Source organism: Herpailurus yagouaroundi, unplaced genomic scaffold (assembly GCF_014898765.1).
Source record: "Herpailurus yagouaroundi ecotype Mexico unplaced genomic scaffold, PumYag 190, whole genome shotgun sequence".
In the NCBI taxonomy this organism is placed as follows: Eukaryota; Metazoa; Chordata; class Mammalia; order Carnivora; family Felidae; genus Herpailurus; species Herpailurus yagouaroundi.
In genome coordinates, this window is record NW_024412421.1 from 18,311,773 (window position 1) to 18,383,128 (window position 71,356).

Sequence of the window (71,356 nt, forward strand, 5' to 3'; positions counted from 1 at the left end):
AGAGGCTCTAAATTCAGCTAAAAGTAATGAATGGGAGTTAGAAGGGGAAGTGGAAAACAGGGACTTTAAATTTCGGCTCCCCCTCCTTCTGCATGGCTATATAACCTTGGACATGTCCTTTATCCTCCCAGAGCTTCTGCACCTATAAAATGGAGTTGTGGGGGCACCTACTCCTAAGGAAGTGATTAATGCCCCTTTAGGTGCATCTTAGGACCTTCTGGGGAACTTATAAAAACTGTGAAGTCCAGCCTCTACCAAGTCCATTTAAATCAGAATCTCTAGGTGTGCCTCTCCCCGCCATGTGGTACTTAGAAAAACAAACAAACAAGAAAAGCCTCCCCAGACAAATGCAGTGAGGGCCTTTAGGGCAGTAGTTCTCTAAGCTTGAGCACATCAAAATCACTTGAAACTCTTAAATAACACAGACTGCTGGCCCCACCCAAGTTTCTGATGTAGCAGGAGTAGGGTAGGGCCCAAGAACTGGCCGATGCTGCTGGTCAGGGCCACCCTTTGAGAACCACGGCCACGGAGGGAGAAAGTGAGATAATGCATATACAGCACTGAGCCCTGCACCTGGCACAAAGCAAGTCCTCCACGAATGTCGGTTTACTCTTTTCCTTAACCCACTGCTGGGGTTCCAATGGTGTGTGTGGGTCACCTTGGCACCCACCTAAGCCCAGCTTGACACTAGACACTCTGCCATATACTAGCTATATGCCTCAATTTCACATCTGTAAAATGGGAGTGAAAACTATCTTGTCAGGATGTGATGTGAGGAAATAATATATGTAAAGTACCTGACACAGGATAGGTCTCAAGAAGTGATAGCTAATCTTCATGACCATGGATTAGGGAATAGTTTCTTCAGTTTGATACCACAGGTACAAAAGACAAAAGAAAAAAACATATATAAACTGGACTTCACTAAAATAAAAAGCTTTTGTGTTTCAAAGCACACAATCAAGAAAGTAACGACAACTCAAAGAATAGGAGGAAACATTTGCAAGCCACATATTTGCTAAGGGACTTATTTCTTGACATGGAAAAAAACTTCCAATACAACAACAAAAAAAGACAACCCAATTAAAAATGGGCAAGTGACTTGAACAGACATTCTTCAAGAACAAAAGATACACAAACAGCAATAAGTATGAAAAGATGCTTAACGGCATTAGTCATTTGGGAAATGTGAATTAAAACCGTGTTGAGATAGCACTTCATACCCACCGGGACAGATATTAACAAATGTTGGTGAGGGTGTGGAGAAACTGGAGACCCTATATATTTCTGGTGCAAGTATAAAGCAGAAAATACCTCGACGACTAAATTTAGAGGTTACCATATGACCGAGCAATCCCACTCCTAAATATATGCTCCAAGAGAATTAAAAAAACATCCTCATGCAAAAACCTGTACACAAGTGTTCATAGCAGTCTTATTCATAACAACCAAAAAGGGGCAGCATCCCAGAGGTCCACCAAGTGATGAAAGAATACACAGACATGGTCTATCCACACATGAGAATATGATTCAGCCGTGAAAAGAAATGGCAGTTCTGATACATGTTAAGTGAAAGAAGCCAGTCACAAAAGGTCACATGTTATATGATTCCATCTGTATGAAATGTCCAGAATAGGCAAATCCACAGAGACAGAAAAGTAGATTAGTGGTGGCCAGAGGCTGTGGGGAAGAGGAATGGGGAGACACGGCTAATGGGTACTGGGTTTCTTCTGGGGTGATGCAAATGTTCTAGAATTAGATGATAGTGACTGATGTACAACTCTGTGAATATACAAAAAAGACCAAAAAAAAACATTGAACTGTTTACAGTTCAATTTACAAGATGAACTTTATGATCTATTAATTGTATCTCAATAAAGCTCTTATTTTTTTTATTATTTTAAATGTTTTTATTATTTGAGAGAGAGACAGAGAGCAAGCAGGAGAGGGGCAGAGAGAGGGGGAGACACAGAATCAGAAGCAGGCTCCAGGCTCTAAGCTGCCAGCACAGAGCCCGACACAGGGCTCGAACCCACAGACCACAAGATCATGACCTGAGCTGAAGTCGGTTGCCCAACCGACTGAGCCACCTAGGGGCCCCTAAACCTCTTATTTTTAAAAGGGAAGTATCTATGGGTACCTGGGTGCTAAGTTCATTGAGCATCCTACTCTTGATTTCAGCTCAGGTCACGATCCCAGAGTTGTGAGATCAAGCTCCACACTGAGCTCTGAACTGACCATGGAGCCTGCTTAAGATCCTCTCTCTCTCTCCCACTGTCCCTTTCCCCCACTCGTGCACTCACACACTCTCTCTCTCTAAAATAATAAATAAATAAATAAATAAATAAATAAATAAATAAATAAAATGGGAAGTATCTATATTCTTTATTGGTATTGTTTGTCATGGAGAGAATGACATTTGGATTGAATTTCAGGGAGTTGGGAGGGCCTGGAGGTTCTTGGGGAGATGGAATCCAGGCAGTGGAGATGTCATGTGCAAAGGTCCTGTGGCCCAACAGAGCACTGTGCTTGTAGAGAACTCAATCCTCCAGCATGGTTGGAGCTGAGAAGTAGGGAGTGGGGCTACACGGACATCAGGGTACTGAATGCCAGGCCCAGAAGCTTGGACTTTGTCCCAGGGAGTAAAAGATGGTGGCTGTCATGCAGAAACTGGCACCAAACAGCAGACCAATGGGAATAGAGGGGGAATGGGTTAGAGGGATAAGGTGAGGGACAGTAGGGGTCCCAGATATGAAGGCATTTCAGGGCTGGTCTTTGGGGCAGAAGTGGAGACAAACCATCCCCCATCAAGCCTTCCTAGTCCCCAGGAGTCTAGACGCTGCCCCCCCAACCCACTGCCCTGGCCCCAGCCTCCCTCACCCAGGCTAAGGACCACCATGTTTCCCCACAAGTGCCCCCAGCCAGGACTCAGAACTGGAAAGAAACTTTCCCAGAATCACAAACAGTCCGGAGGGAGCTGTTCTCAGGATGATCCCTCAGCCCGAGGCAGAGGCAGAGGAACCCCTAACGGCAACCAGATTCTCAGACACAAGGAGGTGCAAAAACAGCCAAAGGTTTTGAAGAGCTGTCCACATAGACAAAAGACCCCCAGGTTCCTCATCTCCATAGGTTTGGCTGCCCCCGCCCCCCAGAGAGGCCCAGTTTGAGTGCCACAGCCCCATCCTGTCCCTTCCATGCCACCAGGCTTGTGAAAACAGTACATAAACACAGAGGCCATAGGTCAGAGACACCCTGTGAGTATGAGCTTCAGTGCAGGGGCTGGGGAGGATTTCTTTCGGCTGGTTAGTCTCTCTTGTTTCCCTCCTGGTTCTCAGTGGCATGACAGGTGGGTGAAGCCAGGGGATCTCCAAGATCTCTGCCAGCCTGAGTGATTAGTCCCATCCAATCCGCCCTGAGTTCTCTCCAGCAGCCTCCTTCTCCAGGACGAGCTGGACTGTGCCCGGAAGACCTGACTCGGGCCATAGGGGATGGGGAGGGGAGCAGGGGGCAGTGTGTGCTGAGGGGTGTGGAGGTGGCCTGAATAAGGAATGGACCTGCACAGGCAGGAGGCAGACGTCCCAGGTCGGCCAGGTTCCGGCTCCGCTGTCACACTGCTGGGCCCAGAACTGGGGCCGGAGCCCTGTTGGCCCCATCGAGAGGCAAGACTGACCTGCCCCTGACCCACCTTCCTGCCCCACAGATGGCAAAGACTCTGACCCATTGTTCTCCAAGACACTTTGACCGAGGACACAAGGAATGTGCGGCCTGGAGACAGGAAGTCCTGGCTTTCAAGGGGCCAGTGCTCTGCCAGACTCAGGCCTGCCCCCCAGACAGGGAAGCAGGGGCTTTAGTCTCCACCTTTGAGCCAGGCTTTGACTTCTCTGGCCTCCGCAGGAGACAGGGGTGCAGAAGGACTGGTCAATGGGATAACGTGGCAGATGATTCCAGATGATGGGGGAGGAAGGTGCTGCTCCAAGGCCTGGCCCTCCCCTGGGCAGCTGTACCCACTCACACACCCATCAACACCTACACAGGCAATCCAGATGGGTGCCTTACATGCTCTATGTGCGCTCTTACACATACACATGCAGCCACCCGGCTGCCCAGCAAACGCTATGCTCATGTGGTGCCCTGCCCACACCCTCAAGAGTGTCCCACTATCAACTTCTATGGACATCATTGTCACGACTCATGTTTATCAAGCACTTACTGATGCCAGGGACTGCTCCATGCACTTTCCACCAACCCCATGAGAAAGGCATGCGATCACCCTCATTTTACAGAAGGAGAAACTGAGGCACCAAAGGCTGTATGGCTCAGCCGGGATCGGCAGGACGGTAAGTGGCAGGCATTCTCAGGACATAACCACGGGGACCCTTCGGAACCCTCACCGACTGCTCCTTGGTCCTCTCAGCCCCAAAGCACGGGAGTGTGGCTTCCTACCGGCGTCCCCCGGATGTTGTGGGAGAAAAGTGAGAAACATCTGGGAAAGTGCTCGGCGGATAAGGTATTGTTCTCACTGTCGGGAATTCAATTCCTGCTCAGCTAGTCCTTTCCTGGCTGAGGAGAGGCCTCAGTCGGGCTCCAGCAACGGCACCTGCACAGCAGCGGTGGCCTGAGGTTCCCCAGCCTGCAGCCTCTCCCTGGCCTGACCGCAGGATGCTACCCTGGACCGGGCAATTCTCCTAAAATTCAGGGCTCTGCAGGTCCCTGACAAGTGGGAGGCCTCAGGTGTGCCCCTGCCCAAGCTCCTCAGGGAGGCAGGAGCGGCTCTCCGCCACTGGCCTCATCCAGCCAGTCCCCGATTCACCCTCACAGAACCTCAGTGCTTCCCTCCACGGGATGGCTTCTTGCCAAGGAGGCCTCCGCACCTTCGGCCTTAACCATGCCCTCTGCCTGGCCAGTCCTTCCTCCTGCTCTGTGCTTGGGCAGCTCGTGCCTATCTTTTCAACATCTTGGGGACTCCCATCCTCCGCAGCTCCCCAGGGCCACCTCCAGGCACCCTCGGCATGGGGCACACACCTCTGTTCCCACCCCGGCCCCACCCAATGCAGCTCACACTAACGTGAAACATCAAAGGCAGGGACCAAGCCTGGGTCATGTCTGCATCCCCCATGCCCAGCACAAAGCTAGGCAAAGACTGGACACCATTAACAGTATATTTTAATAATAGATGAGCTTAAAACATTGTTACCCAATGACAATTCGTCAGGAGTAGGATGGTGTAAAGTGAGCACTAAACTGGGAACCAGAAGATGAGCACTGGAATCCTGGCTCTGCTACTTGAGAGCTGTGTGACCTTGGGCAAGTTCCTCAGCCTCTCTGAGCCTTGGCTCCCTCTTAAGAAAAATGGGCATATGAACAGCATTGACACTTCTCAGGGCTATAGTGAGGAATCATTACACAAGAAAACAGGCAAGGGGCCCTATAGGTTTTGGAACGGAACAAGTGGGGGGCAGGTGGAGTAGAAGCTTCCCAGGGGGCATGACGCTCCCAGAATGGGAATCTAGGCAAGCTGGAGGGAGGGGCAGTATGTCTGAGCTGGGCACTGAAGCGCTGGGCGGGAGGTTTGGGCAGGCAGAGCTGGGAAGCGAAGAGCATCCTCGGAGGCAGTGGCTGGAGCAGCTCAGCCTGAGATGGGATGGAGGCAGTGGGGCAGGGCTGGCACGCTCACGGGAGCCCTGGTCTGAGCCAGGCGCTGCCATGCTGGGCCACGTACATGATGCTGCAGCAGGGGCAGAGCCATACCCCCCTCACAAGGCCACCGGGAATACTGAAAAGAAAGCACAGGGCCTGGAGCGGAGGTGGCACATAACTGGTGCTGAGTTCACAGCAGTGTCGGTGACCGCAACGGCTCCACCCCAGACTCAGGGTTTATCACGGGCTGGCCTCTTTTCTTCCCTGGGCGCCCACCCGGAGCCAGACACAGAGCTGTGCGCCCAGCGGGGCTGAGAGTTGGATGGATGGATTGAGTCAGAGCCTCTTTGAAGGCTTCAAGAAGAGGCCCCACCATGTGCCGGGATATACCACAGAACACAGGTGTATACCCAACCCCGCGCCTTGTGTCTGCCTCAACATGCCAGTGGTCGTTGACCCATTCCGTGCCTCACTCATGCATTCTTTCATTCAATGAAATGGGCAGGAAAGCCTGGGCATGGGGGAGGGGTGGGCAGCGAGGACATGACCTCAGGAAACAGAGGCCATGGGTCAGAATTTCCATTCTACCACTGACAAGCTCTGATCGTGGAAAGCAGTTCATTCCCAGTCTCTGTTTCCCCTTCTGCATAATGGGGATGACGACAGTCCTGCCCCTCAGGGTTGCTCTGAGGACTGAAAGAGGAGTCCCTGGAAAGAGAGCTCAGGGCTCTGAGGACACGCATGCCGTGACTCCCAAACCTGAGCATCCAGAGAGCTGCAAATGCATCGCAAGCCTCAGGGCTCCACTGCCAGCCATTCTGACTCCATCAGTCTGCATGTGAGGGCCAGGAATCTGCATTTTCAACAAGCACCGCCCCCCCCCCCAAGTGGCTGGGAGGCAGCTGGCCTGAGGACCACACTGTAAGAAATTTTACCTGCTTGGTAAAATGCTTGTCCCTGCAGTCATTTATTTATGCTGTCTTATTTGATCCTCTGGATGGCCCTGCCAAGTGTGGACTGCAACCCATTTCACAGGTAAAGAAACAGGCTCAGAGTGGCATGTCAGCCACCCTGGGTCACACAGCCAGTGAGAGGCCAGGGTAGGATCTGAACCAGGTCGGCCGACACCCAAGTCTGAACCTCTCCAAGCAGGACACCACAGGGCCGAGTCTCCAGTCAGCTTTCGTCCTGGCAGAGGCTAGGTGGGTGTCCTCAGGCCTCACTGCCACACTCCCAGTCCACCCCACCATCCTGATTGTCGCTTCCTCCTCCACTGCTAATCAGGTCTCACAGACCATCCCGTTTCCTGCCGGCCCACCGGCTGCCTCCTTTGCTCCTGATGGCACTTCCCGGCCTTGTGCCTTCCCAGTGCCTCTTGTGCCTCCAGAGGGGTTGGAGCAGGGGCTGGGTGGTGGCAGAAATCGGACATGAGCTCCCCAGGAGCCCCAAGGGCACTAGCCTTCCTCCCATGGCCTGGACTACCTCTTCGGGGGGACCACATCCCTGCCCCAGGGCACATGCCTGGATAGCCATCCCTTTGTTCACAGATGACAGGAACAGCAGGCTTCGGGGCAGAGTCAACTTTCCTGTGGACTGGGAGTACAAAGGGAATCAGCAGATGGTGCCAACACAGACCCTGTCCCCATCTGCCACCAGCGACAAGTCTGAGACCCCACAGGAAGTGAGGCCAGGCCCAGCCCGGTCCCACAGGCACGTACACCACAGAGCAGGCAGAGAGCCCAGGCTGGGGCGTGCAGAGCCAGGAGCATGGGGCTGAGGGACCAGCTGGCCTGGGGCCACATCCACCCTCTGGCTGGGGAAGACAGAGTTAAGCCTGTTGGGGAAGAAAATGAGAAAACGCTGCGCCTTTGTTTGTTCATTCCACCAAAAGTGATGGAATGTGCTGGATCCTGTGCAGAGGCCCGCCTCAGGACCGTCCTCCCTCCACAGGTCGCTCTTCTCCCTCCAGCATCATCTAGAAGTCCCCTCCACACAAACATAGCTTTAAAGACACACACACACACACACACACACACACACACACACACACACACAATCTCTCTCCCATTTCTTGCTCCTGTTCACTGTGAAGCTGTGATCACACTCATCTCCCCCTCTTCACCCCTTTTCACCAGCCCCTCTAATCCGCCTTGTCTACCCCATTCCACTTAACCTGCTCTGTCCACAGCTGTCTGTGACTTCCAGCTTCCAAATCTGCCCTCCCCTTACCCAGCTGACACCCTGTCCTCGTCTTTGCCTGCTCTCCACAGCCCTGCCCTCTCCCGGCTTTCCCTTTTCCCCGCCAGGCTCTCCTAGAAGACATACAAATCTCAGATGCCAGGGGCCTCCCTCCCTCTAAGTTCACCCACTCCCACAGCCTCACGGAAATAAGCCATAAGATCAGAGCTTCTAAACCTCATCCCTAAGCCAACCTGTACGCACCCGTCTCCACCTGCAAACCTGGCATCACCACCTGGGTGTCCAAAAGCCATCTCCAACTCAACATGCCCCAAAGAGACAGATCTTTCTCTCACCTTCCCAAAAATCATTTTCCCACCCCGTTCCCCAGCTCCATACCCATGTCCTCAGACTTACTGAGTGCTTCTGGGCAAGACGTTCTCCCTCGCAGGTCTCTGTCTGCCCAGTCCCGTAAAGGAGCACATTTGGGACTTCCCAACCGCTCGCTCAGGAGAAAACGAGAGCAACAATTCAAAGGACACACTCCCACCACCCTGGGAGATTCCCAGTCAGTTGAGCTGATCAGGTCTGTTCAGTTTATAAAAGCTCCTCCTAGGACTCTCCAGGTTCACAGAATCTGTGCCCCTCCCGCCCCCAGCTGCTTGGTTCTGACGGACCGGATCCCGCCTTCAGTTTCATTTTGACTCTCGCTGATCCCAACACCCATGTGAGTTTGAGGTCTGATTATCCCCATTTACAGATGAGGAAACTGAGCATCGGGCCAGGGAGGGAGATGTGTCTGGCTCCAGGTCCCATCAGGAGCAGAGCTGAGGCCTGGGACTGGGATCTGACCTGAGCGTGCCAGGCCCGGTCCAGGCCCAGGCCTCTACGAGCACAGCCCGGCGGGGCCGAGGCAGCCGCCCACCACAGAGCCTGCCTATCTGCAGCCAGCCCGGCCCTCACAAAGGAACAATAACAGGAAACCATCCCAGGGGGAAGTGGGCCAGGGCCAGCTGGAAAACCTGAAGGGGCGGCAGCCAGGCCTCCCTCACTGACCGGGTGTGGCTCCCCTCGAGAGGCTATCGGCTGAGCTCCACGGAGCTCCACAGCAGCTCAGCCAAACGGACAGACGGAACCAAGACACCTCTCGGTCCGCGAGCTCGGTGAGTGAGGAATCCCCGCCCCTACTCCACCCCAGACGCCTCGCCAAGCACCCGAGCTGAGAGGGCGCTTGGCTCCCCCATCTGTAGAGCCGTCGTTGTTGGGGTCCCGGGGAAGAGCCATTCCTTGGGGGCGGACCGAGTCTCCTCCTGGCTCAGAGCGGTGAGCTAGTGGTGGTGTCGTGGGCACAAGCGGGCATTCTCAGGACTTGGTGGGGGAAGTTCTTCCACGTGTAGACCCTCCAACTCCATGAGCCTTGAAGGCCCACTGGCTTCCATCCACGCCATGTTTCAGAGAGCACAGGGGTCTGAGTTGCCAGCACTCAGAGGCAGAAGAGTGGCACCCGGGCCCAGTCTCCTCTTGGGTGGCCCTCCCCCACGGGAGAGGATTTACCAAAGCCTCACATCATCCCTCCTACCAATGTTCTGTTATGGCATTGGGAGAGGAGCCCTGGAAGGGGAGCTCTGAGCCGCGGCCCCTCTCTGTCAGCCAGCACCGCCATTTTTAGAAAAGGCAGGCTGAGGCTTGGCTCTGGGCACCTGAGGCCCTGCCTGTGGATCCCTCCCCTCCCTGCCCCGGACACTTCGGGGACCAGGTACAAGCCACAGGAGCTGTGGTCGGCAAAGCGGCCCACCCTTTCTCCCCAGACGCCCCGAGTTTGGGACCCCACAGCCCTCGTGTTTTGCGGAAGTTCCCCCAAAACGAATCGAAGGCAGGCAGTTTAGGGTGGGATGCCCAGCTCTATCACTCCTTCCCATGTTACTCCGGGAAAATTACTCAGCACCTCCAAACCTCCATGTTCTCCAAACCTCTGTGTGTTTGTCTGAACAAGAGACAGTGACTCTACAAGCCGTTGTGGGAACTGCAGGTGATACAGACAAAAGGTTCTCTTTTTTTATGTTTATTTTTATGTTGAGAGAGAGAGAGAGAGAGAGAGAGAGAGAGAGAGTGAGTGGGGGAGGGACAGGAAGAGAGGGAGAGGGAGAATCCCAAGCAGGCTCCGCGCTGACACAGGGCTCAATCTCACAAACCATGAGATCATGTCCTGAGCTGAGATCAAAAGTCAGATGCTCAAGCAAATGAGCCACCCACATGCCCCAGGATAAAAGGTTCTAACTGACGGAGCACTCGATTCTACTACTGCGAGAGTTAGATGAGTCCTTTCTCCATTCCGCATGGGGTACGACTGAGATGGGTGAGACTGGGCAAAGTAAGAGCAGGAGTGGGGATGAGAAGCAGGATCTGCACCCCAAAGCCCAGACTCTTTCCAGCACCATGCCTCAGCTTTCTCATCTGTACAATGGAGGAAGCAGTCTTCTGGTGAGCCTAGTGAAGAAGGCAATGTACACACCCAGCACTGGCTCCAGGAACGGCTCAGGGGAGGGGTGCCTTCAAGAAATCACAGCTGAATTTACCCGCCACACCAGAGCTGTGAATGTCCTCAAGGTTTTGACCCCCCAAGGTCAGCCATTCCATGGCAGGTGGGAGTGAAGAGGGCGTAGGTGAGAGGATGTTGACTCAGCAATTCCTCTGGCAAGCACTCTGGGCCCCGGGCTCACTCCCCACCCCAAGGACGGTGCTGCTGTGTGAAGGGGGCAGACAGGATCCCCCAAGATGTGAAGGGTCTGCTGGGGGAGGCAGGAAGCCTAGGCAGCTTGGAGGATTTGGGGAGGCTGGCTGGCCACAGGGTTTTTTAGAGCAGGCAGTGCCAGAAAGGCTAGTGACACTGGAGGCCATGAATGCCAGGACCAGGAGCTCTGGCTGCCCGTTAGGTGGTAGGGAGCAACAGAGTCCAGCCACCTTGGGAGCCCAGCCCAGAGGGCAGCAGGTAGCCTCCAAGGGGCCCAGGAGCTGCTGAGCCCCCAGGCAGCCCTACCAATTCCCACTGACTGTTGCAAGGCAGTAGGGAAGGCGTGCACTGGCCTCGCAGGGGTTAAGCTGCCCACCCTGCAGTCTCAACCTGACCAATTGTGCTGCTAAACAAGGGCCGGACATGAGGGCAGGAAACCAGAGGGGCCACACTTATTTTCTTCCAAAGTTGGCTGACTCACAGTTCTGCTGCTGCCTCGGGGACAAGAGGTGAACACAGTGGCCACTCGCTCCGGAAAAATCTTGGGCCCCTCCCCTATGGGGATCCATCCCTGCTACTTCTGGCCGTCTCTGCACCCCCTCGGCATCCTTGAAGCTACTAAAAGAAATCCCATTTGACAGAGGAGACCATAGATGCTGAGAGAGACCAAGCAGCCAGTCCCAGGCTACACAGCAAGCATGAGATGGAAGCAAAAATATGAGTGAGGCCAGCCCCTTCTGACCCCACAGCCCCACCACACTCCACCGTGAAGCTTAGAGAGGAGAAAAGTCAGAGAGGATTGAACCTGACAGTTCAAGCCACAGAAGCAGGCACGAGGACAAGCTAGGAACCCAATGATCCTGGGAGGAATGTTGTAGGAGACAGGTCCTACCCTGAGGAGCTTGGTTTCTGGCTAGAAATACTAAAAAGCCCATCCTGACACAAGCCCAAGCAGATACTGGGTGGAAAAATCCCAGCAGGCTTCCTGGAGGAAGAGCAGGAGCCCAGAGGATATTGAGAGGTATTTCTGGGCTTCAGTCTTCTAATCTCTCTGGGCAGGGGATGGATCAAATGGTCCCTAAACTCATTCAGAGACCTCCAGATTATCTGTCTTGGGACACAGTAACAGTCAGATCCTGGCAGGAAGGAAAAAAAGGGACCCCAGGGACAGGTAGGCAAAGAAAAAGATTTCCTTCTGGAGAACAGAGGGGTGTAGGAGGTGGGCCCAGGGCACAAAGAGGAAATGCAGTCAGGTATGAGTTGGCCAGTCAAGCCCACAGTCACCAGGCTGGAGTGGGTGGGCACATAAAGGTCAAGACACCTGCATACTTACTGAGCACCTACTGTATACCAATTTCTCACCCATGACCTCATTTAATCCTCCTCAATAGGCAGCTATTGTTGCCTCCATTATAGCTGAGTGAGCTGAGGCTCAGAGGGCAAGGAATGGGCCTGAGGCCACGCAGCTTTTGAGAAGCTGGGCCATTACAAATAGGCAGGTGTGTGGGCCTCATTCTGTTGCTCCCATTGACAGTCTCAGAGCCCCAGTCAAAGTCACAAAGCCCACAGAAGGCTGGAAAAGTCTCCCTGGTGTGGGTAAGGGGTGTTCTATACTTGAAGCTTGAAGCTGCCCCATTAGAAGACAGGGGTATAGACTGGATGGCCCTAGAACTCAGAAACCCAGCAGGAAATTGTTTCAATTTCAACATTTGGTGAATCGCTAGTATCTACTTGAAAGATTGGATTGAGAATTCAGGGGCTGAGTTCAAATTCAGTGGGGATGAATACTGTAATACTGTGATCAGTGATGTCTCACAGGTATGGAAAGGGGTGAGTGGCAACTGATGAGTTTGTCTTGCCAGCCATATGTAAGAGGTCCTCTGCTCAGGGATACGTGTGTGTTCATGTGTCCCCATGCAGGGGAACAGCCTGTGCAAAAAGCCTGCTGGAGAGAGGAAGAGCAATGTGCCTTCCAGAAATGTCTACTCTCCTCATGGTTGGAAGGAGCAGGGAGATGAGGGAGAGAAAAGCCAGAGAGGTGGGCAGGGGACATGCTATGCTGGGCCTTGAACACGGGCTCAGGAGCTAGGTTTCATCCTGCAAGGATGGGGAGCCAGGGAGGAGAGGTCAGCAGGGGAGCAGCATGGTCACCTCGAAGGGAAGTAGAGACAGGGAAGCTATTGGCAGGACCCCAGGGAAGGGGCTCAGGTCTGGGACCCACAGGATCAGGTCCCTAGGCCGAATTGGGCTGCAAACCAGGAGAAAGCCCCAAGAGGCCAGCTCATAGCTGCCCAATTGCCCCAATACACCCCATGCCCAAGGCTCACAGGGCCTCACCCTTCATCCTCCCAGTGCCCGTGGCTGCGAAGACCCAGCTGTAAATGCTGAGGATCAGGCAGACAATGAGGGCGTCCCTGAAGGAGTCTGTTCTAGACTGAGGCTCAAGGCGGTGGCGTAGGAAGTCAATGAGGAGAGCCATCCACGGCCACACAGGGAGCGGGGGGGGGGGGGGGGTCCAGCACTTGTCCTTCCCACAGGCACAGCCCCCACGTGTTCTGGGCCTTCCTCCCAAAGTCCAGCCCCTGACCCCTGACCCCGGGCCTCTGGGCTAGAGTCCAGAGCCTGTGGGAGGTTGGGCTGGAACTGATCGTCCTGTCCACCCTGAGGCTTTGCCTGGGGCTGGGTTCAGCTGCCAGATCTTGTCCCAGCTGATGGGGGTATACTGCACGGGTACAGAGGGGCCGCTCTGCATAGCAGAGACTCTTCAGGAGCCGGCGTGGGCAGATGAGTGGACACAGGGTGTGTACTTATGTGGACGTAGGTCAGGGTGTTGTGTGTCCATGCAGCGTGAGGATGTCATGTGTGTATCCCTGACCTGCAAGCTTCCTCTACCCCACTCCAAAGGGCTCTCCAGCTTGCCTGATTACCCCCTCAAGCCCAGACTCAGCCCCTGAGCCTCAAGCTTGAGCAGAGCTCTGGTCAGGTCAAGAAGCAGGGGTCTGCCACTGGTTGGGGGCAAGACGAGCCCAGGGACACCTGCCAGGCTGGCTCACTGAGGGGCTACTAGCTAGATCCAGGCTTCCTAAGATCTATTTCGCTTAAAAAGGACCAGCCCCAGCCCCTCCCCTCCCTTTGTCTCCCTCTGTGTCCTCCTAGCCCTTTTCCAAATCACAGAGCTGAGCAGACTTCACAGCCCCTTCAAGACCAAATCCCAGCGACAGATGGGCCCACAAACAGAAAGGGACCAAAGGGATGTTTGCCTAATGTCTCACAGCAGCTCAGAGAGAGGTAGGACTCACTCTTGGACTGAGACACTCAGCCCAGTCTGGACCCTGCCGGCCCCCACCTCCAGCTTCCTACTCTTCTCTATCAGCACACCTCACAATTTTAAACTGTATGTTTTTTATCAAGCGGTTAGTATACTCCTCCATGGGAGTACAACCTGTGTTTGCTCCCCGCATGTAGTTCAGTGCCTGGCACACAGTAGGTGTTCAATAAATGTTTGTTGTGTGGCTATGTATGCCCAGGGCTCCAGAGAAAGCTTCAGAGAAGCGGTGACATGTAACTAAATCCAGGCAGAGGAGACAGAATGTCAAGTGCAGAGGCCGGAAGGGTGTGACCAAGCCCAGTGGGTGTTTGTTATTTTAAATGTTTATTTATTTTTGAGAGAGAGAAAGAGAGGGGGGGGGAGATGGACAGAGGATCTGAAGCAGGCTCTGAGCTGACAGCAGTGAGCCTGATGCAGGGCTCAAACTTGCAAACCACGTGATCGTGACCTGGCCAAAGTTGGACATCCAACCGACTGACCCACCCAGGTGCCCCAAACCTGGTGGGTGTTAATGTCCTACAGGCTGGGGCTGCTACTAGAAGCTCACCAAGTACCCTCAAGACCCAGACAGGTAACTGGAGAGGAGCAGACAGAGGCACAGGCACCCGCACTTGGCTCAACCTTCAGAGCCACCCCTCAGTCCTCAGACTCAGTCCAGGCATCAAGGTTCTGACATCAGCAGTCCCACCCACTGTGGACAAAAAGCGGGATCCGAGAGCTCTCTGAGGCCTCAACCTCCCATCCGGGCATAGGTGAGCCGGCTGTCCCCCCAGATTCTCCGAGGCTCCTCTGCCCCTTCTCCTGGGTTCCATGACTGTTCACCTTGGACCACACACTCTGTCCTCTCATTTTGGGTCTCTAAGACCTTCCCAGACCAAGTGAGAGTCCAGTGGGCCCACTCATACCCAGGAGTGCATTTGGAGCTGCCCCCAAAAGCCTCTAGAAAAGCTCCAGGGATGGGGCATGGTCACAAATCTTGGATGACAGGGACATGGGCAGGCACCTGGCCTCCGTGTGCCCACCACACACATCTGAGCTGCCAAGTAGATCCCCTTTCCCCTCAAGGCTGTCGTCAGGCAAGTTCCTGGGGCTGCTCAGCTGGGAATTTCTGAGCACAGAAATCACCTCCAAAATCCTCAGACCCTCTGCTCATCTGTCATACCCCAAATCCACCTGGCAGCATTACGACCACTCCAAAAACTTAGTGAAGGTAAAGGGCTTGTGGGGAGGTAAAGGGCTAAAATAAACCTACCCCCAGTTGTGGCTCTGACCACACCTCCAGAGGTGCGGCCAAGGGAAATTCTGTTTCCAGCTGTGGGCATGACAAATCCTGCCAACTGACTTCCTCTCCATGAGCAGCGGGAAGAGAAACAATTGTCTGGTAAAACCCTCCTTCTCAGCCCCCATTTTGGAGGCCAAATTCCTAACACAAAATGCAAAAGACATAAATAAATGTGGCTTTTCAGTTGGAAAAGTCCCTCAGGTCCCTCTGAGTTTGGGTGTAGAAGGAACCCAGGATTCAGAGAAAGAGCTGGGTGAGGGTTCTAGATCCATCAATTGTTTGGGTCTGTGCCTCAGTTTCTCCCTCTGTGAAATGGGGGCGATAATTCCTATAGCCTGGGGTAACATGAAAGCCAAGCGTGGAGAACAGTATTTTATTATCATGCATGTGAATGTCCCCACAGAGACACAGAGGGGAGGCATGGTAGGGAAAAGCAGTATTTGGGGTGAAAGGCAGACTAAGTTCAAATGCTGGCTCCGTCTCTTGCCGCTATATGACCTGGGATGACTCACTCCACCTCTCTGAGTCTCACCTGTAGAGTGGGGTTACTGCCAACTACCTTGCAGTTTGCAAGGTTTAAATGAGATAACATACGCCACTGAGGAGGTGCTCAGGGATGTCAGCCCCCCTCCGCCACCCCAGGCAAGAAGGAACGTCTTGAGAGGGCACTCCATGGTCACGCATGGAGACATCCTATCTGCTAAAAGTCCTTTTGCCATAAAGAGTAAAACGTTCGCACATTCCAGGGATTCAGACATGGACATCTTTGGCAGGGGGCGGGCATCACTCAGCCTACCACACTGACCTGGTCACCTCTTCCTGTCCCCCGCCCCCTAATGCTCATTTCTACCTGACCCGGGGGCACACCAACCATTTTTCCACCCCAGGGCCTTTGCACATGCTGGTCCTTCTGCCTGGAATGCCCTTCTTTCCCCTGGCATTCCTACGACTAACATTCAGATGCTGGTTGAAATGTCCTCTATCTGAAAGGCCTCCCTGATCTCACAGTCTCAGTCAGCAACACCCTCCCTCTGTCGCACCCAATGTATCACTAACTGGTACTTTCCCAATTCACTTATTTTCATGGTGTTCCCACCACAGTGTGCACTCCCTGAGGACAGGCCCCATGTGCCTGTTAGCTCAGTGCATGGGCTCTCACTCCATCCTGCCAAAAAGCCTGAGAACTCTCTCTCTCTCCCTATTTCTTGGTTTCACTTCTGTTTGTATTACTTTTTCATTTTTGAGTCACTTCTCACTTGGGAGGAAGAAAGAACCAGGATTCGCAGTTCCTTTGTAGGCAAAGAAGGAAATGACCCACCAGGCCTGGGCCCTGCAAGGCTAGAGCAGGGGCATGCCGGCCACCTCCCCTGAGTCAGGAGCAGCTTCCCGGCCAGGATGCCCAACCTCCCCAAAGCCTTTGTTCACTGCCTTCCTTCCCTCCTGCAGTGGCCACCCTCTCCACGTCCTACCTCAAAGGACACCAAGCCTCCTCCAGTTCCACCACCTCACAACTGAGGAAACTGAGACCCAGAGCCTCTCTCCAGACACATGGCACGTGCATTGTGGGGACTTCCTCGGAGCCCTGTCCCACCCAACCCTGGGAGCCCACTTCCTCCCACACCAGCAGCAGGGCCCACAGGGTGGGGATCTCAAACGCTAAGATCAGCAGACCCAGAGGCCAGGCTAGCCCAGCGCAGACACCCTGGGCCCTCACTGAGGACTGCCTGGCGCCAGCGTCTCAGAGGAAATGTTACTAGAGTTTAGAGACCTCCTGTAATGTGCAGAATCCAGGCTCTCCCATGGGCCAAGGTGGGGGATGACCAGGGTGGTGGCCTCCCATCCAGCATCTCGTGGTCCTTGTCTCTCTCTAGGCAGGCGCCCGGGTTCCCATTCCCATCCACCTGCCCTTTGCCCCTGAACCATCCCAGGAGCCACAGATCAGTGACACAGGGACCCAGCATGAGTAGACTGATGGGGTCAGGGTTGAGAGGGCACAGGCCAGCAAGGTCACAGCCTGCACTCACCATGGGGCAGTGGGGAAAATCCCTCTTCCTGGAATTCAGGAGGAAGCCAGGCCCTCATTTCTGGGTGACCCAAGATCCTGGTTCAGGCTGATCCCTGTCCTAAGAGCTCCCTTCCAGAGCGAGCAAGCACACTGGGCCTGGCGCATGATGCCTGCTTTCATGGTCTTCTGTCTCCACCTTGATTGAGATTCTTTTTTTTTTTTTTTAAGTTTTTTAACGTTTATTTATTTTTGAGAGAGAGGGAGACAGAGTGTGGGCAGGGGAGAGGCAGAGAGAGAGGGAGACACTGAATCCCAAGCAGGCTCCAAGCTCTGAGTTGTCAGCGCAGAACCCGATGCAGGGCTCAAACTCACAAACCACAAGATCATGACCTGAGCTGAAGTCGGATGCTTAACCAATTGAGCCACCCGGGCACCCCCATCTTGAAATTCTTAATACTCTTTGAACAGAGGGCCCCACATTTCCATTTTGCACTGGGCCCCTTCAATTATGAAGCCAGTCCCGTGAGACCAGCCTTTCAATCCTCCACCCTCCCCCACCCCTGCTCTTGTGATAGTTCCTCAGCTGATCACCAACTGTGAGCTCTGGGCCTAGTGAGGGCCTGACCCTCTGGGTTAAGACATTTGGGTTTCCCAAGCACTTTCTGAAGACAGCATCAAAGCATCTTGCCACAGGGGCTCTCGTGCTGGCCAGGGGGCATGTTTGTTCAGAGGCGTCTTGAAGTCCCACCCCACAGCAGCTGTGAGGACAAGAGAGGCCAGTGGGAAAAAGCTTGAACTTTGGGGCCAGGCAGACTGGGTTCAAGTCTGGCTCTGCCGCTCCCTGCCTAGGTGATCTCAGGAATGTGAACTGAACTCTTCTGTTCCTCGGCTTCTTGGCAAAAGAAGCATTATAATTATATCCACCTGAAGGGTTACTAGGAAAATTAAATGAGATAACACATGTGAAGTGCTTGGAATGGTGTCATGCTTGTCATAAGTACTTGATAAGTGATAGCTGTTGAGGTCAGACACCAAGGCTCCATTCCCAGCCCCACCACTTGCTCCAACGTGAACTTAACCTCATGTGTAACATGGGGATAACTGGGGTCCCCGCTGCGCAGGACTTCGGGAGCCACCATCAGCATCAGCCTCACCCTCTCCTCTAGAAAACCTTCCCCGTCGGGAGCCCTCCTTGGGGCTTCCACGCCAGCACATACGACACTTTGGGAGGAGTTTCTGCATCTGCCTTCCTCTTCCAGACCGAAGCAATCTGGGGGCAGGAAGAGTATCTGGTTCTGCTGGTATCAGCAGAGAGGGAAGGATGACAGGAGGAAGTTCAGTTGTCCCTGGGAGCTGCTCAGACCCCAGGGTGGTGACTACCATGCCCTCATGGTGTCCCCTCTCTTTGCCCAGATTGGTGCCTCTCGGGAAGATGCAGGTGCTGATGGTGCTGCTCGCCTCGGCAGGCGTGTGCCTGGGCCTGCTGGTGGCACCCGCGGAAGGCACTGACCTTGCCCAACCGGCCGCCCCCCGGCGCCAGAAGAGGGACTGGATTTGGAACCAGATGCACATCGATGAAGAGAAAAACACCTCGCTGCCCCATTATGTGGGCAAGGTAAGGCTCAGGCCCCCCCGAGCAGGAGTGGCATCAGCGGTGACAGTGGTGGTAAAGGCGGTGGCAGATATTGTGGTGGGTGCAGGGGCGGGGACGACGGCTGTGAGGGGGAATGGTGGCAGAGCTGGGAGAGGCGGGAGAGGCGGTGGCGGTGGTCACGGTCACAACGATGAAGGGAGAGGCGGTGGGAAAGTAAAGGGAAAGGTGAGGGGGCCGTGGTGGTGACGGCAGTAGAGGTCATGACGATTAGGGCAATTATGATGGCGAAGGGGAAGGGGAAGGTGCTGGCGGTGGTGAATGCTCTGGTTCATTTGCTCCCGGGCCTTGGTCTGTGGACTAAAAATCACCAGGGGAAGGGCCCACCTGCACACAGGGGGCCCACCTGGCCTGGGGGTTCAGGGCCTAGGGCAGAAGCAGCCAAGACTGCCATTAAATTCTCCCATCGGAAAGTCCGGAAGCCCTGAGAAGCCTTCTACAAAAATGTGCTGGTGACAGAATTCATCATCCAGGCCGCAGGTTGCCAGCCTGGTCTAGCTCTTTAAACCCGAAAAACCCCCTTCTCTCCGACTATCCCTCCCTGGCTCCCTGTCACTCTACACAAGTCCTCAGATTCTAGGACACCCATAACATGGTGCCTGACCCAAGCCTGCCCTCCAAGGCAGCACCTAAGGCTCTAACCCACACTTCCTCCCCCTTCAAAACCTGTTCATCTCCAGCCAATGTTCTAGGGCTTGGAGCTAATGTGAGTGGCCACTGAACGGTCTTACTGGGTCAAAGTACTACTGATGTCAAATCCATCCATTCTGATTCAAACCAGTGGCTCTACTGGAGGAGTTCCACACACAGTGGCAGACGGCTGGCCCAGGTATTTTGAAAGTTTTTGACAGGGAGAAAAACTCCTTACAGGTGTATAAACTCTCACCGTGTCAGTTTCTTGGAATCTGAATGCGATCCACTAAAGAAAAAAATAGATCAATGTGCCAGTAAGAGGAAGCATGGTGTCAAGCCTGGGAAAGACAGCAGTGGGCAAAGACAGATAGGGTCCCTACCTTTGTGGAGCTCATGGTCTAAAAGCAAAACTGGCAGAACCAGTTCACTGCCTGGTTTTGTAAAGTTTCACTGGAACAGAGGCAAGGCCATGTACAACAAATCGCCAAAGCTGCTCTGATGGCAGAGTTGAACAGCTGCAACAAACACCACATGACCCACAAAGCTGGAAGTGTTTACTTCCTGGCCCTAATCTATAGGGGCAGCATACGTCAGACAAAGAACCCCACAAAAAGTAGGGTTGGGGGATCCCTCTGGTCACAGAGAAACAGGCTGGAAATACCCTTTGATGGGGGAGGGTGCAGCCTGGCCTTGGCACCAGAAAAGCCACAGCAGCTGGGGGCAGGGCCAGCTGGGGAATCTCCACTCACAGAGTGCCCACAACCGACTGTGCCCACAGGCTCCTCTGGCTCCCTAGAATGGCTGGGAACTTTAAATGCCTCACTATGGCCGCTCAGAGAGAAAGATGTTTGACCAGGGTCACACAGGGAGACCAGGACAGAGCCCGAGGAGAACCTAGTCCTAGGAAGGCATAGGGTTCCTGACTCCCAACACAAATGTGAACTGTGTCAGAGAGGAAAATGTCGTCAATCCACCTACATCTTTCCCAATGGGATAACTGTGCCATGAATCAGCCACTGATGAGAATGGCCGGCCCCGAGAAAAATCTGCAGGGTGAGTCAGGAAGAGTCAGCAGAAAGCAGAGGCCACCTGCATCATGCGCAGCCCCGACACGGAAACCTTTAGAGGGCTCTCCCAAGGGTCTTCGAGCAGCAGGAAGAGCGTCAGGCCTGCCATCATCTGCCAACAGCATTTACTTTGCAACTGGCATGGGGCCAGGGGACAGAGGAGCTACACGCAGTCCCCACCCCGAGAAGGAACAGAGTGCTGGGGAGAGCCAAGGACAGGGCTCCAAGGATTACCTCCTCACTCCCAAAGACGTAATCTGAGGGAAGGAAATCCCTGTTTATCAAGGCCACAGTCCGGAGCCTTTATTTACAGACTGGTTGGACAATGGGAGGGAGCCCTTGTAGCCTTTTGAATCCACAAATATGGGTCACTATGGTTTGCGACATTAAGACGTTATGCCCAAATATAGTGATAATTTAAAAAAACACTGCTCCCCAAAACCCATAATCTCAGTCTGATCAGACAAATTTCAGTAGAGAAGCATCCTACAAAATACCTGACCAGTACTTGTCAAAATGGCCAAGGTCATCAAGTCTGAGAAACACTGAAAGTCTGAGAAACTGTGACAGCCAAGAGGAGCCAAAGAAACGTGGTGACTAGATGTAATATGGTGTCCTGGCCAGGCTCCGAGAGCAGAAGAAGGAAATGAAGCAAACACTGAGGACATCGGTATGAACTATGGCCCCCAGTGACTACTAATTGGTCCACTAATTGTAATAAAGTATTGGTCCAGTAATTGTAATAAAGGCACCATACTAACATAACATTAACATAAGATGGTGATAACAGTGGAAACTGGGACAGGATATATGAGAACTCTCGGTACTATCTTCTCAATTTGTCTATAAATCTAAAACTATTCTAAAAAATGTAAGTTGGAGGGAAGGAGCTTATACTCAAATGGAATCGTATACAGAATTCCAATACAATAGATCAAAGCTCCATTGGTCCCCATCACTACCCTTGCCCATGTGGGTCCTAACACACCCACCCAGAACCAAGTTTGGAACTACCATCTAACCCTGAGCGACTCACACAGAGTCCCAGACTGTCCCTTCTCCTTAAACCCCCACTGTCCCCCCACACCGCAGGCTGCAGAGCTCGGGCATTTGCTTCTCACCTCCTGACCCACTATTCGTCATACATCCTGGCCCATGGGTCCTGGGAACTCCTTATGAAACCACCTGGCCCCTGCACACCACACCTCTGCTCCACCCAAGGCAGAGGGTCCTCACTCCTTGTCTCTACTTCCTCACCTTGTGGCCTGTTCTCCAAGCTCTGTCATCTGGCTTCTCACCCTACTCCCCCACCCCGGCCCGGATGCTGCTCCCACCAAGGGCTCCAATGTCTACACTACTGCTAAACCCTAGGGATGTTTTCCAGACTCATGGGAATTTTTTTTAATGTTTATTTATTTATTTTTGAGAGAGAGAGAGATAGACAGCAAGCAGGGGAGGGGCAGAGAGAGAGGGAGACAGAGAATCCCAAGCAGGCTCCTCGCTGTCAACACAGAGCCCAACGCAGGGCTCAAACCCATGAACCATGAGATCATGAGTTGAAATCAAGAGTCAGACACTGAACTGACTGAGCCACCCAGGCACCCCCAGACTCACGGGATTTGACCACACCCTTCTTGCTGCTCCTTCTCCTGTCTTGAGACCCGCTCTCTCTTGATTCTCCTCATCGGATACCTTCACTCAAGGCTCTTATCCCTGAACCCTTAAATACTGCCCATCCTAAGAGTCTCAGCTTCTGGGGCTTGGGCCCAAGCCCTGAGAGCAAGAATGGGGTCTGGGTTACCTCTGTGCTTCCAGGGTGCTGCTTGGCACCTTATAGGTGTCCAATTTATATATTTTTAATTGAATTGAACTACATTTTTTGAACATTCTAACCATCTGTGAGAGTACCACTGCATGAAATATGATTCTCTGAAGTTCCTAAGAGTCTCTGCTTCTAAGATTCTATAAATGAAATGTTCAGCACTTTTAACCTAATATCTTTTAACATGGATCTATCATAATAGCCTGTGCAAGCTGCTTTATGTATATTAGTTTCCAAATCTTTTTCTAAATCTTGTTCCTTAGGGCACTAATAGTATGTGTTACAAAGAAAATGGGGTCAGTGGTCTAAAAAGCATGGGAAATCCTGAGTTAAAGCTCATTAGAGTTTTTTTCTACAGGACTATACACTATAAATCTCCAAGAAGAGAACATTTTACGTGTCATTCCAAAACTAAATTGACCAGAACCAGTGGTGTGCTGATAAATATTTATCAACCTGTTCTCCAGGAGAAAAACTCCTGATTCATAGCATTTGCTCATTTCCATGGTGTAAATACTTTCGCCGTGTCTGTTTTAAGCTCCCAATTTGATGTCAATGAAGGCAGAGTTGTGAAAAGATATGCATTAACCCAGCACTGTGTGGTATTTCCATCATTCAACACAGTAAACATAACCTCAAGAACACAGAAAAATGCAGTATGATAACGAGGAAGCAATGAATTTTGGTATGCTACCTCTGTTTTTTATAGAATTCATTTAATTTATAAGTTTACATAATTGGATTTTTAATAATGGCTGTGTTTAACAACCAGCTCACAAACATCCCTAAATATGTAAGTTGGTTCTAGAGATCCAAGCCAGTGGAAGCCAACTCCCAGTTCCCTGGGACCCGATTTTCATGTGGAGCAGCAGAAGAGACTAGCGTGTCCTGGAATTCACTTTCAGAAGCGCCGTTCTGCTCATGAGAGCAGCTCAACATCCAAAGCAATATTATCTCCATTTTACAGATGAGGTTACCACAACTCAGAGAGGTTAAGAGACTTCCCAGGGGCAAAATGCCCCTTGCCTTCCACTGGCACCAAGTACACTCCTTCACACACACAAAAAAAAAACGTTTTATAAGCACCTACAATGTCCCAAGCACTGGTGGAGGCATATTAGGGCAGTGCGCCGAGCAAGTCATATTGGTGTGGTGTTCGCAGCAACCTGGCTGACAACAACGTGCTAATGACCAGTCAGAGATTCCTGTAAAAACTGCAGTGTCGCGTTCAGGACCCCTGGCCAGCACCGCATGTAAGTGCACATACACACACACACGTGTACATACACACCGACATAACCTACACACTTGCACGCTCACATGTGTGTGCACACATTCACACACGCACACAGCCACCCCTGCCCATCCGCAGCTCATGGCACCTCTTCTTTCCTAGATCAAATCAAGTGTGAACCGCAAGAACGCCAAGTACCTGCTCAGAGGAGAGTCTGCCGGCAAGGTCTTCCGGGTCAATGAGGACTCAGGGGACGTGTATGCCTTTGAGAGGCTGGACAGGGAGAAGATCCCAGAGTACCACCTTACTGCCCTCGTGGTAGACAAGGACACCAATAATGACTTAGAGTCTCCTTCCAGCTTCACCATCAAAGTTCATGATGTGAATGACAACTGGCCTGTGTTCACGCACCGGTTGTTCAACGCCTCTGTGCCAGAGATGTCGGCCGTGGGTATGTGCCCTGCTTGTCCCTCTCACTCCTCCCCTGCTCATCTCCAGCCTGAAGGTGCCTCTCCTATCAGCAGCTTCACTGTCGGGGATCAGGATTCAGTGAGTTCAGGGCGCTTGAAAGAAACTCTGATCCCTAAAGACTAAACTCTGACCTGGCCCCACACCAAGCCCTGACTTAGTCATAGACTAAGCCCTGACCCCAGTCATGGACTGAATCCTGATCCTCATCATGGACTGAGCTCTGACCCCAATCATGGACTGAGCCCTGATGCTCATCATGGACTGAGCCCTGACCCTGATCATGGACTGAGCACTAACCATCAGAAACATATACATAATAATGTTCTCATTATTCTTCGGAGCAAACCCCACCCACTTCTCTGACTCAGGACTGGCACTCTAAGAGTGCCTTTGCACACGAAGAATACCAACTCTGCCACCACAGCGAAAAGACTCCTCTCTAGGACCCATGCAGGAGTGGAGGGAGGAGACTAGAGCCCTCACCCCAAGATGTGACACCAGCCTGAACCCCAGGCTTCTTGAAATTACTACTTCCTCAATTCTACCCCCAGCCTCTAGGAGGTAACAGAAAAGGATTCCCTTCCCCACCCCTTGGTCCAGGGTTCCTGGCTAAGAACCTGGGAGATCTTAACAGACCTCCCTGTTAAGTATGGGGATGGGGGTCCCAGAGTTCAAGAGAAACAGAGATGTGACACTCACCCCTGTGGGGCACCTTCCCATTCTTTTGTTCTCATCTTCCAGAAGAAGGAAGAAGCAGCCCTTTCCTCTCCTCTCTCTCTCTCCTCATGACCCTAGCCTTCTGCCTCCTGCCTCACTTCTCCTGTGACTAAAAATCACCTGTTCTCTTTGCCTCCTTCCAAGATGACCAGGCTGAACCTTCAGCACTTTGCCCCCTTGCAGGCTCCTCAGAAAACAAAGCAGTCTTTTCTCCCCCAGGGCCTAAGGAAAGTGGGTTGAGGGAACAGCCTGAGCCCCATCTGTCTTCATCTGGAAATGGGGCACAGGGCCGACAGTCACAAGGCAGTAACCCTGGATTCTCTCTCCTCAGGGACCTCAGTCATCCGTGTGACAGCCGTTGATGCAGATGACCCCACCGTGGCAGACCACGCCAGTGTCATGTACCAAATCCTGAAGGGAGAAGAATATTTTGCTATTGATGGTTCTGGTGTGTGTCACTAACCCTCTTGGGCAGGCGCTGGCTTGGAGCCGGGTAGGGACAGATATTCAAGGTGCAGGCACTGAGGGAAGTCCAGTCTGACAGGTGTCAGCTACCATCCAACCACACGATCCCATGGAAATGGTTCTTATACACATGAAAACAAGGTGGCTGGCGAGGGGAGAAGGAAGCAGACAGCTGCCAAGACATGGACTCCAGTCCAGGGAACAAAATCAGGACCCAAGCAGTGACCCAAGAGGCAGAAGAGAATGCTGGTTAGCAGCTCTGGGTGTAGAGTCGGACAGATCTAGTCTCCAAACCCAGTTCTGCTACTCACTCCCTCTAACAACCTGAGGCAAGTCAACTAGCCTCTGCGAGCCTTAGTTCTCTCACCCTGAAAACAGGAAAATGTATGTTCGTTTTGCATAGCAGCTGTGAAGTTTGAATTACATAATGTATAGAGAATACATGGCCTGCATTAATTATCCACTCAGTGTGACTTCACAAAAACTGTAAGGACAGAGTCTGGGGAGCAAGACAGAAGTCCAGGTGGTCAGACCTGGGACACACTGTCTTTCAGGGGGGTGGCAGGTGCAAAATACAGGTACCACCACAACCAATGATGTGCCAAGGCAGGCATCGCTAATGAGTCACAGCACTCTCTCCACGCTGAGCCCGGATGTGGCCTCGCACTCTTTCTCAACACCATGCTCCCAGCAGCCAGGACCAATCTTGGACCAAACCGTTTGGGCAGCTTTGGTCTAGCAGTGCAGGGTGTGAAGGTGGGTGGTGGCTGGCCGGTGGTTCTCAGCTCTGGCTGCACAGTGGAATCACCTGGGGAGCCTTTAAGTCACATGTTAAGTCACTTTATTTGCATCAGCTTTTACGTTAACTCTGGATAGGGCCCAGGCACCAGTATGTTCTAAAAGCCCTCCAAGTAACATGGCTCCTGCTGGACACTTTTTGCAGGACTCATTTTCACTACAACCAAAAACTTGGACCGAGAGACCCAGGCCAAGTATGAGATCGTGGTGGAAGCACGAGATGCCCAGGGACTCCGAGGGGACTCAGGCACAGCTACGGTGCTGGTCACTCTGCAGGACGTCAATGACAATTTCCCCATCTTCACCCAAAGTGAGCTCCTCCTCCAGGGCCCTGGGGAGGATGGGGGTTGGGATACTCCAGACTCAGTGGCCTGGGGGATCTTGTGGAGAAGCCCAGAGTCCCTCTACCTCTCCCTAAAGCCCAGAAAAGTCATTTTGGTGCAAGGAGGGGGTCTTCTCCCCATCCCTGCACACATTCCCAAGGCTTTCCAAATACCACCTGCCATGGTGCCTTCACAGGCCACAGGGAAATCGCACTCCCTGCTGTGTGCCACCACTTTGCCCAGAGTCCCACTACCAGATAGGAACAGTTTCACCCAGTTTCTATGGGCTCGGAAAAATCCAGTCCCTAGCTAGAAAATCCCTGTGAGCTGGTGAACAGGGATACAGCAAAGTTCCATATCCAGAGCTGAGGCTGAGCCCTGAGCCCACACACAGACTGCTTCTCTCCCCACAAAAAAAATGTCTGACAAGAGTTTTTCACACGCCCCGGTTAAGGGTGGGAAGGAAAGTCAGACGGTTCATCACTTGTACCCTCTGATGCTGAGGTGTAATTCAGAGGCTCAGCCATCCCAATGACGGTGGCCTCACTCTATGTGGCAGAAGCTCCCTCACAGCAGGACTTGTCTCTCTTGTCAAATGATAAGTTCCCTAGCAAAAGACCCAGCATACAGTAGGTGTTCAATAACTATTTGTTAAATGGACGGAGGGATGGAAGGATAGATGGAGCAGAATCTCTTTGCCTTGAGACCCAAAATTCCTGTGGTGGTATTACTACTACTATTATTATTATTATTATTATTATTATTATTATTTTGTCATGCTGATTTCCTGTATAAAAATGCATTAGGATAGCATGAGGGACAATCACCTTGTCTATCTCATTAATCCAATGCCCTCGGGGGCGCCTTATTTGCATCAGCCAAGTACACATTTGCGGTGCCTGAAGACATCCGTGTGGGCAGCTCCTTGGGCTCTCTGTTTGTTGAGGACCCAGATGAGCCCCAGAACCGGATGACCAAGTACAGCATCGTGCAAGGCGAATACAGGGACACCTTCACCATCGAGACGGACCCCAACCACAACGAGGGAATCATCAAGCCCATGAAGGTTTGTAGGCATGCAGCAACGATATCGGATGTGGGGCTTAGGGCTCCTGGCATTTTCAGGACTCACCCAGGGGCTGCTCCAAGGTCAGAAGCCATTGAAGGTGCACATTCTGGGTCAGCTTAGAGCTGGCCACGTGCTCATGAGCTTGTGACCCTGGAGCTGGGAAAGGGAAGCCAGGAGAGAAGGGTCAGTGCCTTAGGCTGAGTTATCCCAGAAGCAGACCTTAAAGCAAGGATTTGAGTGTAAATAATTTACTTGGGAAGTGATCCCAGGAAGTCTCAGGAGCAGTGACACATAAGAAAAAGAATACAGGGGCGCCTGGATGGCTCAGTTGGTTGAGCACCTGACTCTTAATTTCTGCTCAGGTCATGATCTCATCACTCATGAGATCAAGCCCCACATGGGGCTCTACACTCGCAGTACAGAGCCTGCTTGGGATTCTCACTCTCACTTTTGCTCTCCTCTCTGTCCCTCCCCTATTCGTTCTCTCTCTCAGAATAAATAAATAAGCTTTAAAAAAAAAAAAAGGGAATGATGCAGGTTCCTTAACTGTCAGGTTAATAGTGCAGGCAAGTGGGGCACAGTCCCACTGGTAACACCCAGGGCACAGTGTGAAATATGCCTCAGAGTTGCAGGGGCTGAGAGTGAGGGAGCTGCAGGGTCGTGTGACGGCCCCAGAGGGCGTTCACTCTCACACTTTCTGGCCTGCCCTGGGCACCCACCAAAGTAGAGCCCTGGTAGTGATACAGGCGCTTGGAGCAGACAGCCACAGCATGTAAGGAAGCAGGGAGTACTACAGGGGTGGGGGTGGGAGTGGCTACTGGCAGTGGCTGCTGCATACAGACAGAGCAGTCAGGCCAACTGAATCTGGAAGAGGAGGCAAGAGACATAAAATGCCTCTAGAATGGTCATGCAGAGGACTGGGGGCCCTGGGCCAGGGATGACCCACCTCAAATGGGACATTCTAGAACCCCTCTGCCTGAGCTGGGCCATTCCTGCAGGAGAACTCTCCTGAGGCTATCCCCGGTCCGGCCCTGCACTGGGGACCAGAGGCACCTAGGTGAGTCCCATGGCCTCCACGGCACCAAAGCTGTCAGAGAGCGGGGCACACAAGCATAGATGAACAGGGTAGCCGCGTGTAAGTGCTACAGCAACCCACGCAAGGAGCAATTACCTGTGTCAGGGAGGCAAGATGGGTTCTGAGAAGACATTTGGCCTCTTGAGTAGGGATTGTGAAGTGGGCAAAGGCAGGAGAAGCATCTTGAGCGAAACCACAAAGGAAAGGCACATACTTAAAGACCTGTGGCTAGAACTAGTAGTTGTGATCTCCTAGAGAGCAGGACTGTGACTCGCCCACTGTGTGGCCTCAATGCTCAGAACAGGGCCAGTCACAGAGTTAGGGCTGGGGGTGCCCTAAGGTTGTCGAGATGCAGTGGAGGGAAGCTGAGGACAGACAGAGAGCCCTAGCCACTCTCTTGATGACCATGGAAACATCACTTCCCCCATCTGTGAAACTGGTGTCATCCCAGTGCAACCTTGCAAGGTTGCCGTGAAGACCACATGTCACGTGCTTGGCTCAGAGCAGGCGTTCAATGCACTTTTCCCTTCCACAGCCCCTGGACTATGAATACATTCAGCAATACATCTTCACCATCGAGGCCACGGATCCCACCATCAACCTCCACCACCTAAGCAGCGCCTCCACCAGAAAAACTGCCCGAGTCATCATCAACGTCACAGATGTGGATGAGCCCCCCAGCTTCCAGCAGCCCTTCTACCACTTCCAGCTGTGGGAGAACCAGAAGAAACCTCTGATCGGCTCAGTGAGGGCCAAAGACCCCGACGCAGCTCGGCGGAGCATTGGGTAAGGGGGTAGAGGGTGTAAGGAAAATGATGATCACAATGATCCTGGCACCTGCAGGATTGACAATAGGGCCCAGATGGGGAGAATGGCTTCTCCTGGCACACACACGGGACGTGACAGAGGCAGGACTAGAAGCCCAAGCTCTTCCACTGACCCCCATGACCAGGCGGGACCCTGTCTTGCCGAGGCACCTCTGCCCAGCTCAATCCTGGCCATCAGAGCTGTCCGCTGGCTGCGCTACCTTGGAGGGGCTATTCTTTGGAATAACTGGCTCTCACAGGTCCATCTAGGGAGATCTGATGGTCAAGAGGGTAACCAACTAGATGACATCTGTGAACATGTTTTATGAAGTTTGTCTTCCCAAAACCAAAAAGGAAAAAGTGTTCATTTCACACAGTAAAACAACACAAAGATCTGCAAAGAAAACATCAGTAACCCCCACTTCCAGGTAACACTCATGTTTGTGGCTTGATGCTGTTCCGTCACCCCTCTTCTTCATGCCCACACAAACATCCACTTACGTTTACAGTAGATTAGATGGTTGCCTGTCTGTCTGTCTGTCTGTCTGTCTCTTTGTTCGGGGGTTTTGATTGTTCTCAAAATTTTGGGGGTCATACCATGCCCATTTCATCACCACCTGTTCTTCATCTCCACTAGACTCCCAGCCTCTACCCTCTGGGACCAAAAATATGGTTCTAACCCATGCATTCTAGAGCCATGTAACATTTGATTTTAACACAATCTCATTTTATTCCAGAGGGCTAGCCAATTGTGGCAGCACCATTTATTAAATAAGTCATCACTTTCCCACCTTTGTTATACACCTGAACCCATTTCTGAATCCTCTGTTCTAGCCACTGTTCTGTGGCAAAGCGATTCTGTTTTATTGTAGCAGCTTTACAAAAACCTAGTAGATACAAACCAAGTCCCTCCCTCATTGCTTTTTTACTTCCTGTAACTTTTATGTGTTCTCAAACATTCACTCTTTCACATGAACTATAAAATTAATTTATCTGTTGTTTAAAAAACATTGGAATTCTTTTTTTTTAATTGTTTTAATGTTTATTTATTTTTGAGACAGAGAGAGACAGACAGTGTGAGTGGGGGAGGAGCAGAGAGAGAGGGAGACACAGAATCTGAAGCAGGCTCCAGGCTCTGAGCTGTCATGAGACAGAGCCTGACATGGAGCTTGAACCCACAAACAGTGAGATCATGACCTGAGCCAAAATCAGACACTTAACCGACTGAGCCACCCAGGCACCCCAAAAACATTGGAATTCTAAGGAGAATTGTTCTATATCGATTTTGGGAGAATTAATGTTTCTAAGAAATCAGATCTTCTTACCAAGGTAAAAAAAATATGTCCCCAAAAATGGAGATTTGGGCCACACTGCACAAGTTTTGGGACTACTGTTTTCATAGCCACACTATTCTAAATAAGCTATAATGATAGTTTTTATTTCTTTATTGAGCCAAGAATTTATTTTTTTTAAGTGTATTTATTTATTCTGAGAGAGAGGGAGAGCACAAGCAGGGGAGGGACAGAGAAAGAGAGAGAGAGAGAGAGAGAGAGAGAATCTCAAGTAGGCTCTGCACTAACAGTGCATAGCCCAATGTGGGGCTCAAACTCACGAACCTGTGAGATCATGACCTGAGCCAAGACCAAGAGCTGGACACTGAACCGACTGAGCCACCCAGGCACTCTGATCCAAGAATTTATTTAAGAGATTGATTTGATTTTTTTCTTTTCATTTACAAGTGGTAGGGTATTTTTTGTTTTTGCTTTAACTTGCTCTGTGATATAATGCAACTGTATTTGCATCCATTTTTTCTAGAATATTTAAGATTTTGCTTTATATATTTCAATTTTTCTGTTTATAAAGGTTCATAACTATTTTACCTTCATTACAACTTACAGCTTTTATCCTTATGAAATTACCCAACTTGTTCTGCTAAATACTTTGCCTTCGGTTCCACGTTGCCTGATGTTAAGTTTGCCAGTCCTGTTTTCATATTAGTCTTTGCCTGATAGAAGTCTTCCAACCTTTACTTTTAACTTTTCTAACTTCTGCTTTTCACTTGGCATTAAGTTGTCTCTCAAAATTAGAATGTAATTGGCTTTGCTTTTTAATCTAAACTGAGATGCTTTGGGTTTAACTTATTTATATTTGTCATCAAAAATCATAGGTTTGGGGATGCGTGGGTGGCTCAGTTGGTTAATCACCTGACTTTGGCTCCGGCCATTACCTTGTGGTTCCTGGGTTCAAACCCCACATCGGGCTCTGTGCTGAGAGCTCAGAGCCTGGAGCCTGCTTCAGACTCTGTGTCTCCCTCTCTCTCTGAGCCCCCCCCCCACTCACATACTCTCTCAAAAATAAATAAACAGTTTTAAAAAATGATAGGTTTGAGCTTCCTGTTTTAAACCTTGTTACACATTTCTCATTTCTCAAACTTAATGGCTTTTTCCTTTCCTCCCATATATGCTAGAGTCTTTTTTTTCCTTTTTTTTCTCCTAGAGATTGGAATGTGAACATCCATTTTTACTTCTCCCAGTGAAACTTACTTCTACCTGTAAAATTAAAAGTGTTTTCCTGGACATTTTCTACTTTGAAATCTCTCTCTCTCTCTCTCTCTCTCTCTCTCACACACACACACACACACACACACACACACACACACACACACGATTGCTTTCCTACGTACCATAAAGAAATCAATAATTTCATTTAATTCTTCTGAAAGCAGGCTTTTTTTGGTGGGGGACGGCGGGGATTAGCAGAGAGAGAGGGAAAAAGAGAATCTCAAGCAGGCTCAGCACTGTCAGCACAGAGACTGATGCAGGGCTCAAACCCACAAACCATGAGATCATGACCTGAGCCAAAATCAAGAGTCAGACACTTAACTGACTGAGCTACGCGGGTACCCCATCAGGCTTTTATTTTATATTGAGACATTTCTTAGTTAGATGAAATTAAGTTTTCATAAAAATTTTTCAAGACCCTATTTCTGTGTATGATATACTTCCTGAGTTCTTGTATACTTACAAATACCTTAGTTCTTTTGCCTTATGTTAATAATACCAGATATGCTCCTATAATTTTCAGTCTATAGACACTTCCTTTAAAAATACTATCAATGTGTTCTAGAATTTAATTTTGTGGGGATATCTGAGATAAGTCTGATTTTCTTCACAAGAACATATTTTTCTGTCTGAACTCTGTTTAGTTCCTTCATATAGCCTTAAAATTCAAAAGTGTCATCAGGATATACATAAACATTGATCTCTTTTAGAAATTATGCCTCATATTAATGACCTCTTTTAATCTTTTAATCTTAGACTTGTGTCTTTCTTTAGATCAGGAATGTTTTCTCTTATTATATCTTTTGTTACTACTTCTATTCTATTTGTTCTAGAATTTTCCTAAGTAGTAGCAAATATATACTATATATCTCATATATATATATCTCATTTCTTCATACCTTTTTATTGATTTCTGGAAGAACTTTTCAATTTTTTACTTCATAAATTTAATTTCTTTTCAATCATTTCCTATCTATTCCAGCTCCTTTTTTTACTTCTTCCTGGCTCTTGCCCAACCACCTTTTCATTAATGACAAAAACCAACCCCAGCTCTGGTGCACCTGATTTAAAACTCCTCCTGCCACAGCTCTCAGAGTGCCACTGATGGAGTCTCGAGGCACCACCTCCAGCCCAGTCAGGGCAGCACTGCTAAAATCGAAGGGGTTATCTCACCTCCCTGATTCCCTCTAGGTGGTAGAACACAATGAGCAGTGAGAGGAGGATGGAGAGGACACAAGGGTTAGACCATGAGGGGTCTCCCCAGCAAAGAACAACAGAAAGTCATGAATTTCTCTCCCCTGGCAGATACTCCATCCGCACGACCAGTGACAAGGGCCAGTTCTTCCGAATAACCAAACAAGGGGACATTTACAATGAGAAAGAGCTGGACAGAGAAGTCTACCCCTGGTATAACCTGACAGTGGAGGCCAAAGAACTGGATTCCAGCGGTGAGTGGTCCCAGATGCTAGGGGACCTGGGCTTTTCTCCTTTCTCTCATTGCTTCAAAACAGGCATAATCTGTCATTTGGGGGCTCTGGAGGTATCATAAGCTCCCACTGAAGCACTACTTGGCTGGGATACTATAGAGCCTCTATCCCCAAGGTGTGGATGGACCAGCAGCACCCACATCACCAGCAACCTGGTTGGAAGGGTAGAATCTTGGGCAACCCCCAGACCGAATCAGAACCTCTTGCACATTACAGCTGAAGAAGCACTGTCATAAAAGAGCCTGCTAGATGTCCCTGTGATGAGAATCACCTAAGGCACCTTTTAAACACAGAGCCTTTCCTAGAGGATCACTGGTGCAGTGATCCAGAAATGGGGCCAAGGATTGTGTATCGAACAAGTACCACATGATTCTTATTATCATGGATGTTTGGAAAAGACTGTTTGGGGGGAAAGGAGGGGGACAATTTATATGCCAGTCAGTGGGTTGAATTCAAAATGTGAAGCAGCTTCCAACTTCAAGATTATTAGGTTCTCCAGATTAGTGTAACTTTTGCCAGAGGGAAAGGCAAGTGTTGGGATTTAAAAATTTTTTTTAATGTTTTATTTTATTTTTGAGACAGAGAGAGACAGAGAATGGATGGGGGAAGGTCAGAGAGAGAGGGAGACACAGAATCTGAAGCAGGGTCCAGGCTCTGAGCTGTCAGCATAGAGCCCGACACGGGGCTCGAATTCACAGACCGTGAGGTCATGACCTGAGCCGAAATTGGAAGCTCAACCAACTGAGCCACCCAGCCACCCCAAGTGTTGGGATTTTATATCCTTTACTTACATGAGAAAAATCACAGCTCCAGGAGATAGATTAATATCCTCGCCTTACCCAGGAGACCACCAGGGCCTGGGCGGGGGCGGTGACTTGACCAAGGCCGCACTGGTGCTACCCTAGAGTGTCCCCTGCCTCCTTCTGGGCTTCCCAGACTTGGTCATCACCCCTGCCATGGCACACAAGCTCCAACTGTGATGGACTCTTGCAGGTTTTCCAGATCAGTCTTTACCCCTTTCTTCCCCATCTAATCTCATTCGCACATTTTTAAACGTTAAAGTAATGGTTTGTTGTTCATTTTAAAATATGGGATGGGGCACCTGGATGGCTCAGTCAGTTAAGCGTCTGACTTCGGCTCAGGTCATGATCTCGCAGTCGGTGAGTTCAAGCCCCATGTCAGGCTCTATGCTGACAGTTCAGAGCCTAGAGCCTGCTTTGGATTCTGTGTCTCCCTCTCTCTCTGCACCCCCCACCCCACTGCTCGCATTCTGCCTCTCTCTCCCTTAAAAAATAAATAAACGTTAAAAAATGTTTTAAATATGGGAAAAACTGAAAAGAAGAAAATCATTCCCCTATAACCCCACCATACAGAGATAATTACTGTTGACACTTCAGTGTACTTTCTCTGGTCTTTTTTTCTCTATACATATTTTCATGTAAGTGAGACCATAATATTTATATAAAAAACATATCCTGCATTTTTACTTAGCCTTATTTCACAGCCATTTTCATATACTACTAAAATATCTTTATTACATTTTTAAATGTAATTTACATGGGCATTGTAAATAGCCACATATTCCATTCTTTGAAAGTGGTTTAATATGTTAACCCCAACTCACTTAGGTTGTTTACCTTTTAAGTATTTTGTAATAAATTCATTTTATTTAAATAAATTATATTTGTTTAATTTAATTTAATTAAAACTTTCTTTAATTTGCTTGCATTGTTTACCTTCTTGATTCTTAAAAGTAACTGTTTAGTAAAAATCCCTGTGCATGAAGCTTGACGCCCTTCCCTTCCTCTCCCAGCCCTTTCATCCAGAACACCAACCCTGGCCTCTCTTCCAGAGGTCCATAGCCCCCTCTTCCTGTAAAAAGGGCACCCCTCCAGGACTCCCCATCCACATACTTTCTACCCCTGGGACTGGCATCAATCTGAGTCAATGGCAGTCAGGAGCCCTTTCTCCCTGCAGGGTACTCCACAGGCAAAGAATCCATTGTCCAAGTCCACATTGAAGTTATGGATGAAAATGACAACGCTCCAGAGTTCGCCCAGCCCTACGAGCCCAGAGTGTGTGAGAATGCTGCCCAGGGCAAGGTGAGTCCGGCTCAGCTGGGAGGGCGAGGCACGCTCACTGAAGATGGGCTGAGAGGCAGCACCTCCCACCCACGGTCAGCTGGCATTTCACTGAGCTTAATGTAACCTGCACAACAGCCTTGAGGAAAGGTGATGTTATCCCCACTTTATAGACGGAGAAACTGAGGCTCAGGGAGAACGTATGAAGAATACACTGGTGGGGAGGTTGGTCCAAAGGGTGGCTTTGTGGAGACTATTTAGGTTAGTGTTGCAGAAAAGATGCAGCCATGGTCAGATCTGATACCAAAGTCACCATCACTGATCCCCCAGCCACCCCAACACCACCACTGACTGTCCCCCATTTTCCACATTCCAGCTGGTCGTGCAAATCTCAGCAATAGATAAGGACATAACGCCACGAGATGTGAAATTCAAATTCTCTCTGAGCACTGAGGACAGCAACTTCACCCTGACAGATAATCACGGTATGCATCAAAGTAGTCAGCTTGGCTACTGGCAAGGGCAGGGGCACAGTTATTTGAGTCTTGAAGCACCAGGGTCAAGAACCAAGCCAACCAAGTGGGGGCAAGCCCTCACTGGGGTCTTCAAGTTACAGGATATTTTGTACAACTCCTTACGGGGCTGTGCAATGATCAGAGCTAATCTGGCCAAACTGCCAAGTCCACATTCTCCATAAGATGCTCAGGTCAGCAAGGAATATAGAATAGATATGGGGTGCAGACGCTTGCTCAGTTCACGATCTAGCCAGTGGAGTCCTTCCCACACTGGATCTCTATGCTCAGCACAGCTGCAAATTCTCTATGAATTCTGAGGTCACTACCAAAGAGTCAAAACTGGAAACGTGAAATCCAAATGCCAAGAATACAGTGAACTTTGTCTTATTTCAGCTACAATGACTACTTACCACCAGGTGGCCCCAGGACAGGATCTGGTCCACTCCTCACAGCCCAAAGTCTGTGATATCAGCAGTGCCAGTCAGAGCTTCTGATGAGCATACGCTTACAAGAGTGACGATGCTGAGCTGACTGAATCCCAGGCAAAAGTAGGCATGCTTCCGTGGCCTCAGTGGCTTCCTGAGGAAAACAGAAAATCCCCCTTGGGTCTAATAGAGCAATCCTTCACCCAGCACAGAGTAGCATTCCTGCCTTTCTCTGATGGCAAAACTGTGGCGGATGAGGATTCATTCCTGTATAGAAGAGCCAGTGCCACCTGTGAGGAAGGTCAGGGTCCCTGAAGGCGGAAGGCAGACCCAGGGGATCAGCCACAGACTCAACCTTAAGGAGCCATTCTTAGAGAAAAGGTGGCCACGATGTGCTGACGGTCAATTACAAACCATTCAAATGTTCAGCTGTCTTTAGTAGTAAACAATGTGGCAAAAATACTTGTCACCCCACCCCCCATCTCCACCTCAATCCCACCTCAGAGGGGGTCTGCATTGGGATAGAAAACTTAAGTGCCACCCCAAAGACACCCCACGTACAACCAGGAGGGAAGCCTGTTGGTGCCAGATTCACTTATAGCATGAATGTCCTGTTATGATATTAAGTGAATGTAGTGAGAAATCTCTAATTTCTCTCAAAGTATCAATGGCCATATAGCTATTATTTTTAATTATAATAGACATAGTTACTTAATAGCAAAATGTAATCAGCTTTCATTTGAAATCTAAAAGACAGACCCCTTTGCTTTGGGAGCTGACCCAAAGGGAGTCAGCTTCCTGAGGGAGCTGACCCTGCAGGGCTAGATAAATCCTGGAGCAGGGAATCCCTAGACCCTCTGGCCACCAGCATCATAACCTCCCAGAAGCCTACAAAAGGCAGATTATCTGGCGTCTGATAATGAAATGTGGGTGTGGGAGATGGGGGGAGGGGTAGGAAAATGGCAGCGAAGGGGGAACAGGGCTCTGAAAATCTGTTTAAAAAGCTCCCTGGGGGGGGGCGCCTGGGTGGCGCAGTCAGTTAAGCGTCCGACTTCAGCCAGGTCACGATCTCGCGGTCCGTGAGTTCGAGCCCCGCGTCGGGCTCTGGGCTGATGGCTCAGAGCCTGGAGCCTGTTTCCAAGTCTGTGTCTCCCTCTCTCTCTGCCCCTCGCCCGTTCATGCTCTGTCTCTCTCTGTCCCAAAAATAAATAAACAATGGGAAAAAAAAAAAACTCCCTGGGGGATTCTTCAGTACATGGAACCACTGACCGGAGCTGGGAGGGGCAGCCAATATTTGGGCCAAAGCGTATGTGCAGTTCCAGCCTGCCTAGGACATCCTCAGTTACTGTGTCATCATTCCTTTGATGTCCCAGGGAACATGTGCATTGTTTTCACTTTCTAATGGATTTTCAGGAATAGCAGAAAGAGCCTTCAAAGTTAGCCCCAGTGCTGAAACACTTTGAAAAACTTTATTTTTCCCCATTGTCAAAGCTTGCAAAAATGCATTAATTGAGCCAAAAGAGAACCACCTGTTATTGCAGTAGGGTTAGGAAAGAGGAGGTGGGGGTCAGACGTATCAGTTGCCCACAGAAACAGAAGGCAAGGACTTTACATTTTGGCCAAGCCATTCTTTTTTTTTTTTTTAATTCTTTTTTAACATTTATTTATTTCTGAGACACAGAGAGAGACAGAGCATGAGCATGGGAGGGGCAGAGAGAGAGGGAGACACAGAACTCGAAGCAGGCTCCAAGCTGTCAACACAGAGCCTGATGCGGGGCTCAAACTCACAAACTGTGAGTTCGTGACCTGAGCCAAAGTCAGATGCTTAACCAACTGAGCCACCCAGGCACCCCCTGGGCAGGCCATTCTTAAAGGCTATGTCAAGGCAGCTGCCCAAAATATCCCCTCTCTGGAGGAACAGACCTGCACTCAAATGGCTGAAACATGAGGCAGGGGATACAAACGGCAGAGAAGCAGACTGCACATGGGCTGGTGCAGTCGCGGAGGGTCCCCTGGAGGAGGCAAGCCACATCATCAGTGTGCACGAGGGGACAGGCACTCTGGAAGCCAGAGCCTGACTCTGCAGCCCCGGTATTTCCAGATAACACGGCCAACATCACAGTCAAGTACGGACAGTTTGACCGGGAGCGTGCCAAGGTCCACTATCTGCCTGTGCTCATCTCAGACAACGGGAGGCCGAGCCTCACAGGCACCAGCACACTGGTTGTGACTGTCTGCAAGTGCAATGAGCATGGCGAGTTCACCTACTGTGAGGAGATGGCTGCCCAAGCAGGTGTCAGCATCCAGGCGCTGGTAGCCATCTTCCTCTGCATCCTCACCATCACAGGTCAGTGCCTAAGATGGGGGAGGGAACGATGGTGGGGAGCGCTTCACAGGAGGAGGAAGAGACCGGGGATTCAGGCGCAAGCCTGCTTCCAGCCCATATCCCACCCTGGGCCTCAGGGTTCCGTAGCAGGACAGAGGAATAAAAGCTCTAGCTCCCTGGATGCCAAAAGGTGGGGGTAGATGTGGGGGGAAAGGGAGAGTTCAAGGCCTTTCACTTACTTTAAAATACCTCATATATGACATCCATTCATTCGTTCATTCAATTTATACGTTTTGAGCACTTACAGCATTCTAGGCACTGTTCTAGGCATTTATTTCCATGAAACCTATTTTGAAAAAAAAAAATCCTCTTTGGGGGGAAAAAAAATAAAAAAATTCCAGCTTAGATAGCCGCTAGTGGCTTCCTTTCCTTTTTTAGGATTCCTCCAGGCTTGATATCTTTTTTTTTTTTTTTTTTTTTTTGTTTGGGCCTCAGAAATTTTAGGAGCATTTTAGGCCTTGCCTTGGTTTGGGTTACTCAGGAAGCAGACCCTGGGACAAGGACTGGCATACAAGTGGTTTATTTGGGAAGTGCTCCCAGGAAGCCCTAGAAGGAAGAGAGGGGAGTGAAACAGGGAAGGGAGGCAGCTGATGAAGGAAGCATTGTCTCGCAAGTTACTAGTGAGGGTCACTGGCGCTCCCTGTCACTGGGGATGGAGAAGCAGCGGGGCACTGTCAGCAAGAGTTTATCCACCAGTTCCCCTCAGTTGACGGTGGGGGGTTCCTCCCAGTGGAATACATTCTCCTGCACCAGCCCTGAGATGGGGCAGGGGCCCGCCCTCTAGAGGAAAGTTAGAGATCTCCCTGTCACTGAAATGATAGGCCCTGGGGGTGAGGTGGGGTTCCCACGTTATCTCCTCCAGGCTTTTCCTGCCAGTGGCTCTCCTTAGAGGCCCCCTGGGTGTGCCACCTTCCTGAGGCTTCTCTGGCAAAGAGTCTAGACTCAGAACCCCTTTTAATAATAATTAGTAATAATAATGACAATGACATCACCACCACACGTAGAATACACTTAATCTCACAACTACTTTGCCAAATATAAACAAAGCAGGAAAGTCATCACTTTCATCTTATAGACAAGGAAACTAGAGCTCAGAGAGGGTGTCCCAGCTTCTCTTACATACATAACAGTTTGTTAAGTAACTCAAGGCCAGAAGGACAGAGTCTGGGGGATGCTCTGGCCTAATTTTAGGAGCTCTCTGTGCCACATGGACCACCTATCCTCAGGGGTTGGTGACTCTCACAGTCACACCCCTCAGAGCTCTGAGCAGGGTCAATATCTACACCACTGCCCAACCACGGGACCCCCAGGCAAGCCACTCAGCCTCCCTGAGGTCAGTTTGCTTAAGGGTAAAATGGGGAGAATAATACCTGCCCTGAGTGAAATAACACGAGAACGTGTCCAGTATGGAGCCAGCACATATCCAATAGGTGCCCAACAACAGCTGCCGTGAGAGCCATGGGCAGCATGCCTGCCAGTGCCAGCACCACCGTTATCCAGCAGCAGCAGCAGCAGCACGGCCATCAACAAAACAATGGTTCGGAATCTCTGCACTCCGAATTTCAACTCCATTCCCTTCCCCATTTCTTCTCCAACCTCTGGCCTCCCCACCTTTGCACACAACATAGAAGGATTTGCCACAGTGGTAGGGGTAGACAGGAAATGTGGACGTAGGTAGATGGGGTTGAGACTGGCAGGAGAGAATGAACTTAAGGGAGTCCCACTCTGTTCCTCTTCCCCCATCTCCACCAGTGGCTATGACAGCCAGTCAGGACTAAATCCCCAGGGAAGGAGGGTCTGTCCCAAGGGGGTGGGAGGCACGACTCTGACCCACGGAGGGCGGAGGTTGCGGGGGGGGGGGGGGGGGGGGGGGGGGCCGGGGGGGTACCCACAAGGTGTCTAGACCAAACCAACCTCCGCCTTGGCCCAGGTGTCGCTGGGATGCTGGGCTGGCCCGGGAATTTCCAGGGAGGAGGGGAGGACGCAGGTGAGCCCCACAGGGCCAGGTGGGCCGGGTCTGACTAGCTCTGGCTCGCTGCAGTGATCACCCTCCTCATCTTCCTGCGGCGGCGGCTCCGGAAGCAGGCCCGCGCCCACGGCAAGAGCGTGCCCGAGATCCACGAGCAGCTGGTCACCTATGACGAGGAGGGCGGCGGCGAAATGGACACCACCAGCTACGACGTGTCGGTGCTCAACTCTGTGCGGCAGGGCGGGGCCAAGCCCCCGCGGCCCACGCTGGAGGCGCGGCCGTCCGTCTACGCGCAGGTGCAGAAGCCTCCACGGCACGGCGCGGTGCACGGCGGGCCGGGGGAGATGGCCGCCATGATCGAGGTGAAGAAGGACGAGGCCGACCACGACGGCGCAGGCCCGCCCTACGACACGCTGCACATCTACGGCTACGAGGGCTCCGAGTCCATCGCCGAGTCCCTCAGCTCTCTGGGCACCGATTCATCCGACTCGGACGTCGATTACGACTTCCTCAACGACTGGGGCCCCAGGTTCAAGATGCTGGCGGAGCTGTACCGCTCAGACCCCCAGGTGGAGCTGGTGTACTAGGGAGACGTGGGCCTCCAGGTCTGGGGACCCAAACCTCTGCAGCGCGGGCCAGTCGGACAACAGGCACTGAGCCCGCAAATTGTAGCACTGACACCCTAGCCCAGCAGCCCTTCCTCGTGGGTCCCAGAGACTTCACCACCTCGGGTAGCAAACTCCAGGTCCCTGAAATGTCCAGGAACATACTTCAAGTGATAGCTACCCCCTAAACTCGGGAAGATCCAGGCTGGTGTTCTGTCTCGGCTTGGACATCCATAACCCTGTCACCTGGGACCACGGGTCCTACTCAAAGACTTGCTGTGGCTCCTTAAAGCAGCTTATGGTTCAAAAGCCAAGGGGAGATCTTCCCCAACCCCCCCCCCCTTCCCCCGGTAAGGTTGGTGAGATCCTGGTGCCTGCCTGCCTGGAGCAAAGGGCATGGCCTGTGGGGCAAGAGTCTCTGCAGCCCAGTCCCACCAGAGACTGGAACCATCCATCATGCCAGCCCTGCTTCAACTTCCTCATGCTCTCCCAAGTCCCCACCACTCCCAGCCTCTCCCCAGGTCTGTCAAGAAAGATGAGTGGGTCCCTTGACAGCTACCAAACTTGGGTCCTGAGGTGACCTCGCTGGCTACCACACCTGTAACTGCTGTACTGAGCACTGAAAATTCAACCAAAGTCAGGAAAACGGCTTGTTGAACTTTGAAGCAACTGTGAATCCATCCTGGAGGGACAGTGGAGACCAAGTGTGACAGATCATATGCTGAGGGCCACCTGCACACCCACACCCTCGGGAGAGGGCCTGGAGTAGCTGTGACCCCAATTTGAGTCTCATCGACACCCCATCAGTTTTGCCTGGGAAGTGGAGCAGATGTTCCCCAGAGCAGAAGACCTCTCCCCTTATCTTCCTTGCCCAGTCACTCCTTCACGCTCTTTCTCTCTCTCTCTCTTTCTCCATCGACTCCTTATCTCTTGACTTGAAGGCCCTCAAGATGTGACCCTCAGCAACTCTGGTCAAAGTCCAAACCCAAACATGACTGCACAACAGATGCCTTTACGCACCTCGTTTGTTGCCACATCTCAGGAAACCCTGGCAAGGCCTCATCCCTCGGGCACACCCTGCCTTGCCCATGCCCTGTGGTCATCTGTGCATCTCCCACTTTCAGCCAAATCTGGAACATTCCACTGCAAACACACCCTGGGGAAGTGGCATCACTCAACGGGAGAGGGCAGGAAAGGAGGCAAACTCTCCAATTCACTCTTGGTCATGGACTGAGGTTCCCCTCAGGGCAAGGGCCCTCACACTTCAGGAGACTGTAGATAACACTTGACTTTTTTTTTAAACCAATAACTACTATATATATATACATATATATATGTATATATATATGTATATATATATATTTTACTAATAATACTTACATATTTCTAGCTCTCACAAACATATAGAATAAAGGTTTTTGCATAATAAGTGGGTTGCTATTTAGGTGAACAATTTTAATTCAGATTTTTTAGTTGGATGAACAAATTCCTATAACCTTCTTTTTCCTATCATTGTAGTTATTGCTCTAGTGATAATAACTATATATTGGCCACACTGGTGCATGGGACGTACTGTATTTTTTTATACCTAAATAAAGAAAATTCTTGAAATCCTTTTATTTCTAGAGCTGAATAAGCTCATGTGAAACACATACACACATACACATTATCACACCACCACCATCATCAAAAAAGGAACCCAGGGTGCAAGGGGATATTTGCAATTAGGATTTCAGAGACACTCACTCTGTATTGCAGCAAAGAATAATAACAGACACCTAATCCAACCCCCTTTCCTCCCAGAGCCCAATGCCTTCACTTGGCGTCTGTACATGCCCCCCAGTCCCACCTCCACCCTACACAGTAGGCAGGGCCTGTGGAAGCTGGAGCTGCCACACCATTTCCATGATGGGGTTAGTGAGAGTCATCAGCAGTGAGGGAGGAAGTCAACCTCTAATTGGCTGATTGACAGGAGTGAACAGGTGGCACTTTATTGGGGGTGTAGGTCTTGAATTGAGGAAGTGGGGGTTGAAGTTCACTTCATCAAGGCCTCTGCTCCTTGACCCCTACCAGCGGGGATTCCTGGGGATTATTTCTTCCAGGGATGGTATTTTGATTTTTTTTTTCAACGTTTATTTATTTTTGGGACAGAGAGAGACGGAGCATGAACAGGGGAGGGGCAGAGAGAGAGGGAGACACAGAATCGGAAACAGGCTCCAGGCTCTGAGCCATCAGCCCAGAGCCTGACGCGGGGCTCGAACTCACGGACTGCGAGATCGTGACCTGGCTGAAGTCGGACGCTTAACCGACTGCGCCACCCAGGCGCCCCTGGGGATGGTATTTTGTAAACTGTGCTCTGGATAAACGCTAGTTCCTGGAGCTCTCAGGGGTCAAGTTGTCCTAATTCCAATTTTGCTCTAACTTCCTTTGTGATTGCCTTTTTAATCCACTGGTTATTTGGAATGCATTATTTAATTTTCACATATTTGTGAATTTTTCAAATTTCCTGCTATTATTGATTTCTAATTTCATTCCCTCATGTTAAGAGAACATAATTTTCATGATTTCAGTCCTTATAAATTTATTGAGGCTTGCTTTATGCCTTAACATGTTTCATCCTGTGCAATATTCTGTGCACCTGAGAGGAATGTGTATTCTGCTGCTGGTAGTGCAGTATTCTGTAGCTGTTAGATGTACCAGTTTATAGTGTTGTTCAAGTCTTTTACCCCCTCACTGATCTTCTGTCTAGTTATATATAGTCTATCCATTACTGAAAGTGGAGTGCTGAAATCGCCCAACTATTATTGTTGAGTTGTCTGTTTCTCCCTTCAATTCTGTCAGTTTTTGCTCCATGTATTTTGAGTCTCTATTGTTAGGAATGTAAAGGTTTCTAGTTGTTATATCATCCTGAAGGATTGACGCATTTAGCGTTGTAAAACATACTTTTGTATCTGGTAACAATTTTTATCAGTCTATTTTGTCTAATATTAGTATAGTCACTCCAGCTCTCTTTGGTTAGTTTACATAGGATATCTTTTTCCATCCTTTTACTTTCAACCAATATGTGTCTTTTAATACAAAGTGTGTCTTCTGTGGACAAAGTATAATTGGATCATGGCAATTTATCCATCTTACCAATCTCTGCTTTTTGGTTGGCATGTTTAATCCTTTACATTTAATGTAATTACTGATAAGGTAGGATATATGCCTGCTATTTCCTTTTTTTTTTCTATGTCTTACATCTTTTTTGTTTCTCTGTTGCCCCATTACTGCCTTCTGTCATGTTAAAGAGGTATTTTCTAGTGTACCATTTTAATTCTCTTGTCATTTTTTACCTTTTTAAAAATTTCTTTAGTGGTTCCCCCTGAGGATTATATTTAAAATCTTAAAACAATTCAGTTAGAATTTTTACCAACTTCAATACTGTACAAAACTTTGCTCCTATATAGCTCCGCTCCCTCTCCCCTCCTTTGCACTGTCCATTGTTATACATATTACATTTTTATGCATCATATGCCCATCAACATAGATTTATAGTTCTTGCTTTAGGCAGTTGTCTTTTAGATCATAGAGGAGGGGGAAAGTTACAAACAAAAATATATATATTTAAATTTTTATATCTACCTATACAGTTACCTTTACTGGTGATCTTTATTTCTTCATATGGTTTCAAGTTACTGTCTGTGTCTTTTCATTTCAGTGTGAATGACTCTCCTTAATAATTTTTTTCTTAATAAATTTTTTAATGTTTATTTATTTTGAGAGACAGCATAAGCAGGGGAGGGGCAGAGAGAGAGAGAGAGAGAGAGAGAGAGAGAGAGAGAGAGAATCCCAAGCAGGCTCCATACTCAGAGCAGGGCTCAATCCCACAAACTGCAAGGTCATGATCTGAGCCAAAACCAAGAGTCAGACATTCAACTGACTGAGTCATCTAGGTGCCCCTCTCCTTAGTAATTCTTGTGGGGAAAGTCTGGTAGTGAGAAATTCTCTCTTATTTTGTTTATCTGGGAATTAACTTGTCCTTTATTTTTCCAAAATATAGAATTCTTGACTGATAGCCTTTTTCTTTCAGCACTGTGAATGTCACCCCACTGCCTTCTGGCCTCCCTGGCTTGATGAAAAATTGGCTGTTAATCTTATTAAGGAAACTCTGCATCTGATAAATCAAATCATTTCTCTCTTACTTAAGGCTTTCAATAGTCCCTCTGTCTTTAATCTTCCATAGTTCCATTATGATATGTCTAGGATAAACCCTAGGACTGTATCTTACTTGGAGTTCCTTGAACTTATTGGATGTGTAGATTAATATTTTTATCAAATTTGAAAGTTTGGGGCGTTATCTCTTCAGATATTCTTTCTGCCTCTTTCTTTCTTCTCTGGGACTCTCATTATGCATATAGAGTATGTTTACTGATGTCCAATAGCTATCTAAGGCTCTATTGATTTTCTTCATTCTTTTTGTTGTTGTTGTTCCTCAGACTAGATCATCTCAATTGACCTATATTCAAGTTTACTGATCTTTCTTTAACTCACATCTGCTCTTGAGCTCTTCTCAATTTTTCATTTGTTTATTATATTTGCAACTCCAGAGTTTCTATTTGTTTTTTTTTTTGTTTTGTTTTGTTTTGTTTTGTTTGAGAGGAGGGGAGGGGCAGAGAGAGAGGGAGACAGAATCCAAAGCAGGCTCCAGGCTCTGAGCTGTCAGCACAGAGCCCGATGTGGGGCTTGAACTCACCAAGGTAAGATCATGACCTGAACCAAAGTCAGGCGCTTAACTGACTGAGCCACCCAGGTGCCCCTTGGTTTTTTGTTTGTTTGTTTGTTTTAATAATTTCTACCTCTTTACTTATTATTCTCTTTGGTGAGACCTAATCTTCACATTTTTCTTTAGTCTTTAGACATGGTTTCCTTCAGTTCTTTGAATATATTTTAAATAACTGGATTAAACTCTCTCTAGTAAGACCAACATCTGGGTTTCTTCAGGGATAGTTTCTATCAATTACTATTTTTCCTATGACTGGGCGATACTTTATGGTTTCCTTGTATGTCTCATATTTTTTTTTCTAAAGTTGGATTTTTTTTAAATTTTAACACTTATTTTATTTATTTTTGAGAGACAGAGTGCAAGATGGGGAGGGGCAGAGAGAGAGGGAGACAGAACTTGAAGCAGGCTCCAGGCTCTGAGCTGTCATCCCAGAGCTCGATGCAGGACTTAAACCCACTAACTGCAAGATTATGAACTGAGCCAAAGTCGGATGCTTAAGTGACTGAGCCATCCAGGTGCCCCAGAAAGTTGGATAGTTTAAATAATACAGTGTGGCAACTGTGGAAACCACACCCCCTTGACCTCCAAGGTTTCTGGTTTTTGGTTTTTGTTGGTGCTGCAGTTTGGTTAGTGGCTTTCCTAAACTAATGCTCTAAAAGTTGTACTGTTTGTTGTGTGTGGTCACTGAAGCCTCTGCTTAGTGGTAGTCAGGCAGTGAGTGGTCAGATACCCTCCTTAAATGCCTGGAACCAATAAATTTCTCAGCACTTGCTAAAAGCCTCTGTGTTTATGTTGTAAAACTCCTTCAAAGTTCAGGCAGGCAGTTTACAACTCAGCCTTAGCCTTCCCTTTCTGATTGCACAGAGCCTTAAAGTCAGCCAGAAGTGAGAACTTAGGGTTCCCCCGGTCTTTCCTGGGCATGTGCAGAGCCCTACACAAGTGAGTGGCCTTTTAGATTTCCAGGAACATGCCAAAGTTTTTCAGAGCATTCTGTGGATAGCTCATTCCCCAACTTTTCCTTTTAAGATTTTTGGTCAGTTGCTTGTTTGTCCCAGCTGTTATCACCACCTCAGGCAGCTGTGATGTTAAAAGATTATCGCTGATTGTTTTCAACAAATGCCCTCAGGAAGAAAAAAGCTGTTTGCACTGAGCAAATTTCAAGTCAGGTGAAATAAAAGCAAGCTTTCAAATGAGGCCTTCTAGGGACCACCAGACAGGTCAAATAATGACAGTTACCTGAGAATTGGGCTTTGGAGGAGCTCTAACACTGTTCTGCCCCTTCCAGCTGCTATGCTGCTGATTTTCACTCTGATTGTGGAGCTATTGGGTTTCAACGCCACCATAGGGCTGAAGAGAGGGGAATGGAGCTAGGGTAAGTTAAAACACCACAAAGATAGTTGTTTTTACCAAGACTGAGCTGCTTCTCTTGAATAAATACTCCCAGAATTGTTGAAAGACTTTGGCTAATTTTCAGAGTTCCTAAAAAGTTGATTTTGGCAATTTTTTCCAGTGTTCTCATCACTTTTATGAAAGACAGGATTCCTTATTCTGTCATTGCTGTCGGTGTCAACCACCACCACCACCACCACCACCCCGGCTGGTTTTTGAGCTCAGTTTTCTTACCTGTCTGCTATCCAAATTCAGGGGCCTGCCCTTTGAACTCACAGTTGCCCAACCCCTGGAGCTCATGAGATCTGTACACTACCTTTTCCTCTAAGAAGACTCCCAGGCTTCAAGTTACCTCCAGATCAGGCAGTTCCTATTCCTCCAACCCTCCAGTGGTGGGGCCTGGCTCTGAGCTCTCAGCCACTCTAGCCACCTCCTCTCTTTGGTCCCTGTTTACCCTGAGGTTGGAGGAGTGATCTTTGTGAAGGCAGGAGGCTTGCCTCTGAATTTGCAACCTCTGGTGGACACCACAGTAGGGCAAAAACCCAGTACTCCCTGGATTCTGCTAACCACACTACACATACTTGCTCCTGCCAACCCTAGGCCTCGGACCTGGCAAAAGTGGGCAGAAGCAAGAGAGGCTCAGAGCCCTTCCCTTACCCCAGGTCGAATCTGAGGCTGACATGGCCTTCCTCATTTCACAGAAGACTAAAGTGAGGCCCAGAAAGGGGTGCAATGTGACCAAGCCACACAGCAAGTTAGAAACTAGAGCTAGAACCCGCCTCCTGACTCCTCCAAAACTGTGAACCTGCAGACTTCCCCAGTCCTGGGCGCTGAAGGCTGGACCAGGAAGCACTATCCAGGTCTATTGAGCTGGTCATGGAAAAAAATGACCACTTAGGGGCACACAACACAAACAAATGTTCAGCAGCAACCCCAGTACAGCGCACCCAGGTATCTTGATGTGAACCATAGGGCCTGAGAGTTCTGGCCCTTGACAGAGAACCTGGATCACAGAGACAGCCAAAAAGTACAGTCCCACAACCCATGTTAGGCTCCCACTCCGTCCCTCCCCTCAAGCCAGGCTCTGATGTGGGAGAGTCAAGGACCTAGTTCTCCACCTTCCCAAGGAAATAGGACACGTACAGCTTCCAGCAGTCCTATTGCACAGAGAATCTCAACCCACAGGAAGATGCTAGCCCTGGCTGAAACAGCCTTGGGCTTGTAAGGGTCACAGTACACTGCATAATCCCTCCGGGGCACCAGGGACCCCTCCGTCAGGGTCCACACCCAGACCTCCTGCTCTGCCCTGACCTTTCACTAAACCAATCCTGGAGCACAGACTCTGGGCCACAAACAGCGGCCATCCCTGAGTGCCCTGGTTCCAGATACCTCCCAGGTCAAGAATACTTACAACAAATCCTACTGTCCTCAAGGTGTTGAACTGAGTCTCTGATCCTCACAGCCAAAACCCTAGTCCACCCAGCAATCTCCCTTCCAAATATTAGCCAAGATGCACACATAGGGTGCCACAGTGTTAATTTCCGGTTATATACAAGGCAAAAAATTGGAAACAATGTAAATATCCAACAAGAGATTAGTTAGGTAAATTATGTAAGATCCAGTATTAAAAAAAATACTGGACAGCCATTAAGAGTCATGTGTTCTTGAGCTGAATTCAAAGTCAAGCAAAAAGGCAGAATCCAATGCATTATTTATAGTCAGGTCCCAATTTTTTTTTTTTTTTTTACTAGTAGATATTCACCTCCAGGTTTTGGAATTATGAGTAATTTTTTTTCTTCTTAATTCTTTGTTTTCCTAATTTTCTATATCAGCATGCAATATGCTTATAATCAGAAAAGATGTTACTTTAATGTTAATTTGCAAACACTTTCTTCTAATTGCAGATATAATAAGCAGTTTATCTCCAAATATCATTATTTACCATTGAGTTTTTGTTTTAAAAAAATGTTTGAGTTTACTACTATTAAAGCAACACTTTTTGTTTTTTAAATTAGCCAAACTGCTTTAAAAACCATTGCTTTTGAACCAGACAAAACTATTGCTGGAAGGTTTATTAATTTTATTGGATTTTTTTTTTTTTTGGAAGCATTTATTTGAACTTGGCCATGTGGGACCTGCACCTCTTAGCTTTTGGAGTTTTTTAACACCAAATTTCTAGCAACTTTCTGGATCAGAGCAAGTACAGTCCATAAATGAGGAAAACCTGGTTTTCCAGTCAGGTGATCCTCGTGATTCTGCAATGCATAGAAATACCCTACAATACTCTTTCTCAGAGATATAAGAAAAAAAGTTGGGACCAACTTTCCACAGCCCATCCAGAAACCACCTGGGGATGTCTGGGAGAGCTGAGTGTGCACCAACACCCAAGAATTTCACACGACTTTGCAATGTGCTTTTCTGGCTTGGGGTGTTTAAAGCGCAATTAACTTATTGCGCTCCTGAGTAATGGTTGCTGGAGGGATGTTTAATGATGTTGCGCAGGAAGCTGTGCAAGGGAGTTTTGTTTACTGATGGGACTCTGAGCAGGAAGTGAGTCTTCCTATCAAAGGGAAAAAAACAGAAGTCTACCTTTGAATTCAAGGAAATAGGGAAGGCTTTTTCTGACTGAGCATAAGGAGACCTTCAGGCATAGAGTGCTCTGCAGGGGAAAGAAAAGCCCCACCTGGGGCATCATATAAAGCAGCTAACATTTTGCAGAGCACACAGAAGAATGAAAAGTGATCTGGGGCTTCTCTCTCTCTCTCTCTCAAACCAATTCTGGTACAGACATATAACGAATACTACCAAGTAACAAAAGGAAGGAAAAATTGATACGTACAACAACTTGAACAGATCTCAGATGCATTATGCTAACTAGAAGAGGATAGACTCCAAAGACTACATATTGTATGATTTCATTTATACGACATCTGACAAAGGCAAAACTAGAGCAAGAGAGAACAGATCAGGATTTCCAGGAGTTGGCAAGGGAGGAGGATTTGACTAACAAAGAGAGGTTGCATGAGGGACACTTTTGGGGTAATGGGACGGTATCTTATTTGTGGCAGTGGCTAAACAAGTCTATGTATCTGTCAAAATCTTAGAATTCTACTCTCCCCAAAAAGTGAATGTTATTGTACGTAAATAGAAATTAAAAAAAAAAAAAAAAAAAAAAAAAAACAGGGGAGGTTGGGTGGCTCAGTCAGTTAAGCATCCAACTTTGGCTCAGGTCACGATCTCGCAGTCCATGAGTTCAAGCCCCACATTGGGCTCTGTGCTGACAGCACAGAACCTGGAGCCTGCTTCAAGTTCTGTGTCTCCCTCTCTCTGCCACTCCCCCATTTACTCTCTCTCTCTGTCTTTCTCTCTCTCTCTCTCTCAAAAATAAATAATCATTAAAAAAATTAACAATTTTTTTAAATGGAGAGATTTTCCATCAGGATCTCATTTTAAAAGTGATTGGTTATTGGTCACGTCATTGGTACACAAGGCCCAAGTGCATGTACTTACTGACTTGTTCATTCTCTCTTTCAAAAGGATCTATTGAACACTGTGCTAATGGACAAATTCCCTTCATTCTATTCCTGATGTCTCCTGAAGTCCTTGCCTCTAAACTGTCCCAGGCTTAGTTGGGGCCCTCTTCATTCTGTACTATAATGCTCCCAAATTTTCCAACCGCTCTCCCTATCTCTAGCCTCAGCCCCTACCAGCCATTCCCCTGCCATCACTGAAATTATTTTTCTAAAACGCAACTAACATCTTGCACTTCTTTATTTTAAACTCCTCAACAGAATTTTTCAAAGTTTCCATGGCTCTCCGCTGTCAGATCACAGAGTCCAAACTCTTCAGCCTGGTACCCAAGGCCCTGAATGATCTAGCTTCTCCTTAACATTTTAATCTCTTTATTGTCATATCTGCCCTCATGCCAAACACTGTCATTTTTTTATAATGTTATTTATTTATTTATTTATTTATTTATTTATTTATTTATTTATGAGATTGAGAGAGAGAATCAGAGTGTGATCAGGGAAGGGAAGGAGAGAGAGGGAGACACAGAATCTGAAGCAGGCTCCAGGCTCCAGGCTCTGAGCCTGTTTTATTGTTTTATTGGTCAATATATGCACTGCCCCTCTCTGTGGGAGGATTACACATCCCTAACCCACTGATGTCAAGCTTGGCCAGGTGATTTTTTTTTTTTTGAAATTTATTGTCAAAAAAAAAAATGAAATGTATTGTCAAATTGGTTTCCATATGGCCAAGTGACTTAATTTATTAAATAAAATATGGGTGAAAGAGACCCTTGCCACTTTGGAGCACAACTCTGAGAACCAGTTCATGGTTCCACCATTCTGTTCTCTCTGCCATAAGCAATGAACATAGAGCATCAGTGAAAAATAAACCTTCATTTTGGCAAGCTGCTGAGATTTGTTACCACAGCATAACTTAGCCTAAGCTGACTAAAGCACTTCATTAAAACATAACTTAACTTAAGCTGAGGTAGTCCATAACTGTTCATTTTGTAACCCCTATGCATAGTACAGACACATGGCTGGCGTTTGGTACATATTTGCTGAATGAATGGATATGGTCAGTGAAGGAATGCACACATGACCTCTGGGCCTTTGCACATGTTGCTCTCTCAGTAAAGAGTAGACCACCTCTGCTTCTTCACTTGCCCAACTCCTCCCCAAGTCAAACCTCAAAGATACCCTCTTCCAAGAAGACTTCCCTACCCATCGCTCTCCCCTCCCTAAGAAATATGTGTATATTTCTGCTTTCATAATAACTGTCCATCTTCTTGCCCTGATTTAAGACCCTTAAGCAAGGCCAGATACCCCTCACTTTGGTGGCCCTGTGCCCAGCACACAGCCTGTCCCGCAGCAAACGGGTGGATGAATGAAGAAAGGAGTAAAGGAGTAGGGAGCTTTCTACTCCTTCAGTCAGTCACAGGCTTTCTCCACTTCAGGACTTTTGCACATGCTGTTACCCTTCCGGGAAGATCAGTCCCGTCCCTATTTGCTAGCCTAACCCTTCTAAAACCTTTAGGGTCACCTGCCCCATCCATTGCACATCCCTATCACAGTTAAGTCATTCACTCCCCCTTGTTCCCACAAACTTAATACATCCCTTCAACACAGCCCTTATCGCACGGCACTGAGATCTCCTGCGGTCTGTCTGTCCTTATGAGCGGTGTGAGGGCAGGGCCTGGGTCTGATTCAACCCTATGTCTCCAAACCTACACAGACTTAGTAACAATGACAGCGACATGAAAAACAATAATAAAGATAACCAGCCAAGGTGTATTCTGGTCAGATAAACAGATGAATGAATATTTGAGTGAATTAATTAATTAACATGAATAGGTCCAGGCATGTTCTCCCATTGTCCCTCAGAAAGCCCAGGCTCATAACTAGAGGAGAACTCTGAATGTGATGAGGGCTAAGTTAACTGATGCTTTGTTATCCTAGCTGACTGCTCTCCCAGGCCCCTGCTCCTGTCCGCAACCCCATGGGCCACACGATCCCATCAGTGCAGGACACTGTAAGGATCAGCACACGGTCCCATTTTCCAGTCCACCACTGACTGCCTCCTGCGACCTGGCAGAGGTGTCCCAGAGTGTGACTCCAGGGAAGTGTGTACACCAGGTCTGCCAGCCCTGGATCCTCCTCTAATCTGTCACCAAGAGGGGACAGATGGAAGAGGGGAGGAATGGAGAACAATTTTCAGAAAAGGAGGAACAAGAGGGAATCTGCATCCATTCCGAAGTCAATATGCATGGCAAATTGCATGATTGACTGTAGATGTGACCAGGAACTCTGAATATGACGATGAAAACCCAAGGTCAGGAAACACTGATCACCTCCACATAATGCTTGCTCTCCTCTAACTGACTCTTGCTCCAGAGAATCCCAAGGGAACCAAGAAGACTGAGAGGGAAAAAAGAAAAAGCAGCACCTATCCAGAACTCATCCTAAAAGCAGACCTTTAGGAACTTCAATCTTCCGGAAACCGACCAGGAACCAGAAACAAATAAAAAGCTTCTATGTAACTGATCAGTACTCATCAGAAATGCCAAGGTCATGAAAGTAAAGAAAGGAGAGATTCTTACAGACTGGAGGAATGTGAGGAGACACAACAACCAGGAGCAAGGTGGGATTCTAAATCAGATCCTGAAACAGAAGAACATTTGAGAAAAATGGGTGCAATTCATATAAGGTACAATAATTGCATTGTTGGATTGTACTACTGTTAATTTCCTGGTTTTGATCACTGGACTATGGTTATCATGAGGGGAAACTGGATGAAGAATATACATGAATTCTATTTTGCAACATTTTCATAAGTCTAAAAGCATCTTAAAATAAAAACTGTGCTTTGTTTTGCTTTCCAAAGGACTTGTACACAGGCATCAATCTCCTGATACGTCATTCTCACCAAAACTAGTTTTGCTGAATTGTCTGTGAATATAGCTTATTTACTTAGCAGTCACGGATATTGTTCTCTTAAGACACCTACAGTTCTCCTGTGAAGCTTTCAAGTATCAAATGGGAGGAGGAGGAAAGCTAGAAATGACACAGTGAGACTAGGCAGGGAGACAGAAAGAGCTACAATGATGCCGTTTAGAGCCATGTAGCGCCAGGGCAGATCTGCCTGTGCACCTGAAGGATCTCTGGAGGCAGCTCCTTATCCCAGTTCAGTGGCTGGTGTCTTCATGATTTGACTCCGTTTGTGCAGCAAGTGTGTATGGAGCCCTGAGACAGACCCGGAGCCGTGGACACAGTAGTCAACAAAGCTGGGTCCTGCCCTCCAAAGGCTGGCAAACAGGGCCTGTTAGGGAACCCCAGATCCCTAACACAAAGCAATTAATTCAACCTCAGAGAAGACACTGAAGAAGAGGGTGTTTGGATGTTAGAGGCAGCTGGAGCCCAGGAGTTGAGGTGGAAAGTGGTTGGAACAGAACCTAGCAAGGTGGGCAGAAACCAGATCAGAAAGAATCTTCACCATCATTTCCAGTGTGGATTTGACCCTGAATGACAGGAAGCTATTGAAGGTCTGAAGCAAGGCCATGGATTGATTTCAGGAAGCTCCATGGTGGCAGTGGGGAGGGGCATCCTTCCTTCAAGACTGAATTGAGAAGTTACATCAAGGCCACTGTGTGCCCTGCTTCAGGAGGCGGAATGCCTGTGTGAGGGTGAAAATGAACGAGGCAAGAGTCCAGAGATGCTGAGAAACAGCTCCTTCCCCCACAGGGCTGAATTCATAAGGCTCTGCTGTCCACCAGGCTGCCCTGCCTTTCCCCATGTGTAAAGGCTCAGCTGCTCCAGGCTGGGGTGTGAACGGTTCATGCTCTGTGCTGCATTCGGATGGCATGGTTACTGTACCGCTAGGGGACAAGTTCTCCCGGCAGCATTTCAAGTTCATTCTAGTCAGCTCGAAATGAATAGCAGCCAGAATGCCTCCCAAGGGAGGGAGAAAGAGGGGCCCTACCTCTCTCTGCCCATCCAGGCTTCCAGCTGTCTCAGCAATCCTAAGTCCCCAAGCTACTGTGCCCGCTTAAGAGGGGGCAGATGCAGGGGGGCAGCAAAGACCCCAGAGCAGTCGAATTGGGTTCTAGGATTCCCTGAGTCTTGTGGATGTGTGTGGGTGATATGGAGGTGTTCCTGAGTCCCCAAGAGTCACCAGAAACTCTGGGAGAGAGGACTAGGACAGAAAAGAGAGGCAGGGTTAAGAATCCCCTTCACACTTGCTAGCTGCCCCAGCAGAGGGGGCCATAAGCTGAAGATGCTAGAAACCCAGATCCCAGGCAGGGCCGGCCTAAGACCCTTCCGCTAGACCAAGTTTCGGAAGAGCAAGTGATTTGCCACAGGAAGCACAGCAGGTAAAGGGCAGAACAGGAACAGAACTCAGGTTTTCTGGCTCTAATCCCAGTCCAGAGTGAACTTCTCTGTGCTTTCCGGAACTTAGAGAAAGCAAAGACCTCACGCAATCCCCTGTGTTCCAGCCCTATCTCCCACTGGCAAATGCCTCACAAATGCATTGGGCACCTACTAAGTGCCAGGCCAGCCCCTCCTGAACCACGCCTCCTCCCTGTAACTATCCTCTAAAAAGGATGGTAGAAATGCCTGACACGTACACAGGTTTTCTATAAATGTTTTCTGCACCACTGGTTTATTCATACACCATCTTCTCCCAAAGAGAATCAAAGCCACTTAAAACACACACACACATACTACGTATAATGTTTTCTCTAACAAGTGAGTAACTAGGAGTAAAGGAAACATACACACATCTCAATTTTTTTAAATATGTAAATGAATCAAGACAAGAGAAACACACGCATTACAATATATTTTTTTAAAATAAGTGAGTGAATTGGGGCAAAGGAAAAATAAGGATAAGAAATAAAAGAAAAAACTGAGGATGTCACTGAAAGACAATTCCTGCACTTGCCAGAGGTGGACCCCAAAAACTGACTGTAAGTAACAGCCACCGTAGAGTGAGACACCCTCTGTTGTAAGATTTACAATATTCAAGAGATTATTTTTAAAATATACAAAATGAAAAAAATTTCGTTTAGAAGTGAAACTACTTCTGTGACTAGGCATGGAAAGAAAGTTCACTCATGGACTGAATAAATATTAGCTCCTTCCCTTTGCCCCTCTGCCTGGAATCCCAATTTCTTTTCCACCTTCCAGCTGGGAACCAGCCTAGACCGCCTCAGATGGGCAGATGCACAAAAATGGGGCACTCTTTTGCTTTTTTAAAGACTTTTTCTCAAAGCATAATATACGTACATTGAAACACACATCAGTGTACTGTTCCATGAATTTTCACAAACAAAATATACCTGTGTACCCAGCACCCAGATCAAGAAACAGCATTACCAGCACACCTAAAGCCCCCTCCCAGCCAATACCTCGCCAAGGGCAAACTGCCCAGACTCCAACACGGTAGATGTGCTTTTCTTATTTTGGAACATTATATAAATAGAATCATTCAGTGTCTGGCTTCTCTCGCTCAGCCCTGTTTGTGAGTTGCCCATACATTTCTTGTGGCTATAGTATGTTTATTCTCATTGCTATAGTCCGTATGTGGCTATCCACAATTTATTCTCCTATAGATGGACAGGTTCATCCATTCTTGGTCAGAAAAATAAAGACAATCACAGGTTGTCCATGGGTATTTTTAACTAAGTTAACTCTGTTAATAATAATTTAAGTACTTGAGTTCAGAAGATGCCAATGTTATTTTTCTAAACTTTTAAATTAGACTCAAATGCACCATCTGAAAACTGTCAGTCTGGCAGCTGACATTATTTTGATCACTGAATTCTATTTTTGTAACCAAAGATGTCTCAGTCCGATGGCCAGGGAACCAAAAAACATATAGAAAAGCCATATAATTTTTTTTTTTTTTTGCTCTTTTGCAATTAGACATTTAGCATTTGTAGGCAACATTTATTGAGACTTCACTATGTGTCAGGAACCGTACTAAACATTTTTCTTGTATTATTCCTTTCAATTCTGACAATGCTGTGAGATAGTTTCACTTTTATTACTCTCATTTTTCAAGCTTTGTCCTCAGCACCTAGTGGAGGATCTAGGGCACACCAGGTACTCAATAAGTGCTTATTCCACAAGGCAATGAATGAATAATCACAGCTACCATTTATACAGCTTATACTTTATACCAGAAATCGTGCCAAAAGCTTACATTCATTATCCTATTAAATCTTCCCCCAAAACCGAGATAACATAGGCAACACCTTTGGAAGTCTTGTCCAACTCACAAAACCCCATTTTCTTTGCAAACTACCCCCTGCTTATGCATACACCCACAAGCTGGGGTGTTTGTGCTAGATGACCCCACCCCTTTGGTCACAGGTGATTGGACCAGAGGTAGACACCTAATGCAGCTCAGCCAATCAGATTCTCTCTCAGGATTCGGACTTGTGATTGAAAGAAGGTCAGTTAGTTTTGCTTGTGGCCAGAATTTAGGTGCTAGGAACTCACCCCCAAGCCACAGTGTGGACTTTTTATGGAACAACGGAGAAAGAGGAGAGGGGTACAGAGATGAGAGGTGGGTTCCCACCTGTTTCTCTATTCTCCACTCCAGGACCTCAAAAAGCCCAGACTTGGATCCTAGTAAATGTTCCTCTTTTTTGCTTAAAATAGTTCAAGTTCACTTCCATTAATTGCTACTAAAATATAAGTTCTAAACTAAAATAGATAAATATTATTTCTCCTTCCACATATGAATAAACTGAAGCTCAGAGGAAGTAACGTGACTTGCCCAGAGTCACAATCCAGTGAGCGGAGAGCAAAGATTTGAACCCAGGTCTGCCCAAGTCTGCAACCTGAGCTATTTCCCTTTCCACACACTGGTGTTCCTTGGTCCAGATCACTGGGACCCTCCAGATCAATCTTTAATACCTGTTGCAAGGGTGGGGTCATGCTGCAAGTTTTTTGAAGGCTGGGGCTACATCTGACTCACTGTAGCATCTCCACCTGGACTGAATACTGTCAGGTGTCATCGGCCAGTCACCAGGATGGAGATTTCACGGGGCCAAAGGAAACATCGTGGTGTGACTGATGGGAAGTTAATGGATTTTGTGAATACAAATTATAGAGGCAGAAAAGTGGGGCATGGAACTGAGATACTTCCTAATGACCTTGACAGATAAGCCAGTGAGCAACTGATGAAAGTCCACAGAAGCCATAAGCTGGAGAGGGACTACCACAAAACTAAAGACCATGGTGTGGGGATATGGTATGCCACCCTGAAAAATAGAGAATACCTAAATCTTCCTCATGCCACAACCCTCAGCCTGGCTCCTTTGGCAAAATAGGTGAAGTGAAAATTGGGTTTGGGTCCAGGCCAAATGTGGGGGCCTGGCCAACCCCAGGGGCTGAACCAAAAGCACATCACTGGCCTAAGTCCTCATTCTGCAGAGACTGGACCATCTGATCCCCTCTGCACACACATATTCCACCCCATCTTCCACAAGGTAGCCAGAAAGATCTCCTAAAACACCAACCTGATCAGGTCATCCCCTCCATAAAACCCTTATGTGGCCCCCAAGGCCCTCAGTCTGTCATTCAAGGCCTTTACGACCTGCTGTGGTACAGTGAGAAATATATTAGGTCTTTGGCTGGGTTCCTGGCATAAAGCTCCTAAAATCCTTGTAATCTCAGGGTGTTAAGAGCGATAGGAGCATCTTTTGTTATACTGGGTTTTGTACAGAGCTCCCAGGATTCTTGGAAGTGTCTTGGAGTGTCTTTTGTTAGTATTCATTACAAGCCCTTTTGATCACACCTAAGTATATGCTAATGAGGTGATTTCAAATGAGGCCTCTACAGAGCCTCAGAATGAGTATGGTCACCAGAAAGACCAAATGATTACAGGATTGGAACTTTGAGCTCCACCCAAGGACCTATGGGAATAGGAGTGGGGTGGGGGTGGGGAGGTGGGAAGGAAGAAGACCTAGAAACTAAGCTATGTAAAAACTCTTGAACAATGAGATTGGATGAGCTTCCTGGTAGGTGAACATGTCAACATGTCAACATGTCCTGGCTGGGAAGGTGATGTTCCCAGAGAGCTCATGGAAATCACACACTAATCCCCCAAATACCTTGCCCTCTGCATCTCTCCTGTCAGGCTGTTCTTAAGTTGTATTCTTTATAATAAACTGATAAACATAAGTAAAATGTCTCCCTGAGTTCTGTGAGCTATTCTAGCAAATTATTGAACCCAAGGAGGGAATCAAAGGAAACCTGTAATTAGAGCCAGAAGTATAGCCTTGTGATTGGGATCTAAAGTGGTGAGCAGTGTTGTGCTACTGAGCCATTAAGTTATAGAGTATTTATGCTAATACCAGGTAGTTAGTGTCAGAATTGAATTGAATTGTTGGACTAGCCCAGTTGGTATCTAGGAAGTTGGAGAATTAGTTGTTGGTGTTGGAAAACACTATGGACCTGCCATTTCAGTCCTCTCATAACATGCCACTCACTCACCCTCAACTTTGCTCCCAATATTCCAAGTTGCTCCATCCCTGACAGTTTAATGGAACTTTAAACTCAACTCAAGGAGCACAACCTCAAAACAGCCTCTTATAACCTCCTCACATTGGGTGAAGTATCCTTCCTTTGTGCACATCTGGCACAGAAAATATACTGCTCTGTGACCATTGGTTCACACATCTGCCTCTCCTAACAGACTGCAGGCTCCTTAAGAACAGGGACTTGGTTTTCTACATCATTTTCTTTCTCTTTTTTCTTTTTTCTTTTCTTTTCTTTTCTTTTCTTTTCTTTCTTTCACCAGTACACAGCAGAGTGCTGGACCTAGAGTAGGAATCAATAAGTACGTATGGTTAAAGGGATAGGAGGGAGAATAAGTGGATGTGTGGGAGAATAGGCAGGGGGATAAATGAGAGGAAGGTTAGATGGATGATGGATGGATGGGTGGATGGGAAGGTAGAAGAAGGGATAGGTAGATAAGGAGAGCATAGAGGGGTGAATGAGTGGATAAATGGGTAGATAATCGAAGATGGGAGAAAGGACACATGGATTCATGGGAAGATAGATGGATACATGAGTAAATAGACGGTACATCAGTCAATCCCACGCCTGAGTATCTAAGCCTGGGGTTCGGTCCTCAGGTTATCTTTGTGGCCTAGACTGCTCTCAGAGTTCTGCTACCTACCAATGATTCCTAAAATTCAACATGTATAAAATCAAATCCATATTCATCTTCCCCAAACTTCCAGCACTCTGCTCCTCAATGAATGGCAACACCATCCATCTAGCTTCACCAACTAGAAATCCAGGGATGATCCTTAACTCTATCCACTCCTTCAACCCCCATACTCAAGACATCACCAAGTCCTGTTGACCTTACCTCTGACAACTCTTGCCAACTGGTCCATTTCCTTCCATCTCCAGGGCCACCATCGCTTCTCTCCTGCGCCAAGGTGATCATCACCTCACCAGCCTTCCTGCTTCCATTCTGTCTTGCCCTCAACCATCTCCACACTGCCAATAAAGCTGCCTTTTCAAAACTCAGGTCTGATTATGCCACCACTACTCCTCCAATATTGTTTAAAACATTCTAATGCCTTCCATTGCTCTTAGGACCAAAAGCAATCCTGACTCCTGCCCATTTCTTCTGTCTCATCCCACACCCTTACAGGGTCATGCCTCCTATAACACTCTCTCACGGGCTTCTTGTGGTATGTCCCATCATTGCAACTTTACCTCTATCTCTGTGACTCAGTGGTTAATCTCTGTCACACCCTCTAGGCAGTGAGCCCTACAGAGGAGGGAGATGTTAATTTTGGCTTTACTTGTTTTGGGGGTCAGGCAGGCTTGGGTGCAAATCTGAGTTCTGTCCCTAATTAGCCATGTGATATTGAACAAGTTACTTGACCTCCGTAAGCCTCTTTGCTGTACATGAAAAATCAGAAAATATTGTCCCCCTCTACAAGACACTGGAGGATGAAATTAAATAATGCATGTAGTGTGGCTAACAGAAGCTCTGGTCTCTATGAGGACATGTTATGACTGTATTGGGAGCAGCAGCAGAAAGGTCTCTTGGCAGATCCTGCTTGCTCCTCAGCCAGTTTGCCCTTATCAAGCTCTACCGTGAATACAAACTTTCAAGCAAGCCTAGAATTAAGTCCCCCAGAGGAGGGGCTGGCTGCCTTTTATCTTTCATCAGCTGGAGACCTCTCTCAGGGCTCTGGAAGGGCAGCTTTCATCCTACAGGGGAGACAGAGAGGGACAGCCTGTCCCAGCGCCTCCAGTCAGGAGAAAGGGTGGTCAAGGCTTATGAAATCCCCAGAAGAGTTTAGGAACCCAGAAACCAACCTTCTTAACAGTCCATTTCATTAAGCCCCATCCTCCCACAGGAGCCTATGGTGGCTCTGTTGCCTACAGCATCAGGTGCAGCTTCCTTTACCTAGGCTCTCCCTGCCCTCCCCCCCCCCCCCCCCCGCTGGCACCGGGCGCCCAGAGCCCACCCTTCATTCAGACAGGCCTCTTTACCAGCCCACAAAGTCCTTCCTTACCCTGGGCTCTGCCCTTCCTCTCTAAATCCTTTCCCCTCTTCCAGAAAGCCCTCTAGGATTGATTGAGCCCACACTAATTTCTTTCTCTTCTGAGGACCCAAGTCCCTGATGCCTCCAATTAAAGACAAAGCTCTGGTGTAAGACCCATCTGGAAGCAATTCCAAGCTCGCTATCCATAAAGGATACATTTTTTTGAAGGATAAAATCATGACTGTTATACCAACATAAATGAACACTCATCAAAGACTTTAACTCATTCATTAATGAGGGAACCAATAAGATGTTATACACAATTCAAAGGCCAATCCAAAGCACGGCCATATGTATAGCTTTTAGCCCATCCCTAAGATACCAATTGACCTTACCTGATGACATTCATGTGCCTCTCAATAGACAAGAATATTGTGCATTACAATCCGTTTTCTTCAACTTAAGAAATAGGAAAATAGCTCAGAGACAGTGAAAGGCACAAACTCCTATAGAAACAGATAACCACGTGTGAGATAACACCTAACGTTCAATTTAAAAGACACCTGATCATCTTTTTTGCCTATTTTTGCATCACCTTGCTGGGTGCAGCTTAAAGAACCGTGCAACTCTAGGAAGTTGAATTCAGAGGACCTCAGTCTCCTCATCTGTAAAGTGAGGTGACAGTGCAGACTCCTCTGAGCTCCCAGCAGGGAGCAGCTCCAGAAGTACATGCTTCAGGTTTGGCACATAGCTCTGACCCCTGAGCTTCCTCCCTCTACCTCAGCACCTGAATCTGAACTTGTCGGCTCATGGACCCTAAAAGGGCCCTGCTCCTGGACCCCACCCCCATGGAGCAGGAACCCAAGCCTCTTCCTTCATCTCTCCTAACACCAGCAAGACACAGTCAAGGGGGCCTTTAACAAGAGTCAAAGGAAAAGAGGAAAAGTCTTTGAAAATCTGGTGGGATAGGTTTCCCTCCCTTACCTCCTTTCTATTAAAAAAAAATTTTTTTTTACATTTATTTATTTTTGATAGAGAGAGACAGAGCACAAGTGGGGGAGGGGCAGAGAGAGAAGAAGACACAGTAACCGAAGCAGGCTCCAGGCTCCAAGCTGTCAGCACATAGCCCGACGCGGGGCTCGAACTCAAAAACCGCGAGATCATGACCTGAGCCGGAGCCAGACGTCCAACCCACTGAGCCACTCAAGCACCCCCTCCTCTCCATTTTAGAGCATGGTGTGCTCTCCACCCCACATAGCCAAGGCAATCCAGGGAGCAGGGCCCTTTGTAATGTAATTCAAGGCTGGGAAGATGCTTTTGACATAATTCTGTATAAAGGATACACCAGCAAGAGAACTTTCCCGAAAGGGGTAATGGATTTTTAGACGGATACCCACACACGAGCCAGACCATTCTGACAGGTTTTCCCCCTCCCCTGCACGACACTAGTATCAAAAGATTTCCCCCAATAATAGAATCAATAAGTTAACCATAGTCTATGAGTGACAGGGGTAATACAGAGCACACTCTAGGGCAAATCCCCTTAGCCTGGCTCTTGAGGACTCTCTGGGTACTTCACTCACTGTGTGACTTCTGAAAGCTTCCTCCCTCCAGCCTCCCTACCCCTCCCCCTTGGTCAAGCAGACTCTAAACACCACTGTGTTTCTTTGGTGCCCAGGAGATGCCCCTCTTGCAAGTCTGACCCCATCTAGGAGAAAGCCTCAAAAATCTATGGATATATCCATTGAAATAAAGAATAATCATGGACATGCACAAACTTACCCATGAGGATGTTCATCGCAGTATTGTCTTGACATGCAAAAAACTAGAAACAAACTAAGCACCCAGCAATAGAGGATTGGCTAAATAAGGTATAATACAACCATCTGATGCTAAGGAGCCATTACATGTGCGATCATGGGATAAGAGAGGAGAGATAGTGAGCAAGCTCACTCCATTTAAAGACACTTCTAGAGTTCTACAATGACAAGGAAAGAAAAAGAAACCTCAGTATTAACAGTGACCACTTCTTATGTTCTTCCTTTGCCTTTTGATGTTTCACAAATGTCCCACACTAACATGTATTTGCGGATGCAAAGCTAGACTCAACACCACTAAGCCCAGGGGAAACCAGTTCTGGATTCCAATGTGAAGAATAAGCCAGATTTGTCGGACCACGTGTTCAAATGGAGGGTGGAGGGGAACGAACTCTCAAAGGTTAGAGCCTTCCACAAGTTCTAATTCAAAGTGCCACCCCACAAGACACATACACATAGTCTTGCATTGGACAGCTCACAGGTAAAACCACTAACAACCAGAATATCCATCCTGCAAAGATCATCTGCAAGGTGTCTGCTCAGGAAGGTCAAGGTCACCTTTATCAGGTTGTGCAGTGGGCACAGTCCTGGCCTGGAAGTCCTAGAACCTCCAATCCTAGCTCTCGGCCCTGGCCTGTCCCCTCCTTTCTCTAGTCCTTTATTTATTCATCCATTCCCCCATCCATGGGGGCACATATGCCCCCATAACAACCCCAGAGAAGCTGGAATCCCCCAGCCTGGGTCCTACCCTCTCCTTGTCGGGGGTGGAGGGGTAGAGTAGGCAGAGCCCAGAGTAAACAATTACCAAAGAAGACTGGGAACTGTCCTCATAAGGGAAGGCACTAGATCATATAGGTCCCTCTGCCCCTCCACCCAGGGATGCGCAAGACATGATGGGTAGCAGAACTGGGAGTGAGGTTTGTTTTCTCCCCCAGAGCCTGCTCTGTCCCCACCCTTCTGCAGTACCAGTGGGGCTTGGCTTCTCTTCAGAGCTATCCCATGGCTTCTTCACTTCTCCAAGTTTGATCATAAACATGTATAGCTCTTTTGTCCTCATGTTGTCCTTTTGAGAACCACTTTCAAGCCACCATCAACAAAATGGGAGTTTGTTGAGAGTTATCAACAAGGTATTTCATTAATTCATTCATCAAATTTAGAGTGCAGGCTCTGTGCAAGGACCCCAGGGGTTTCCCTCCTGGGGCTCCCAGTCAAGCAGGGGAGATGTAAATAACTAGAAAGCACCACAAGGTAGCAGGGGTGCAGTAAACAGGAGCTCTATTGTAATGAAATCAGGAGGATGACCCGGACTTGTCCAAGGCCCCAGAATACGGTATGGACAGAGCAGGTCCATCTGCCAGGACCAAGCTCTGTGCCTGGGTTTGCAGGGAGGAGGGTACAGAGGGCACGGAGTGGGGCGAGGGGCGAAGGAAATGGGCAAGCTGATGGCTCAGGAGAGGAAGGCTTCAGCCGGCCCTACCTGACATCCCAACATGCCATGCCTCAGAACTCATCTGCCGTCAACTGGGAGCAGAGGCCCTTCCAGTCTAGGCTGCCCCTCCCACTGGCTGTGACAGGGTCCCCCACCACCACCACCAAGTGCCCAGTTTCTCCGCTGACCAAACTGTTTGGCCGTCCTTCCTTGCACATGCCATTGTCTACCCTTCTCTGCACATGTCTGTGTGTCTGTCCTTCTCTGCTCCCACCTGTCTGTATGTCATTCTCTACACACGCCTGTCCGTCTGACAGGCTGGTCTCCCAGCCGCGCCCGTCCCGCCTGCAGCTGCGTGGGTGGCGGGGTGGCTGCGCACAGAGGGGCGCGGCTCGGCCCTTCCCCCTCCCGCGTCCCCCCATCACAGGGATGACCCGGGCCGCGGCCCAGAGCTGCTGAAGCCCCGAAGCCGCCACACAGAGCTGCTGAGGCCAGGGAGGCGCGCCGCCTAGGGGGCCCGGGAGCGGACGGCTCTGGCTTGGGCGGCGGCGCAGGGCCGACGGGCAAGCGGGCGGGGCTGCGGCAGGGCAGGGCTGGGACTGGGGCTGAGAAGCCGCCGCCGCCGCCTCCGCTGGGGATCACGGGCAGCAGGTCCGCTCGGCCCGGCCCCGCCCCACCCGCCCCGCCCCTGCGCGACGAGCAAGCAGAGGCGGAGCGGCGCGCCCCCCGCGACGCCCGAGCTCGAGCCCGAGCCCGAGCCCGAGCCCGAGCTCGAGCCCGAGCCAGAGCGCAGAGGCATACGAGCGGGAACCAGAGCAGGAGCGGGAGCGGGAGCGGGAGCCGGAGCCGGAGCCGGAGTCAGAGCCGGAGCCCGAGCCCGAGCCCGAGCCCGAGCCGGAGCCAGAGCGGGAAACCGAGCTGGAGCCGAAGCTGGAGCCGGCACTGCGGCGCGCGGAGCGGAGCGAGGCGGCTAAGCCGAGTAAGGGGCGTTGGGCCGGGGGCGGTGCTGGGGAGGGGCGGGTAGGGGGTCCCGGCCCCCTTCCCCGAGCTCTGTGGCAGCCCCGGCGCACGCACACAGCTGGGGCGCCCCGCGCGGAGCCTTGGCGCGCCAGGAGGGCGGACCGGCGGTCCGAAGACGAACCGCAGCGCGCTCCGAATGGGATCCCCAGACTCCCGCCCCCGGCCCGCGCGTCTCCGGCCGGGCCAAGGCTACCCCTTGAGCACGCCCGATAGCCACAGGGAAGGGAGGGTCTCTCGGAGCATCCACCTCCTGGGGGGGGGGGGGGGGCACAAGAGAGCCTCCCCCGTCCCGCACCCTCGGTTTCAGGACCCCTGAGCAACCCACCCAAGAAGGGGAAACTAGGACGCACTTTTGGACGGGGTGGAAGAGGGAAGGGGCTCCCGGCTTTGCGGAGTTTGAAGCTAGAACCAACCCCCACCCCTGAGCCAGGAAGTTTGACCCTCCGACGGGCGGGTCACCCTGGCCAAGCCCCCTCTTCGACGCCTATCTCAGCACCAAAGGTGGGAGAGGGGGCGGCCCCGCCGCACCTTCTCTAGCTTTGGGGCAGACTTTCGCTTGCGCGGTAAATGGGACTCGAGGCTGAGTCCGAGGCGGCTGCTCTGGCTGGCTGCGCAGCTCGAAGGGCCACAGTCGCCTCTCCCCAAGAGCCCTCGGAAGCTGGGTAGTACCCACCCCACCCCCTGGCTGGCTCGCGCAGCCTTTCCTACCCCCCTCCCCACTCCCCCCCCCCCATCGGCTCTGCGGTCTGGAGGCTGGCGCAGAAGACCTAGGGCTGCCCTCTTGATCCCACGCGGGTGTCAGTGGGGGTGGCCAAGCGGGGGTGGCAGGGAAGGCGACGGCATAAGTGACAGGTGTGAGAGGCAGGGGCTCCAGGAGACTGATCCTTGGTCTAGACCCACACAGTCCCATGGGCACCTGTCTTGAGGATGTCCCTCTAGACCCTCTCCTCAAACACCCTGACTTCACCTCCTGTGCCTCAGTTTCCTCCTCTGACTAGTAGGCAAGATTCTGTTGTGAGCAGAATGTTTAAGGGCTTTGGTACTACAGTATGGTCTTGACTGACTTCCTATTCCTAGCTGTGTGACCTGAGACAAGACACTTAACCTCTCTTGAGCCTTAGTTTCCCCATCTGAAACACGGGGAATGCGCGTTGAAAAGATTAAATGAGATGCTGCTGGCGGGGGGTGGGGGGGGGTTGGGGGCGGCGGCTACCATGGTGCTTGGCACACAGCCAGGACTCAAATCAGGTTGGCTACAGGTGTCATTTGATGAAGTGTCCAGCACCAGTAGATGCTGAAAACAGTGAATTCGCCTGAGATGGCGGGGACTAGACCCCCGCCAACCCCCCTTTGCGGAGGGCTTTGAATCCCCTCAAGGCCTTGTTGACATCTAATTGTGATGCAAAACTTGGGGCCTGCCCTTTCTCAGACATTCCCTCCTCCCCAAAGCTTTCTACTTCCTGGCCGGGCTTTCTCCTCTCTACCACACCATATCCATCCAGGATGGAAAAGACTGTATCTGACTGGCTTTTCTTTTGCCCTTGGCTGATGTCTGCTGCCCCGGTGGAGGGCTTCTCACGCATCTCTCACAGTGGGTGCAAGGGAATTCTGCACACCTCTCTCCACTCTGCGGTTTGGGAGGGGGTGGGGCAGGGAGGATTGCTTTCCCTGAGGAGCCATCAGGCTGTCAGGTGGCATGGATGTTCCAGTAGTGATGGTTCAGACAGGCAGCAGAAAGCAGCAGGGGGAGCAGCCGCCAGGGCAAGGAGACAGCAGGTCTGAGGGGTCCCAACCCTGTTTCCATGCTGACCATCCAGCCCATTGAGCCAGGAGGCACCAGAAATGATGAACCTTGGGGAGGAAATGGAGCCAGTGGCTGACCAAGAGGTTAGAACTTCAGAGCTGGAAGGTCCCCAGGAAGAGATCTGCCTGTCTGTGCAGCTGGGGTCTCGGGTTCAGAGTAGAGCAGGCGAGGCCCAGGATCTAGGGGAGGATGCTGGGATCTTTCAGGTGGCATGGAGGGTGTAGGTGCCAGGAGCACTGTTGAGAAGAAAACAAAGGTCCAGCTTGTGGACATCCATGCTTGTCCTGGCCACCTGTGGCCCATCTGCCCAGAACAGGGCAGGGGAGGGGTGAGTCTGTCCACACGTTGCCTGATGGGGACTTGGTAATATAGGGAGAATGGGCTCCTTCTATACAGAAACCCCCTTGCTCTTCTTCCTATGTACCCTGCCCCCATTCGCCCACTTGGGTGTCACATCTCTGCATCTTCCATAATTCTCACTCCTCTTCTTCCCAAAAGAGTTAATCAGGAACTGATTAGGAGGTGAGTATCTCCTGGTCCACCTCAGTTTTTGGATCACAGCCCACAGGGAACATGATGGAGATATGGATATTATCTTAAGTCTTTGGGAATAAACAGACACATTCTGGCCTATTACCTGAAGCCTTTGCCCTGGAAGTGCTCAGAGCGCAAGGTAAGGGGTGGGAAAGTCTAAATCTGCTCTCAGCCTCCTAAATGTAGAAACTGGGGCCAGGAGGGCTTCTGGAGCCCCTGGGCAAGTGAGCACAAAATGGAGCTATGGCTGAGAACATGGCTACTTGGAGCCAACTGCCTAGGCTTAGAGCATAGGATTCTGGGCAGAAGATTTACCTTTCAGAGCCTCAATTTCCTCTTGAAAGTGGGAACACATATTATGTACCTCCCATTACATTTGTGGGGACTGAAGAAGTAATATACAGGAAACACGTGGCAGTGTCAGATGGACCATTCCCAGTGGCCTTGCTGCATCTGCATTATGAACATATCCTGAACACATACTGTTTTCCATGCATAAGCACTTCTCTTTGGATTCCGACAACAGTCCTCTGATTTAGGTACTGAAATTGTCCCCATTTTATAGATGAGAACACTGAGGCTGGGAAAGGTTAAGGGCTATCTAACGTTGCTAAGTATAGAATACTTAAAACATCCCTATGACTCATCATAATTTTATGAGTTTATAAAATTGATAATTAGCACATTGTATCTTAGATGATGTGTAATTAGTTATTGGAATGCTTCCTCCAGGGATATCATCAATCATTTTATACCTCATGTTAACTGTCCACGGGCCAGAGAATTTTTAGAGACACCTTCATGTTTTGTATTCTAACAGTAATCAAACTGATTTAAAAGAGCAACCCCCCCCAATTTATTCCCTATCACTCCTCTCCATTTTTTTCCCGTAGCACTATCACCTCTAACACCTCTATATCATATTCATTTGTTTATTGTCTACTCTCATCAATATAAATTCCCCAAAGGCAGGGACTTTTAACCATTTTGTTCATGATGATATCTCCTATATTCAGAGCCTAGAATAGTACCCAGCACTTAGTATGCTTTGCAAATTATAAAGTGTTTTACAAACATAAGGTCTATTGTTATTATTTTTGCCAAGTGTATAGCTTGCCTGAAAATAAAACATTAAGGTTTGTGGCAGAAACCATTCCCTCAAAAATTTGGCAAATAGGACTTGCTCAAGAGCCAGGGAAATTTTGATGAGGGTTAAAAAAAATGGAAATTATTTACCTAACATTTTAATAAAGCTCCTTACCAGTAAGTTCAAAGACAAGTTATTTTTTTTTAATCTTTACAATAACAAATGGTATGGTCAAAGGCAATTTAGTTAGCTTTAAAATTTTTCAATTAACTATCACTGACTTACCACTTAATTATTCTTTGTTAGCATGAAAGGTTTTTTCAAATCTTCATTTTAATGATTTTTCAGATTATAAAATACATGTTCATTGTAGAAAATTTGGAAAATCATAAAAAATGTAAAACACAAAAATCCTCAACCCCACCACTGCCCAGAGAGCCCAATGACGGTGAATATTTGCATCTATTTCCTCCCCAAATTTTTCTATATATGAATATTTTCTTTAGGTTTTTTTTCTTTTACAAAATAAGGATCATGTTGTATGCAGAGTTCTGTAACCTGCCTTTTTATATATAACCTGGGTCTTTTTTCCTTCTTAACATTCCACTAAAAGTCTTTACCTATGTTATTAAAATGTCTTTAAAACTATTATTTCATGGCTATATATTATTCCATTATAATTTTCTCAGCCTATCCTCTTATTGGACAGTGAGGTTATCCCTCGTGTTTCACTGCCATAAATAATGCTTTGTGGTGCCCTCTGTGTGGTTTTTCCTGAGCCTTAAATCATGCTTCTCTACCCACTTGGCCAGACCTGTTTGCCAGTTTGTAGATGGACTGGTTTATGCAGGTAGACAGTACATCAACCCTTAGAGGTTGTACCTTGGTGGCAGTGAGGAAGGAGGTAGCAGTTGATTCTACAGAAGGCTACTTGCCAAGTAATGTTCTTCTCCATTGGGAAAGACACCAGCTGGGTACCAGCCTCATATAAAGACCTTCCTGCAGAGGAGGAAGGTTTTCTGCCACCTGGGGACCCCCCTCCCCCCGCAGCCCCAGAAATTAACCCCCTGCCTGGTGAGGTAGATGCAACCCTTTTAAGATCAGTGTGTCTCACCACAGTCCAGAATCTCTGACTTTCTTCTGGCTCTGGGCAATCACCTGCACACCCACAGGTTCATGGAATCTCTGTTATGGCATCATTCATTCATTCAGTGAACAGTCCCTGAGCATGTACTGTGGTTAGGACAGAAAGAACCAGTACTTATCTGGCCTGTCTAGATCTGGAGTCTCCACCTCACCCACCTTTGGAAGGGCCTCCATTTCTCCACCATCCCCCCTCCCCCCACACCTACAGACACCCAAGCAGACACAGGGAACCATCTTTAAGGCTCCCTCTTCCTCACCCTCTACATCTGATCCATCTGTCCTGCTTCTTAAATATCCCCTACACAAACCGCCCTATTTCTCAAACCCACCCAGCATGCTCCTGCCCAGGGGCCTTCTGTCTGGTCCCTCTACCTGGGATACCCTTCTCCCACATATCCACCCAGCTGTTCACCCAGCTAGCTCCCTTGCTCCAGTCTTCGCTTACAGATCACCCTCTCACCAAGGCCTTCTGCAGCCACTGTATCTAAATGTTCAGTCTCCATGTACACACTGCCTCTGTTCCTCCCCTTACTGCTATCTAACAAACACCACCATTATATGTGTGTCTCCTCCACTAGCAGGAAGCTTGGTGAGGACAGGCAGTCTGTGTTTGCTTCACTTCTCTATTCTCAGCGCCCAAAACGTGGTTCACAAGGGGCTCTGAATAAATACTGTCAAACCAAAGAATGTAGCCTCTCACTTTGCTCCATTTACCATCGCCTTCATTTAAGCCCATCATCTCCTACCACAGCTTCCCTGCTCTCCTGTCACCTGCCCCCAACCCCTGGTCCCCCCTCCTCACTGAGCCCAGGGAGACCTTCTTAAAAGGTGACCGTGCAATTCCCCTGCTTAAAATCTTCCAAAGGGTAGTCTTGGGGCCGGGAGCTCATGATCTCACCCAACCCCCTTCATTTCTCTGAAGCTCAGTGTTGACATCTGCAAAATGGGGGGTTTGTTTTGAGATCCCCTGGGCTGACGACACGTGACTGCGGTAGAGCCAGTGCCGCAT

The 71,356-nt window shown here is 49.0% G+C and overlaps 2 protein-coding genes across 4 annotated transcripts in view; both read left to right on the top strand.

The window, feature by feature from the left end:
* The first annotated feature begins 8,848 nt into the window (after positions 1-8,848).
* CDH5 (cadherin 5) lies at positions 8,849-42,940 on the top strand. Its single transcript, XM_040498202.1, has 12 exons — positions 8,849-8,978; positions 18,575-18,776; positions 23,731-24,019; positions 25,088-25,204; positions 26,165-26,329; positions 27,221-27,408; positions 29,022-29,272; positions 33,159-33,301; positions 35,318-35,442; positions 35,798-35,906; positions 38,463-38,708; positions 40,789-42,940. Exons 2-12 carry the CDS (start codon positions 18,594-18,596, stop codon positions 41,301-41,303), a joined length of 2,331 nt encoding a protein of 776 aa, XP_040354136.1. The 5' UTR covers positions 8,849-8,978; positions 18,575-18,593; the 3' UTR covers positions 41,304-42,940.
* Positions 42,941-65,572: 22,632 nt separating this feature from the next.
* Positions 65,573-71,356, top strand: part of BEAN1 (brain expressed associated with NEDD4 1) — a 46,646-nt gene continuing 40,862 nt past the window's right edge. The window contains exon 1 of one of the 3 annotated variants that reach the window (XM_040498207.1): positions 65,573-65,735. The gene's annotated coding sequence lies outside the window, so the exon portion shown is untranslated. The remainder of the gene's footprint in view (positions 65,736-71,356) is intronic. The other 2 variants (XM_040498204.1, XM_040498205.1) reach the window with 2 other exon arrangements.

Excerpts from the sequence above, each read along its gene's own strand:
- CDH5 (XM_040498202.1), top strand. The coding sequence starts at position 18,594 with ATGCAGGTGCTGATGGTGCTGCTCGCCTCGGCAGGCGTGTGCCTGGGC. Across the intron at positions 24,020-25,087 it reads GCCAGAGATGTCGGCCGTGG|GGACCTCAGTCATCCGTGTG; the intron begins GTATGTGCCCTG and ends CTCTCTCCTCAG. Across the intron at positions 27,409-29,021 it reads GAATCATCAAGCCCATGAAG|CCCCTGGACTATGAATACAT; the intron begins GTTTGTAGGCAT and ends TCCCTTCCACAG.